Here is a 55,544-nt window from a genome sequence, read left to right as displayed (position 1 = left end):
AATATGGTTTGAATTTATATAAAGATTATGTGCTGAAAGGGACAACTTAATCATACTCAATCAAGCCTCTTCATATATGCATTGTATTGACCATTGCAGGCAACTAACTATCCACAACATTTTAGCTTTCAAGTTTCCCTCTCCTTCTCTGCAATTGACACTGTTTCGGTTTCAGAATATTTGACCTTCTCTACTCAAGTGACAGCAAGGGTATTCCCATGTTTCTGTATTGCTGCTTATTCCTCAATGTATCTCATGCAGAGTTCAGAGGCTTTCTCCTCACACACTAATACACAAATTAATAACATTTCAAGACTAAGTTTTTCATCAGAAAAACCAAACACAGTTATCATTCTATAGTCTTTCAGTTCTTTTTATTTTCTACACGGTTTTCTGAAATGCATAGTACTGCAGTAATGTTGGATCATTGTTTTGATTTTAGGATCATCAGTGAAATGATAATTAACAAACATAAATGCCACCAAAATGTGAAATTGCAAAGAGGAAGTTAAATGCAGTTAGACAGATAAATAAAGTGATCAACAAGCATAATTTAATTGCCATAATATTACAAGTTAGAAAGAAAAGATTTTCATTATAGACATTTCAGAACAGAATCTTAAGTAGCTTAATATATGTCCAAACTGCACATACCAGGACAAAGACCATTGGCTAAATTCATGGTAAGCCTATATTTTAGTTTATTTAAAAATAATAATTTCAAAAAAAAAAAGGATAGATACTCACCAATAAGTGAAGTTGATAGAGATGAAATTGTTGTCTGATGGCTTCATCGCAACTTGACCTTCTAATGACATTAGCTATATCGAGACCTTGGGAAAACTGTTTATCGATAGCGTGTTCAAAAGAAATTATACAAGGCATTAGATTAGTGTATAATAATATAAATAACTCTCCATCTATTCAACTTAAGAGTTACAAATCCAGCAAGCAGTTGAAAAGATTATACAGCAATAATTTGATCCTTTTATTTTGAAAGCTTATATACCTCATGCTGATTCCTTTTGCTTTGAATCTTCTAGCACGATAGGTAACTCTTTGATTAAAAAAAAAGGATTAGAAACAAGTACATTTTTCAATCTCGGAAATCATTTTAATAGCCGTATTTAATTTGATATGTACAATGAATTTGGTTAAGCATAAACATAAAAATTAGGCAAAGAAAAAAACACCATTTTTTTAACTGTTTTCTTTCCACAAATCAAGCTATCATTTTTTTGGTATGACTTGTATTTAATTGTGGTAGCATGTGTGAATGATGAAGATTAGAGAATTACCTGCTCGAAAATCTCTGTTCAGACAATTTTTTTGCAGTCCACTTGAATGGTGGGAATGTGGGAAATTTTGGGCGAGATTAGTTGATGCTTGTTCTTGCAGTGTTCTCCCAGCAAATCACAGTCATAAACTTTAAGTAGCAAGAGAGAGGGAGGCAGCTTTTCTCCTTCCATATTCTCCAGATTTGGACACATACGAATGTCTAATTGTTGAAGGGAGGTGAGGCGGAGAAGCTCGTTGCACTCCAATGTCGCCAGATTATAGAACCTGCATATGTTGAGAGTGGTAAGGGAGGGAAGGTGAGGCAGCGAACCCACCTCTGGGAATGACTTTATCATGCTTTGACACCCACAATCATCAATAATGGTGAGATGAGTGAGGGCATCCAAGTTGCCCGTCGGCAATAGATCCCTCCATTGTCTCCCGACAGTAAGCTCTTTCAAGTTAGGCGGCAAACCACACTCTGGAAACCAGGAAATCTTTGGGCAATCTTGTATCCTGAGAGACTGCAAATTGGGGAGGAGAGTATTCATGCCACGTGGCAATGCCACCAACTTTGAGCACCTGATAACATCGAGATCAGTCAAGTTGGGTGCAGCCAGTCCTTCTGCTGGAAATGACTCGAATTCGGGACATTCAGAGATGGAGAGATGTTGAAGAGAAGCATGTGGTGGCTCTGACATTGAAATTGATTCCAGATTACCAGACCTATGTATCCCGAGATTCTTGAGATTGGGAAAGGCATCCAACGACAATGCGGTCAGTGAACCACAGTTTTTCCCTATTTGTAGCTCTACCAAATCATACTTTTGTTGTTGGTGGATGCCGATTGCCCTAAATACAGAATCTATCACCCACTCACATGCCTTAATTGATAAAGTATCCTCATCAAGATGCATCGTTTCAGATCGTCCTCTATCTCTACTTACATGTAGTTTTCGAACTTTCGAAACATCTGACAACAAAGAAGAAATGATTCTCCAGAATACGTCACTAAGAATATTTCTCTGTAACATTGGACAATTTACTATTTCAAGCACCTTGAGCTGAGGAAAAGTTTCTGATTCAGGTAACTGCCACACTTGCCAACATGGCATATGCCGAAATACCAATCTCTCCAGTGAGGGAAATAGTGCAATAGGCGAAGACTGTTGATCGCCTTCATTCTTGTAAAACTCCATGCCAATGCTCTTGAGCTGATCGAAACCTTCAATGCGCAGGACCTTAAGAGATGGCAGCTGTCCAAGTGCAGGCAGCATGCAGCAATTCTTGCAAGACTGTAGAGATACATTTGTCATGTTTTGGTAGGAGGAATGCCCAACCCAATCTGGAAATATTGTACCCCTGTATCCCTTGATTGTCAATTCTTTCAACCCATGGTGAGGTTGCAAGCTGTCCAATATCTCTCTTTCAGTTTGCTTGTTTGAAACTATCTCATCACCTGAAGACCATTCCAACAATATGCCCTCAATGTGCTTCTTATCTATCATCCTTGCACTCTTTGCTTCTTTGGCGTCAACAACATTCTCCAACTTCTTAAGCTCAAATGATCCATGAAGATTTGAGATTCCTCCTAATTCCCGGATTCCATTATTTTTATGCTTGCCCACCACAAAGTAGCTTAAAACATCCAAGTGTATCAATTTGTTCATTTTTTTGGGCATTTCTTCCAAATAAGTTCCCCTAATATCAAGATGCCGCAAACTCACTAGATTATGCAAACCACCAGGCAACATAGTTAGTTCATAACAACCAAACAACTTCAATGTTTGCAAATTACGCAAGTTGCACAAAGACTCTGGCAATGTCTTAATAGAACAATACGAGAGATCCAAGTGGCGCAGATGGATCAATTTTCCTATTGAACTAGGCAGCACATCAACTTTATGAAAGGATAAAGCTCTCAAGTATTTACACTTTGATAATATCTTCATTTCTTCTGCTTGCTTTGACTGAAACTGGCATTTAAGATCCATTCCAGAACTGCAATGCACTCAGGACAATTGCTGCTTGATCTTCAAAGTATCTCCTGAAAAACAAATTATATATATACATCTCAAGACTAAGTGTTTATCATAATGTCATCACAATAACCACAGACACAATTATGTGAAAACCTCATGAACACAATGTTGGATTATTCATTTAATTTTAGAGTTAACAGTGAAAAGAAATGATATCCAAGAACAGGAAGTCAAAGCAGAACTAGAGAAATTATAAAGAAACTAAAGTGATTGACGGTTATAATACTACAAGTTATAAAAGGAAAAATTTTTCCATACACATAATACACTGACTTTATATAAAAAATAACCCTGTATATTTGTAGCTATCCTCTTCAATTCAGTCCAAAAAGATCAAATATTCTATGACAATGCTTTTTCTTGAATCATTTGAATCCCACTGCAGGTTAATATATGTACAAACTGCACATATATACCATTTTATAACTCTTTTCTTTCCACAAAGCAAAAATAAAAATTATAGAGAGGAAGAGAGAAACATACCAACAAAAAAAAAGAATCTTTTCAACAAAAAAGATAGTCACTGTCTTTCAATTTTTGTTTCATGTTACTTCTTATGTTCTTTTGTAAATGTGATTTTATTGAGAAATATGAATGTGAATAAGTATTAGAGAGAGCAATGAGTTTGTGAAAGAAAGAAAAGATATTTGTTGAACTACAAGTGCAAAGTGAGAGGTTCCGAGATAAATGAAAGAAAAGAATGCAATTTGGCATACGAGTTCAATTGTCTTTTTTCTCTTGAAGGAAATGGAAATTTATGCGTGTGTGAATTTAATTGTGGTAGCATGAGAAACATGAAGATTAGAGATTTACCTGCTCAGAAATCTCTATTCAGAAATTGACTTGAATGGTGGGGATGTGGGAAATTTTGGGCCAAATTTGTTGATGCTTATCCTTGCATAATCCTCCCAGCAAACCACAGTATTCCATTGTGAATAGCAAGAGAGAGGGAGGCAGCTTTTCTCCTTCCATATTCTTCAGCTTCGAGCAGAATGAAATGTGCAATTGTTGAAGGGAGGCGAGGCGGAGAAGCTCGTTGCACTCCAATGTCTCCAGATTATCGAACCAGCATATGTTGAGAGTGGTAAGGGAGGGAAGGTGAGGCAGCGAACCCACCTCTGGGTATGACTTTATGTTCTTACACAAAAAACCTTCAATGGTAAGATGAGTGAGGGCGTGCAAGTTGGCCATCCATGATAGATCCCTCATTTGTTGTTCGCTATTTCCCCAACCAAGTGATCTCAAGTTAGGCGGCAAACTACCCTCTGGCAACCTGCAAATGTTTGGGCAACCATATATCTCGAGAGACTATAAACTTGGGAGTAGACTCTTCATGTCACGTGGTAATGCCTCCAACTTTGAGCACCTGCTAACATTGCGATGAGTCAAGTTGGGTGCAGCCAGTCCTTCTCCTGCTAATGACACTAATTTGTCGCATCCACTGATGGAGAGACGTTGAAGAGCAGCGTGTGGTGCCTCTGACATTGACACTGATTCCAGATTCCTACACACTTTTATCTGGAGATTCTTGAGATTGGGAAAGACATCCAACGACAAGGAGGTCAGTGAATCGCAGCTGTGTTCTATTTGTAGCTCTACCAAATCATACTTGTGCTGTTGTTGCTCTGGGAATTCTAGTTTTCTACACCCTTCGATGTGTATTTCTTGGAGGCAACATAGATGGTTGATGCTCATCATTGCCTTCAATGCAGACTCCTTCACAAATTCACTTCCCCTAATTCTTAAAGTATCCTCATCAAGAAACATGGCATCGGTGTGCGAGGTTATATAGTGGTAGCCCATAAGTAGTTTGCGAACTTTGGAAACATCCGACAAAGAAGAAACTATCCTGGAGAATACCTGATTACGCATCTCTTCCTTTAACATTGGGCAATCTGTTATTTCAAGATTCCTAAGTTGAAGAAATGTTTCCGACTCAGATACGTGCCACACCTCCCAACATGGCATGCTATCAAATACCAAAGTCTCCAGTGTGGGAAACGGTGCAATATGCGAAGAATGATGATCTCCTTCATTCTTGTAAAACTCTTCGCCAATACTCCTCAGCTGATCCAAACCTTTAATGCTTAGGGACTTAAGAGATGGCAGCTGTCCAAGTGAAGGCAGCATGCAGCAATTCTTGCAAGACTTTAGAGATATACTTGTCATGTTTTGGTAGGAACAGTTCCCCAACCAATCTGGAAATATTGTACCCTTGTATCTCTCGATTTTCAACTCTTTCAAGCCATTCTGCGGTTGCAAGTTATCGAGCATGTCTCTTTCTTTTTGTGTGCTTGAAACTATATCATCACCTGAAGACCATTCCAACCATAATTCATCAATGTAACTCTTATCCATTATCTTTGCACTCATTGCTTCTTTCACATCAACCATATTCTCCAACTTCTTAATCTCAAGGCATCCATGAAGATTTGCCAGCCCTCCTAACTCCTGGATTCCATTGTCTTTGTGCTTGCCCACAACAAAATAACTTAAAACGTGCAACTGATTCAATTCGCTCATTTTTCTAGGCATTTCTTCTAAATGAGTTCCTCTAATATCAAGATGGCGCAAACTCACAAGATTATGAAAACCACTAGGCAGCGAAGTTAGCTCATAACAACGACGCAACTTCAATGTTTGCAAATTACACAAGCTGCACAAAGACTCAGGCAATGTCTTTATATGAGTATAAGAGAGATCCAAGTGGCGCAGATGGATCAATTCTCCTGTTGAATTAGGCAACACATCAAGTTTATCAAAGGATAAAACTCTCAAGTATTTACACTTTGATAATATCTCACATGTTGCCGCTTCAATGTTGCAGTTGGGAGATGAGAAAGCGCCAAACAATAATAATGTTCTCAAAGATTCTACTTTAGAAATAGAATTATAAAATTTTGAGCTACAATGACGTAAATCTACACATAAATGCCGAGTCTGAATCTTTATCTCCTCTTTACCAAGTTCTTTTGAGTTGCAATAGAAATCTCCAGCAAGGAATATTGCTAAATCATGCAACAGATCATGCATCACAAAATAATCACCAAAGTCTTCATTCTTTGTGAAAAATAATCTGGAAGTTAGTTCATCAAAACATTCACAACCAACTTCTTCTAAACTCTCTCCTCTTTTTGGTGGTGGTAAAAGATCTTCTGCCATCCACAAAAGGATTAGATCATCTTTCTCAAATTTATGATCTTTGGAATATAAAGCACAGTAAACAAAACAACCCTTTAAATGTGGAGGAAGATGGAAGTAACTTATCAGTAATGCTGGGATAATCTTACTCTTCTGCACAGAAAATCCCCAAATATCACTCATTAGTATCTTGTTCCATTCCTCAACATCGTGCTTTGTACATAACAAACGACCAAGTGTTTCTGCAGCTAATGGCAAGCCATCACACTTCTTGACAATCTTTCTGCCTATTTCTTCAAGTGCTGCTCTCCCATTTGATTGTGGAAAAGATGCATTTTCTGCAAACACTGACCAACAATAGTCCTCCGACAACTTCTTGAGAAAATAAGGGCGACAATTTTGAACTGCGGAAGCAACATTTTCCTCCCGAGTAGTCAGAAGAACAATACTTCCCTTATTCCCATTTTGTTGGAAAGGGGTCATAAAATTACTCCATTTGTCACCATCATCACTCCAAACATCATCAAGAACAATAAAGAACTTCTTATTGGACAATTCTTCTTTCAGAGCATTTTGAAGTGAATTGAAATCATCGAGACTACAAGAATCCCCATGTAGCTGCTTTATGACATTCCTTGTAGTCTCAACAACTTCAAACTTCTCCGAAACGCAAACCCATGCTTTCAGATCAAATCCCTTCATGAACTCCCCTTCATTGTTGTACAGCCATTGGGCTAAAGTTGTTTTACCAACCCCACCTATGCCAACAATAGCAAACACAGACAAGTGATGCTCACAGTTGTCATTCAGCATCTTGATTAAGGCCTTCTTGTCATCCTCCCTGCCATACACAGTCCCTTTTACAAGAGAAGTGGATGGAGTCCTCCATGATGAGCTACCAGTGGGAATCTTTTCAAGACCAAGGAAATCTTTTTGTTTTCCAAGATCCTCAATTCTTCTAACCACCACTTCCATCTTGTCTACCATCTTTGTATCTCGGTTGATGAAGAAGCTAAGGGACCAGGAAGAACTTGCATTCTTTTGAGTGGTGGCTTTGAGGAGAACAGCATCCAGCAAGTCCTGAGCACAGTAAACAGCATCCCGGAGACTATCGAGCCACTTCCTCACAGATGGATTACCGAACTGCTTCATCTCAGCATCAGCAACAAGAGCTTCAGCACCCAACAGAGCAGTCTTCAGCCTTTCAACCAAGTTAGGGCCAAGCTTCTTGCCAAACACCTTGTTGGCCACATCCTCTGTAAGGAACTTGTTAATGACAATGTTAATGAAACCAGAGAGGAAAGCTCCACCAACAACTGCACCGGCCATGATATGATCTCAACAACAAATTGAATAGATCAACTAAGGAAACAGAAAAGTGAATGGATTTTCGGAGAAGGTAAGAGAACAATGGTGTCAGGGTATAGTGAATTCGATAGAGTGGTTTTCTTAATCATGTGTACAAAGAAGGTGTCAAGCAAGTCTCTGAGGTAATTTAAATTCTTGTTTGAATGATGAAACAAATGATTAATATAACATTATTTTTCTTTATATTTTTAATTGTTATCGTTAATTGTTATTTTGGAAGGTAAAACGTAACTGCGTATAGCCTTTATTCGTATCGTAAGAAACTTTTGAAGGCGTGGGAAATTCCAACTAACTTTTGAAGGACCAATGGAATTGTAGTCTCTGTGGAAATTTTGTATCACAGTAAAAATCATCATGATTCATGAGCTGTTTAGGGATCATAATAAAATAATGATGCTGATGCTGCAATGTTAACTTTCCTAATCCTAATTAATTAAGGATTTAAGGTCTAGTTTTTCTTCTCTTTGCTTTTGGAAGTTGTTTCTAACAAACATTACTTTACAGTAAATACGTGATGAAATTTTTTTGACTTGATGTACATGTTCAACAACATTCATGTATTATAAAAGTTTTCCCAACAATGAAGCAAGTGGTATTGTCTTCACTGCACATGAATCATGGTATTGTCTTCTTCTTAGAGATATACAATATCACGAAATTCTACAGAGTTAAAACCAAGAAAACTTTCCAAAGAAAGTGCTGCATATACATGCTACATTGCTACGTAACTAACAGTTAAAATTCCTCTTTGGAAGGCGTCAATTCAATTGTTCCTTAGCAACAAGACCCAGTATCGCCTCCGAGATAACATAGAAAATTCATAGCAGTGGAGTGTTTAATTGGCTTTGCTCTAATTTCTCATTTTTTAATTCTTGCAAGGGGTGTTGTTTCCCTGTCACCAATGGACACTACTAGTCTTTGTGGAAACTATATAGAACTAGGAACATTTTGGCTCCACATTTTTGTATGTATATCATGGTAATATATTATGAGGTTATTAATAACAATAATGCATGGTAGTTGTCTTATTTTAATGATTTGTACATTGCTAATGTCTTAGTCTTAGTTTAATAGTTTGTTTGGAACTTCTAATTTGTGTTTTTTAAGTCTGAGACATGCAATAAAACTGCAAGTTGAGGAAGGTTTCAACTGTGCCATGAGTCATGACTTGGGTAATGATAGTTATCAATCTTTGGGAATATGCAAGGCATATCCAAGTCATAGAATTTAGTTTATTAAAGCATAGAAACAAGATCATGACATTAGAAATTTCATATTGCAAAGATCAATTGTATAATAATATGTGTTTGTGCTGGTTCTACTCTAATTGCCCCTCTGAATTTAGTTTAAGAAGACTTTCAAATTTTCCTCACTGAATGTTGCCAATTAATTTGGCAAACTCAAATAACCATTTTCAATGGTGCATGAAGCCTTTCAATTTGTGTGGAACAACGTGTAAAGAATATAAATATACTAATTTCACTATCTATCCAATCTTACATGTAAACCAACCTTCAACATTTTCTTTAGCCGTGCACATTTCAAACATTTATTTAATAAGATTGTGCATAATTTGTTTTCCAAATGATTAAATCTTTATTCGGTCTTCTAAAACTTTTCTTGGTCACTGAGGTTGCTTCTATGAAAATATGAGCATGTGGATACTCTATAGAGGTGCACTTAATGACTAACATTAGTTAGGAGCAGCTTATGATGATCTTATTATTAATTTATTATTATTATTATTATTTAGTGAATTTCTATGTAAGTTTGGGTTTAACATTTAATTGGGCTGGTAATAGTGAAGACAAACATAGGTTTGTCAAGAAAAAAGATATTTTGTTGGTTTATGGTATAACCAGAAATATTTAGGACAGAGATATAAGAAAAATACGTAGGTGAAAGGAATGGGAATCACACATTTTTACTTTACTGAAGCAGTACATTTATAGGATTTTAATCCATGACACTACCACATCACCACTAAACTAGGAAGTGGGATGAACAGAAACTGCCACATACCCACTAGATAAGGAAGTGGAATAACAAAAACTACTTTTCTCCTAAAGTGCAGGAACCACTAATTGACTAAAACAACAAACTGAAACAATAATAAAAAAAACTTAATGCAGTCCAAAAGCAAATAATTAACACTCCTCCTTGCTTTAGGATCTGCAAACTCCAATTTTCTGCCTCAATAGCTCAAACTTGCTGACAGGAAGTGGCTTTGTAAACAAATCTGTCAATTGATCTTCTGACCTGCAATAAACCAAAGTTATTTCTCCATTTTGCTGCATCTCTCTTAAGAAGTAGAGCTTGATGTTAAAATGTTTAGTCTTGCCATGACACACTGGATCCTTTGAAATCGCAATTGCTGCCTGGTTGTCGATAAACACTTCTGTCTTGTGATTCTGTTGGAGATGTAAATCACATAAGATCTTTTTCAGCCACAAAACTTGATTTACAGCTGCTGTTGCTGCTATGAATTCAGATTCTGCAGTGGATTGTGCTACTGTCTCCTGCTTCTTTGTGCACCATGAAAAAACTCCTGAGCCTAAACTGAAACAATATCCGGAAGTGCTCTTCATGTCATCAATGGATCCAGCCCAGTCACTATCAGAGAATCCACACAACTTGAAATTTTGACAGCTCTCAAACTTCACACCATAATCAACAGTACCTTTAATATATCTCAATACCCTTCTTGCTGCCTTTAAATGCATTTCACTAGCACAATGCATAAATCGCGAGAGAAGGCTTACAGCAAACAAAATGTCCGGCCTTGTTGCAGTGAGATACATTAAACATCCAATCAAGCTCCTGTAATAGCCTTCATCAACTTTATCAGCACCATCTTCTTTGCTCAGCTTCTCCTTTTGGTTCATTGGTGTGCTAACCGCTTTGCACTCCTCCATCTGGAATTTTTTTAAGATTTCCTTAGCATATTTTTTTTGACATATGAACACATCATCCTCATTTTGTTTGATCTCAATTCCAAGAAAATAAGACATAAGACCAAGATCAGTCATTTCAAAAACTTGCATCATTTCTTGCTTGAATTCTTCAACCAAACTTGTATCATCTCCAGTTACTAAAAGATCATCAACATAGAGGGAAACTATGAGAAAATTTTTTCCCTTATGTTTTACATAAAGAGTGGCCTCAGACAAGCTTTTTACAAAGCCTATGCTCAATAGGTGTTCATTTATCCTACTGTACCAAGCTCTTGGTGCTTGTTTTAATCCATAAAGGGCTTTTTTTAGTAGATAGACTTTATCTTCTTCTCCATGCATAACAAATCCTTCTGGCTGCTCCACATATATCTCTTCTTGTAAAACTCCATTTAAAAAAGCTGATTTGACATCTAAATGGAATACTTTCTAGCCTTGTTGAGCAGCAACTGCTAACACCAATCTAATTGTATCTAATCTGGACACTGGTGCAAACGTGTCAGAATAATCAACACCAAAAATTTGTGCATACCCTTTTACTACAAGTCTGGCCTTGTATTTATTGATAGAGCAATCCGCATTAAGCTTTGTTCTGAACACCCATTTAACTCCAATAACTTTTCTGTCTTGAGGCTTGTCAACCTTTTCCCATGTGTTGTTTTTTTGAATCATTGAAATCTCATCCTCCATTGCCTTTTTCCATTTTGGATCCTTGAGTGCTTCTTCACAGCAACTAGGTTCGCATACTGCTACATTGCATCTTTGATAAATGTCTGACAGCAGTCTTGTGCCTCTGATGGGATGATCATCTTCTAATTCATTTTGACACAACTCTGTTGTTTGGTTTCCGCCATAATCATCTTCAATATTGTTACAAGGTTCAATTGTTTTTCGTGGGTTCTTCCAATCCCATTGTTGATCTTCATTGAAATGCACATCCCTAGACACAGTCAACTTTCCAGATTGAGGATGATACACTTTGTAGGCTTTTGAAACAGAACTATAACCCACAAAAATACCCGGAATTGCTTTCTTGTCAAGCTTGTCGCGCTTAACCTGTGGAACATGTGCAAAACAAACACAACCAAACACTTTAAGAAAGGTTAGTGAAGGCTTATATCCATACCAAGCTTCAAAAGGAGTTTTGTCTTTCAAAGCCTTGGATGGAAGTCGATTTTGAAGAAAAACGGCTGTGTTGGCCGCTTCAGCCCAAAATTCTTTAGGCAATTCCTTCTCATGCAGCATGCATCTGGCCATCTCCATTACTGATCTATTTCTCCTTTCACTAACTCTATTTTGCTCTGGAGTGTATGGGGTTGTGAGTTGATGTACAATACCAGCTTCTTCACAAAATTGATCAAATTGTGTTGAGGTGTACTCCTTCCCATTATCTGATCTTAGAAATTGTATCTTGCACCCACTTTGAGTTTCCACCATATTCTTGAACTTTACAAAGACTCCAGCCACTTCATGCTTGAATTTCAAGAAAAAAATCCAGCACATTCTTGTAAAATCATCTATGAAAAGAATAAAGTATAGACTACCTTGTAACGATGGAGTTCTTTGAGGTCCTGCCACATCAGTGTGGATGAGTTGCAGCTTTTGAGAGGCTCTCCAAACTGTTTTGGGAAATGACACTCTGTTTTGTTTACCAAATTGACAGGCATTACAATTTGGCAAATGATCAGAGAGTATTGGTAGACCTTCAATCATATCTTTCCTCTTCATGTTCAGCATCCTTTGAATATGACAGTGACCAAGTCGCTTATGCCAGAGTTCAGTGGGACTGACTTGGGTGATGTAAGCTGTCTGCTCCTCCACAATTGGATCAAATGAGAAGCTTTTTCCTCTCATTTTAACCCTTAAAATCTCCCGACCGGTAGTGTCAAAGATAAGACAATGTAGATTTTCGAAAAAAACTTTAAATCCCTTTTCTAACAATTGACCCACACTAAGCAGATTTTGGTCAATGTCAGGCACATACAGAACATCTGAAATGGTTTTCATACTTGAGCTAGTTGAAATTACAATTGTTCCTTTTCCTTTTGCAGAAATATAGTCACCATTCCCAATTCTGACTTTTGAGAATTTAGCAGGCTTCAAATCCTTGAAAAGAGTTTTATCATATGTCATGTGGTTTGTACAACCACTATCAATCAGCCAGCATTCAGAACTACTCCTTGCTGAGAAGCATGTTGCCACAAAGATTTGATCTTCTTCATTTTGCTCTACAACATTGGCATTAGCTTCATGTTGTTGAAATTTGCCTTTGTAAATTACAGCTTCATGTCCAAGCTGATTGCACTTGTTGCACTTTGCGTCTGGTCTTCTCCAACATCTGAAGGGTGGGTGACCCATTTTGCCACAATGCTCACAAGGTGGGTAATTTTTCTTTTTACCTTTGTCTTTGCTTTGGCTGCTTTGACTACTTCCAACTTCATGATGCTTGGCTGGTAAAGCACCTTCAACCACGTGATCTTGTCTCATAAGCCTTCTCTGCTCTTGGGCCTGCAAGGCATGTAACACTCCTGCTAAGGTGATTTTGGACAGATCCTTCGTATTCTCCAAAGTAGTTATTGATGCTTCATATCTCTCTGGCACTGTAACTAGAATTTTTTTCCACAATTCTAGAATCAGTGAATTCAGTGCCGAGTAATCTAACTTTGTTTGCAATAGAAAGCAACCTGTCAGAGTATTCTTTGATTGTCTCAGAATCTTTCATTCTCTGCATCTCGAATTCCCTCATCAAGTTGAGCACTTGCATGCCTCGAATCCTCTCATCCCCTGCGTATTCTTCCTTTAAATAGTCCCAAATTGCTTTTGGTGTTTTGAGAGTCATGATTCTGGTGAAGATTATTGATGAAACACCAGTAAAGAGACATGATCTTGCCTTTGCCTTCCTTGTTTTTTTCTCCTTGTGCAATTTTATTTGAGCCATGGTAGGATTGTTTGGCAGCGGAGGAATTTCGTAATCTTCTTCCACGGCTTCCCAAAGGTCCAATGCCTCCAAATAAGACTCCATTTTAACTGCCCAAAGGTCATAGTTTTCTCCATCAAAGGTGGGCGGAGCAATTTGTGAGAGACTTGCTTCACCTTCCATTTTCACAGGCCCCGTAAGAAGAATGTTCTGATACCAGTTTGTTGGTTTATGGTATAACCAGAAATATTTAGGACAGAGATATAAGAAAAATACGTAGGTGAAAGGAATGGGAATCACACATTTTTACTTTACTGAAGCAGTACATTTATAGGATTTTAATCCATGACACTATCACATCACCACTAAACTAGGAAGTGGGATGAACAGAAACTGCCACATACCCACTAGATAAGGAAGTGGAATAACAAAAACTACTTTTCTCCTAAAGTGCAGGAACCACTAATTGACTAAAACAACAAACTGAAACAATAATAAAAAAAACTTAATGCAGTCCAAAAGCAAATAATTAACATATTTGACAAGTTCAATGCAATATTAGAACATCATTGGAGTTCTGTTTTTTCTGTTTGGATCTTTCTTGCTTTTTATGTCTTTTCTTATTACCTATCAAACATAAAATGAGCATTCTTGCTAGGAATTCATCCCCTAAGAAATGTTCCATCAATTTTTTATACAATGATTTATATGTCAAATTGAAAAATAAAAAAGGGCATCTCGAAGTATATTAACAAAAATTTGACTTCAGAATTTTATCTTCAGGCCCTCTAGGAAATCTGTTTTGAGTTGATATTCACAAGAAATGCTATGAGATAGAGCTATGTGAGATATCAATAACCATTGATCATCAAGTTTAGAGTTATCCCCATTAGAGTTTAGTTGAAAGCTAGTTGTTACAATCCAATAATATAATTAGCACTTTATGTTACCAAAACTTCAAAGAAGTATGCAAATTAAGCTTGCAAATAACATCTTATCATACCAGCTAAAGTATACTAAGCGCATGAGAGAGGTATTCACACAGCAGCACATAGTTTTTCAGTAAATTTCAAGAAAAAAGTATCCAAAAGGATGATGAGACTAGGACAGAGTTTTGAGTAAACTACTGAGGCTGACATTAGATTGTGTTGCAAGTTTAATAGACGAATCAAATAACAAATTTCGACAAGAGTTTCGAGAGAGACACCCAGGATTTACACTCGTTCGATCCAGACCTGGAATATACATCCAGTCCTCACCAAGAAACTTGACGAGAAATTTCCTTATTTCTTTTAACACTGATCAAATTCAAATACAAACATAACACCACAGATTACAACTTACAAGAACAAACTCAGAAATCATTCAAGCCTTTACTGTGACCAATGCAACTGTTGTCCTTGTGGAAATTTTGTTGCAGAGTTTAAACTTTTTCTTAGAAGCTATTTCTAATATATGTTAATTTTACATAAAATTATGATATGATGAACATTTTAATCTGTCAATGCTGTTGTGCAGTAAAACATTTGTAGCAAAATTCATAATGATCTCTTTTAACACTGCTGCAAACTGGTTCTTGTACTTGTGATTAAAAATAATAATAACACATGGTTTCCTAATGAATTGACTGATAAATAGTGTGTGATTCTTCACTTTTATTGAATCACCAACTATAGTGTTTGCCTATAGAGATACCTTCTGGTTAGATTCTAATATATTCATGCCTTCACGGTTCATGGGCAAGATACTTAACCAGTATTTTACGGTATAATATAAAATTTGTTTTTCACCCTAAGAATAAGTATTCAAATCAAAGCTACAAAAGTCTCAAAACTTACAAGCACTAATAAGCATACATACACAACTCTTGTACAAGGACATAGACACATCAACAAAATGAAATCAGTGATACTCGTTTACAGACTTTGTGGTAGTTCTACTTGAGAGCTAAGATCACAATCACACCTGCAAATTGAAGAACTATGAGCAAAGAATATCCACTTAAGTATGGTTTGTTTTATATAAAGATTATGTGCTGAAATCTTAGCCACCTGCAGAGGATGGTAAATATAGTAAATTTGATTCATCTAATTGTTTAATATATCTAAAGGAATTCTTAAGTGCTGGATTCACGAAAAAGGATATTGGTTGTCTTTCAATTTTTATTTCATGGTAATTAATTCTTATATTCCTCTGTAAATTCAATTTATTGAAAAATATGAGTGTGAATAATATCACCTTGTGCATGTGTGAATTTAATTGTGGTAGCTTGTGTGAATCATGAAGATTAGAGAATTACCTGCTCAGAAATCTCTGTTCAGACAATTTGTCCGTAGTAGTCCACGTGAATGGTGGGAATGTGGGAAATTTTGGGCCAGATTAGTTGATGCTTGTTCTTCCAGTGTTCTCCCAGCAAACGACAGTATTCAATTTTGAGTAGCAAGAGAGAGGGAGGCAGCTTTTCTCCTTCCATATTCTCCAGCTTTGGACACCAATTAATGTGTAGTTGTTGAAGGGAGGTGAGGCGGAGAAGCTCGTTGCACTCCAATGTCTCCAGATTATTAAACCCACATATCTCAAGAGTGGTAAGAGAGGGAAGGTGAGGCAGCGAACCCACCTCTGGATATGACTTTATGTTGTCGCAGTCATAACCTGAAACTGTAAGATGAGTGAGGTCGTCCAAGTTGCGCATCCATGATAGATCTCTCATTTGCTCGCAAATTCCCACACCAAGTGTGTTCAAGTTAGGCGGCAAACCACCCTCTGCCAACCTGCACATGTTTGGGCAGCCATGTATTTGGAGAGAGTGTAAACCTGGGAGTAGACTCTTCATGTCACGTGGTAATGCCTCCAACTTCAAGCATTGTATGAATTTAAGATGAGTCAAGTTGGGTGCAGCCAGTCCTTCTCCAGCAAATGACACTAATTTGTCGCAGCGGACGATGGTGACTTTTTCCAGAGCAGCGTGTGGTGCCTCTGACATTGACACTGATTCCAGATTCCTACACCCTTCTATCTCCAGATTCTTGAGATTGGGAAAGACATCCAACGACAAGGAGGTCAGTGAAGCACACCTGTCTAGTATTAGTAGCTCTACCAAATCATACTTGTGCTGCTGTAGCTGGGAGAATTCTAGTTTTCTACACCCTTCGATCTGTATTTCTTGGAGGCAAAGTGGATGGTTGATGCTGACCATTGCCTTCAATGTAGACTCCATCACAGATTCACTTCCCATCATTCTTAAAGTATCCCCATCAAGAAACATGGTGTGCTGGTCTCTAAAGTTGCTGCCTATACTTAGTTTGCGAACTTTGGAAACATCTGACAAAGAAGAAGCGATTCTGAAGAATACCTGATTAAGGATCTCTTCCTTCAACATTGGGCAATTTGTTATTTCAAGCTCCCTAAGCTGAGGAAATGTTTCCGACTCAGATACGTGCCACACCTCCCAACATGGCATGCTATCAAATACCAAAGTCTCCAGTGAGGGAAACGGTGCAATATGCGAAGAACGATGATCTCCTTCATTCTTGTAAAACTCCTCGCCAATACTCCTCAGCTGATCCAAACCTTCAATGCGCAGGGACTTAAGAGACGGCAGCTGTCCAAGTGAAGGCAGCATGCAGCAATTCTTGCAAGACTTTAGAGATACACTTGTCATGTTTTCGTAGGTACAGTTCCCCAACCAATCTGGAAATATTGTACCCTTGTATCCCTCGATTTTCAACTCTTTCAAGCCATTCTGCGGTTGCAAGTTATCGAGCATGTCTCTTTCTTTTTGTGTGCTTGAAACTATATCATCACCTGAAGACCATTCCAACCATAATTCATCAATGTACCTCTTATCCATTATCTTTGCACTCATTGCTTCTTTCACATCAACCATATTCTCCAACTTCTTAATCTCAAGGCATCCATGAAGATTTGCCAGCCCTCCTAACTCCTGGATTCCATTGTCTTCGTGCTTTCCCACAACAAAATAACTTAAAACGTGCAACTGATTCAATTTGCTCATTTTTCTAGGCATTTCTTCTAAATGAGTTCCTCTAATATCAAGATGGCGCAAACTCACAAGATTATGAAAACCACTAGGCAGCGAAGTTAGCTCATAACAACGACGCAACTTCAATGTTTGCAAATTACACAAGCTGCACAAAGACTCAGGCAATGTCTTTATATGAGTATAAGAGAGATCCAAGTGGCGCAGATGGATCAATTCTCCTGTTGAATTAGGCAACACATCAAGTTTATCAAAGGATAAAACTCTCAAGTATTTACACTTTGATAATATCTCACATGTTGCCGCTTCAATGTTGCAGTTGGGAGATGAGAAATCGCCAAACAATAATAATGTTCTCAAAGATTCTACTTTAGAAATAGAATTATAAAGTCTTGAGCTACAATGACTTAAATCCACACGCAAATGCCGAGTCTGAATCTTTATCTCCTCTTTACCAAGTTCTTCTGAGTTGCAATAGAAATCTCCAGCAAGGAATATTGCTAAATCATGCAACAGATCATGCATCACAAAATAATAATTGCCATCATATTGAATCTTTGTGAAAAATAATCTGGAAGTAAGTTCATCAAAACACTCACAACCAACTTCTTCTAAACTCTCTCCTCTCTTTGGTGGTGGTAAAAGATCTTCTGCTATCCACAAAAGGATTAATTTATCTTTCTCAAATTCATAATCCTTGGGATATAAAGCACAATAAACAAAACAACGCTTTAAATATGGAGGAAGATGGAAGTAACTTATCAGTAATGCTGGAATAATCTTACTCTTCTCCAAAGAAAATCCCCAAATATGACTCATTAGTATCTTGTTCCATTCCTCAACATCATGCTTTGTACGTAACAAGCGACCAAGTGTTTCTGCAGCTAACGGCAAGCCATCACACTTCTTGACAATCTTTCTACCTATTTCTTCAAGTGCTGCTCTCCCATTTGATTGTGGAAAAGATGCATTTTCTGCAAACACTGACCAACAATAGTCCTCCGACAACTCCCAGAGAAAATAAGGCTGACAATTTTGAACTGCGGAAGCAACATTTTCCTCCCGAGTAGTCAGAAGAACAATACTTCCCTTATTCCCATTTTGTTGGAAAGGGGTCATAAAATTACTCCATTTGTCACCATCATCACTCCAAACATCATCCAGAACAATAAAGAACTTCTTATTGGAAAATTCTTCTTTCAAAGCATTTTGAAGTGAATTGAAATCATCGAGACTACAAGTACCTCCATGGATCTGCTTTATGACATTCCTTGTAGTCTCAACAACTTCAAACTTCTCCGAAACACAGACCCATGCTTTCAGATCAAATCCCTTCATAAACTCCTCGTTGTTGTACAGCCATTGGGCTAAAGTTGTTTTACCAACCCCACCTATGCCAACAATAGCAATCACAGACAAGTGATGCTCATTGTTGTCATTCAGCATCTTGATTAAGGCCTTCTTGTCATCCTCCCTGCCATAAACAGTCCCTCTTACAAGAGAACTGGACGGAGTCCTCCATGATGAGCTACCAGTGGGAATCTTTTCAAGACCAAGGAAATCTTTTTGTTTTCCAAGATCCTCAATTCTTCTAACCACCCCTACCATCTTGTCTACCATGTCATCTTTATCTCGGTTGATGAAGAAGGTCGGGGACCACCAGGAAGAACTTTCCTCCTTTTTAGTGGCGGCTTTGGTGAGGACAGTGGCGAGTAAGTCCTCAGCACAGTAAACAGCATCCCGGAGACTATCAAGCCACTTCCTCACATTGAGATTACCAAACTGCTTCAACTCAGCATCAGCAACAAGAGCTTCAGCACCCAACAGAGCAGTCTTCAGCCTTTCAACCAAGTCAGGGCCAAGCTTCTTGCCAAACACCTTGTTGGCCACATCCTCTGTAAGGAACTTGTTAATGACAATGTTAATGAAGCCAGAGAGGAAAGCTCCACCAACAACTGCACCAGCCATGATATGATCTCAACAACAAATTGAATAGATCAACTAAGGAAACAGAAAAGTGAATGGATTTTCGGAGAAGGTAAGCGAACAATGGTGTCAGGGTATAGTGAACTCGATAGAGTGGTTTTCTTAATCAAGTGTACAAACAAGGTGTCAAGCAAGTCTCTGGAGTTGCCACCTAGCTTTGCTTTAACTCGTCATCTTTTTAAATTATTGTTTGAATGATGAAACAAATGATTAATATAACATTTCCTTAGACACCTTAGTAATAAAATAATGTAAGGTTCATGGACATTGGTTTCCCGCCATAAAAGACAAAGGCAATTGACTCAGGGTCTCCGTGGTAACATTAAAAAAAACTATGTTAGTGGAGTGTCTTGCCCGCTCTTATTTATAACACTCTTTTACTTTTTTTTTTTTTAATTGTTATCGTTAATTGTTATTTTGGAAGGTACAAAGTAACTGCCTAAAGCCTTTAATCGTATCGTAAGAAACTTTTGAAGGCGTGGAAAGTTCCAACTAACTTTTGAAGGACCAATGGAATTGTAGTCTCTGGAAATTTTGTATCACAGTAAAAATCATCATGATTCATGAGCTGTTTATGGATCATAATAAAATAATGATGCTGATGCTGCATTGTTAAATTTCCTTATCCTAATTAATTAAGGATTTAAGGTCTAGTTTTTCTTTTCTTTTTGCTTTTGGAAGTTGTTTCTAACAAACATTACTTTACAGTAAATACGTGATGAAATTTTTTGTCTTGATGTACATGTTCAACAACGTTCATGTATTATAAAAGTTTTCCCAACAATGAGGCAAGTAGAGGAATTTGGCACAGAAATTTTTTGTCTTGATGTACATGTTCATGTATTATCAGTGGAGTGCTTAGCTGGCTCTTCACCAACTCTTCATTTGTTAATTGTTGTTTGAAAGATGCAACATTACTAAACAGCAACAATGGAGTTGTTTCACTGCACATGAATCATGGTATTGTCTTCTTCTTAGAGATATACAATATCACGAAATTCTACAGAGTTAAAACCAAGAAAACTTTCCAAAGAAAGTGCTGCATATACATGCTACATTGCTATGTAACTAACAGTTAAAATTCTTCTATGGAAGGTGTCAATGTCAATCGTTCCTTAGCGAAGACCCAGTATCGCCTCCGAGATAACTTAGAAAATTCATAGCAGTGGAGTGCTTAATTGGCTTTGCTCTAATTTCTCATTTTTTAATTCTTGCAAGTGGTGTTGTTCCCGTGTCACCAATGGACACTACTAGTCTTTGTGGAAACTATATAGAACTAGGAACATTTTGGCTCCACATTTTTGTATGTATATCATGGTAATATATTATGAGGCTATTAATAACAATAATGCAAGACTTGTACGTTGCTAATGTCTTAGTCTTAGTTTAATAGTTTGTTTGGAACTTTTCATTTGTGTTTTTAAGTCAGAGATGTAACAAAACTGCAAGTTGAGGAAGGTTTCAACTGTGCCATGAGTCACGACTAAGGTAATAGTTATCAATCTTTGGGAATATGCGAGGCATATCCAAGTCAAATTAGGCGATTAGTCCGATGAAACCAACTTTAGTTTATTAAAGCATAGAAACAAGATCATGACATTAGATATTTCATATTGCAAAGATCAATTGTATAATAATATATGTGTTTGTACTTGTTCTACTCTAATTGCCCCTCTGAATTTAGTTTAAGAAGACTTTGAAATATTCCTCACTGAATCGTTACCAACTAATTTGGCAAACTCAAATAACCATTTTCCACAGTGCATGAAGCCTTTCAATTCAATATTAGAACATCATTGGAGTTCTGTTTTTGGATTTTCCTTGCTTTTTATGTCTTTTCTTATTACCTAACCAACATAAAATGAGCACTCATGCTAGGAATTCATCCCCTGAGAAACGCTCCATCAATTTTTTGAACAATGATATACATGTCAGATTGAAAAATAAAAAAGGCCATCTCGAAGTATATGAACAAAAAATTGACTTCAGAATTTTATCTTCAGGCCCTCTAGGAAATTTGTTTTGAGTTGATATTCACAAGAAATGTTATGAGATAGAGCTATGTGAAATATGAACACCCATTATACTAAGTATCCAAATTAAGCTTGCAAACAACATCTTATCATACCAGCTAAAGTATACTAAGCGCATGAGAGAGGTATTCGAACAGCAGCAGATAGTTTTTCAGCGAATTTTAAGAGAAAGTATTGAAAAAGATGGATAACACTAAGACACAGTTTTGAGTTAACTGCTGAGGCTGACATCAGATTGTATTGTGAGTTAAGTAGAGGAATCGAATGACAAATTCAAGAGTAGTTTATAGAGAGATACCCATGATTTCCACTGGTTTGATCCTAACCTGGAATCTACCTTCGGTTGTCACGAAGAAACTTGACGAGAGATTTCCTTTTTTTACAAATATAAGCTAAACACCACATATTACAATTTACAAGAACAAACTCAGAGATCATTCAAGCCTTTTGCCGTAACCAATGCAACTGTTGTCTTTGTGGAAATTTGGTGCACGGTTTAAACATTTTCTTAGAAGCTACTTCTAATATACGTTAATTTTACATAAAACTATGATGATGAACATTTTATTTTGTCGACGCTGCTGTCGTGCAGTAAAACATTTGTAGCAAAATTCATAATGATCTCTTTTAACACTGCTGCAAACTGGGTCTTGTACTTGTGATAAAGTGTGCACATGATGTAAAATAATAACAAAAATAATAATAACGCATGGTTTCTTAATGAATTGACTGATAAATAGTGTGTGATTCTTCACTTCTATTGAATCAACAACAACTATAAGGTTTGCCTATAGAGATTCCTTCTTGTTAGAATCTAATATATTCATGTCTTCATGGTTCATAGGCAAGATACTTAATCAGTACTTTACAGTATAAGAAAAAAAGTTTTTACAGTATGATATAAAATTTGTTTTTCACTCTAAGAATAAGAATTAATTAATTAAGCTCACTATTATTCAAATCAAAGCTACAAAGAAGTCTCAAAACTTACAAGCACTAATAAGCATACATACACAACTCTTTTACAAGGACATAGACCCGTCAACAAAATAAAATCAGTGATACTCATTTACAGACTTTCTGGCAGTTCTACTAGAGAGCTAAGATCACAACCACACCTCCATATTGAAGAACTATGAGTGAAGAATCTCCACTTAAACAAGAAAAGATTTGATTATACTATCATTCATATGGATCAGGTTAATACACTAACAGAAATTTAGAGGGACACTCCAAATGTGTTTGCATGGGCCTCACAAAGGAAAATGATCAGAACCTGCATGATAAATACACAATGATGTGTTCAACATTGTTGCCTTTTTTTCAGCTTCAAAAACAGAACTGAATGGGCAAATTCAGCTTGAGAAAAAAAATTGACATCAAAATAACAATACCTCCACGGAAAATCTTGCAAAAGTACTTACATGCTCACCAAGTCGCAGTTGCCACAGAAGCTTCCTAATGCACATTTTAAAGGTTGAATCCATAAAGAAAGCGATTCCTTGACCATAGCAGTTATCTATCTCTTCAGGCCCTTGGAAAATGTATTTGAGTTAGTGATCATAAGAAATGATACGAGATAGAGCAAATTAAAATATCAATACCTATAGAGAGTTTAGCTGCAACGGTTTCCAAGCAAAGGACACTCTTCAATTTGAAGTAGTAAACAGAGAGGAAGGAAGCTTTTTGCCAGCCATATTCTCCAACCTGAAGTAAATTGTAGAGAGGAATAGAGTAACTGTACTAACCTGAAGCTAAAACAGAAATCAATGCTTTTTTATTCCAAACATATTAGTCCAGTTTAACATGGGCACCTGTAACTCAGTAGAAGCTACATGCAGAAGATGGTAAGAACAGTAATTTGATTCATTCATTTGTTTAATATATCTAAAGAAATTCTCAAATGCTAGATATATGAAATAAGATAGATATTCACTGTCTTTCAATTTTGATTTCATGGTAACTAATTCTTATGTTCCTCTTTAAATGCGAATTTATCGATAAGTATCACTTATGCATGTGTGAATTTAATTGTGGTATCATGAGAGACGTGAAGATTAGAAAATTACCGGGTCAGAAATCTGTATTCAGAAAATTTGTTCGCCATCAACTTGAATGGTGGGGATGTGGGAAATTTTGGGCCAAATATTTTGATGCTTGTTCTTGCAGTGTTCTCCCAGAAAAGGACAGTAGTCAACTTTGAGAAGTAAGAGAGAGGAAGGCAGCTTTTCTCCTGCCATATTCTCCAGCTTAAGACACGATTGAATGCTTAATTGTTGGAGGGAGCTGAGGCTGAGAATCTCATTGCACTCCAACGTCTCCAGATTACCAAATCCACCTATCTGTAGAAATAGAATTATAAAGTTTTGAGCTACAACAACGTAAATTTACACACAAATGTCGAATCTGAATCCTTATCTCCTCCTCTTCACAAAATTCTTCTGAGTTGCAATAGAAATCTCCAGCAAGAAATATTGCTAAGTCATGCAGGAGATTGTGCATCACAAAATAATCATCACCATCTTGAATCTTTGTGAAAAATAATCTAGAAGTTAGTTCATTAAAACATTCCCAACCAACTTCTTCTAAAGTCTCTCCTCTCTTTGGTGGTGGTAAAAAATCTTCTGCCATCCACAACAAGATTAATTCATATTTCATGAATCGATAATCTTTGGGATGTAAAGAGCAATAAACAAAACAACGTTTTAAGTGTGGAGAAAGATGGAAGTAACTTATCAATAATGCAGGGATAATCTTACTATTCTTCACAGAAAATGCCCAAATATCACTTATTAATATCTTGTTCCATTCCTTAACATCATGCTTTGTACGTAACAGGCGTCCAAGCGTTTCTGCAGCTAATGGCAAGCCACCACACTTCTTGACAATCTCTCTACCAACTCCTTCAAGTGCTGCATTCCCATTAGATTGTGGAAAAGATGCATTGTCTGCAAATACTGACCAACAATAGTCTTCTGACAAACCATTGAGAAAATAAGGGCGACAGTTTTGAACTGCTAAAGCAACATTATTCCCACGAGTAGTAAGAAGAACAACACTTCCCTTCTTCCCGTATTGAAAAGGAGTCATAAAATTACTCCATCTGTCACCATCGTCACTCCAAACATCATCCAGAACAATAAAGAACTTCTTATTCAACAATTTTTCTTTCAAAGCATGTTGAAATGAATTGAAATCATCGAGACTGCAAGTATGTCCAAGGATCCCCTTTATGACTCTTGTAGTCTCAACAATATCAAAATTTTCTGAAACACAAACCCATGCTTTAGGATCAAATCCCTTCATGAACTCCTCCTGGTTGTTGTATACCCATTGGGCTAATGTTGTTTTACCAACCCCACCTATGCCAACAATGGCAATCACAGACAACTGATGCTCACTGTTGTCATTCAGCATCTTGATTAAGGCCTTCCTGTCATCCTCTGTGCCATACACATTCCCTCTTACAAGAGAAGTGGATGGAGTCCTCCATGATGAGCTACTAGTGGAAACCTTTTCAAGACCAAGGAAATCTTTTTGTTTTCCAAGATCCTCTATTCTTCCAACCACCCCTTCCATCTTGTCTACCATGTCCCTATCTCGGTTGATAAAGATGCTAATGAAAAAGGTAGAACTTATCTTCTTTTGAGTGGCGGCTTTGGTGAGGACAGTGTCCAGCAAGTCCTCAGCACAGTAAACAGCATCCCGGAGACTATCAAGCCTCTTCCTCACAGATGGATTACCGAACTGCTTCATCTCAGCATCAGCAACAAGACCTTCAGCACCCAACAGAGCAGTCTTCAGCCTTTCAACCAAGTCAGGGCCAAGCTTCTTTCCCAAGACCTTGTTGACAGTATCAGTTTTAAGGAACCTGTCAAAGAGAACGTTAATGAAGCCAGAGAGGAAAGCTCCACCAACAAGTGCAGCAGCCATGATATGATCTCAACAAGTGATCAGAAATTTCAGATGGGAAGGAGAGTGAAAAATGCAATGCTTTCAAGCTTTGAAACCGAACTGTGTATTGGTCTATCAAAGCTTATAGTGAAGAAGTGGCTGTCAATAATTTTAGCAACAAGACAAAGATAACTGAGTAAACAGGATCTGAGGGGCCTAACAAAAAGTAGGTGCCGTTAGTGGGACTTCCTTGCTGACTCTTTACTAATTTTATGTGTATGATTGTTACTGTGCAATTTGGAAGTGTCATGCAACATAATTTTCAGTTTTGCCTTTAATTTGTAGGACAACTTAATAAATAAGATATGGTATATGTGAGTTGAAAAAGAGTTGCTGCTTCAAATAATTCATCTTTATTCACTGTATTCCCTTTTTGATTGAGTGGTGCTCCAAAATTGTTAGCTGGCTCACACTAACTTTGTGCTTGATTCTACTTTGATGGATGCAACACAATTGCATCTTGTGAAGAGTTTCAATTATGTTACAGGAACAGGTTCAATAGTAATATTATACTAATATCTCTCAAATGCATCAAATAGAAGTAGTTATGGTATATAACATATTAGTTACTAAATATTTTTGTTTTTTGGTACATAGGGGGTTAGAACGCAGGGTAATGGGGAGGGGGAAATTTTTGAGTAGATAAAATACAAAGAAAAAAAATATAAAAAAAAGACTCCTAAAATAATTATTTTTAATAAAAGGAAATAATGCATGCAATGAAATGAATTTGTGATGTAACAGAGTTGATTGTAGGTGCTTAAAATGTTGGTAATGGATGCTTAATGCTAGTTTCTTTGTCACTCATAATAGTGCTTTTAATTCCATGAAAGAAGTAAAAAATTGCAAGTTGAGGAAGGTTCAAACTTTCTCATAAGATATTTTTTCTTGGATTATAATTGGGAGATTCTACTATGGTTTAAGTACAGCATCAGTAACGCTCTTATGATGATTTACTAGTAAAAGAAACGCTACTTGTAACATAGCATAAGAACTTTCATATTGGAATTGCTTCTGTATGAAAGATAAATGTTCCAAAATAACTGTGGTTCTCCTAACTTGAGGAAGGTTTCAGCATATGTGAGGCATTCATGATGATTTGGACCTTTTTCTTTTTTTGAATTGTTGGATTTAACTATTATCTTCTTCTCAAAAACATTAAACCGATTGAACTTTCCAGAAAGGCACCATTATAAAAATACAAGACATGTGACAATATGATAGTGCAAAACTAATGAAGAAAATAATCAATTTTCTTTTCAGCTTCTTTTTTCCCCCAAACAACTGAATTGATCATGCAATGTTATATATTTTGGAGTTCAGATTCATTACTTTTTTCACTTTTTAATTACTTACTGTTGCTATCTACTGAAGGATGTCTGGTCTTGTGTATGCCTATAGTATATCAAGTGCTATTCTATTTTCTAAAGTATTCTTTTCACAGCTTTCTCTTTTTTCTAAGCGACAAGTTGTTGTGTGCATGCCAAGAGAGAGAGAGAGAGAAAGCAGACAAAATGAAAGGTACATGGTATATTGAACCAAGCTAGACTCCAAACCTTTATGTCCCCTACTTGTGTGCACATTTGGAATTTGGAAACATTAAGCTACTAGTTATATAGAATGCACCTCAATATAATTTATAGGCAAGATGTTTAACATTGTAAAATGATCATTCATGGTGGGAATAAACTAAACCTGTCAAAGGCATAATATGGAAGCACCAATACCAGCAAATAATTGAAGAGAAGACAGAACAACAGAACACCAAATTTTAATGTGGGAAAAAACCTCTCAATGTGAGAGATAAAAAAAAAACCCACGGGAAGGTAAAAATTTTCACTATTTTCCAAATCAAAGCTTCAAACAAGTCTCAAAACTTACAACCACTACTAAGCATACATGCAGAACTCCAGGTACAGTAGATACAATAGACGGCCGTTGCTTACAAACCCTTTGGCTAGAGCGCTCGGATTGCAATCACACCTCAAAGTTGAAGGACTATGAATGAAGAACTCTAGGTAAACCAGAAAAGAATTAACCATCCGATCATTCATTTGTTCATGTTAACACACTAATTGGGATGTAGAGGGACTCTCCAAAAAAAACTGTTTGCTTGGGCCTCACACAAAGGAAAATGATCATAACCTGCTAGATAAATACACAATGATGTACCACTCCTTTTTAGCTTCAAAAGCAGAACCGAAAGGGATAAATTTAGCTTGAGAAAAGATTGACACAAAATAATAATACCGCAATGCAAAATTTTACAAAAGTACTTACATGCTCACCATGTTGCAATTGCCACAGAAGCTGCCTAATGCACATTTTAATGGTTGAAAGTTGAATCCATAAAGAAAGCAAATCCTCGACCATAGCAGTTATCTATTTCTTGATGCCCCTGGAAAATCTATTTTAGTTGGTATTCATAGGAAATGATATGAGATAGAGCAGCTTCAAAGATCAATGCCTCTAGATCCATCAAGTTTATGTTACCTTCATAAAGAGTTGAGCTGCAACTCTTCTTCTTTGCCGGGCAAAGGACAGTGTTGAATTTGAAATAGTAACAGAAAACGGAAGCTTTTCTCCTGCCATATTCTCCAACCTGAAGTAAATTGCAGAGAGGAATAGAGTAACTATACCTACCAGAAGCTAAAACAGAAATCAGTTCTTATGATTGAATGAAGGTAATGTAAGTATGGTTTGTTTTATATAAAGATTATGTGCTGAAATCTTAGCCATCTGGGCACTTGTACCTGGTAGAAGCTACATGCAGAGGACTATAAAAACAGTAAATTTGATTCATCCAATTGTTTAATATATCTGAAGAAATTCTTAAGTGCTGGATACACGAAAAAAGATATTAATTGTCTTTCAATTTTTATTTCATGGTAATTAATTCTTATGTTCCTCTGTAGATGCAATTTTATTGAAAAATATGAGTGTTAAGAAGTATCACATGTGCATGTGTGAATTTAATTGTGGTAGCATGTGTGAATCATGAAGATTAGAGAATTACCTGCTCAGAAATCTCTATTCAGGAAATTTTCTTGCGATTGACTTTAATGGTGGGTATGTGGGAAATTTTGGGCCAGATTAGTTGATGCTTGTTCTTGCAGTGTTCTTCCAGCAAAGGACACTGTTTAATTTGAAGTAGCAAGAGAGAGGGAGGCAGCTTTTCTCCTTCCATATTCTGCAGCTTCAGGCACAATGAAATGTGCAATTGTTGAAGGGAGGTGAGGCGGAGAAGCTCGTTGCAGTCCAATGTCTCCAGATTCTTGAACCAGCATACCTTGAGAGTGGTAAGGGAGGGAAGGTGAGGCAGCGAACCCACCTCTGGGTATGACTTTATGTTGTCGCAGTCATAACCATTAATGGTGAGATGAGTGAGGGCGTGCAAGTTGGCCATCCATGATAGATCCCTCAGTTGTTCCTCGCAACCTCCCACACCAAGTTCTTTCAAGTTAGGCGGCAAACCACCCTTTGGCAACCTGCAAATATTTGGGAACCCATATATCTGGAGAGAGTGTAAACTTGGGAGTAGACTCTTCATGTCACGTGGTAATGCCTCCAACTTCCTGCAGTCTGCGACGTGAAGATGAGTCAAGTTGGGTGCAGCAAGTCCTTCTCCTGCAAATGACATTAATTCGGGACAATCATATATGGAGAGATGTTGAAGAGCAGTGTGTGGTGCCTCTGACATTGACACTGATTCCAGATTCCTACACCCTCTTATCTCCAAATTCTTGAGATTGGGAAAGACATCCAACCACAAGGAGGTCAGTGAATCACAGCTGTCTTGTATTTTTAGCTCTACCAAATCATACTTGTGCTGCTGTAGCTGGGGGAATTCTAGTATTCTACAGTTCAAGATGTGTATTTCATGGAGGCAACGTAGATGGTTGATGCTGATCATTGCCTTCAATGCAGACTCCTCCACAGATTCGCTTCCCCTAATTGATAAACTATCCCCATCAAGATACATGGCGTCGTTGTGCCGTTCTATAACATCATTGCCTATACGTAGTTTGCGAACTTTGGAAACATCCGACAAAGAAGAAATTATTCTGAAGAATACCTCATTACGCATCCCTTCCTTCAACATTCGACAATTTGTTATTTCAAGCTTCCTAAGTTGAGGAAAATTTTCTGACTCAGATACGTGCCACACCTCCCAACATGCCATGTTATCAAACTCCAAACTCTCAAGTGAGGGAAATGGTGCAATACGCGAAGAATGATGAGCTCCTTCATTCTTGTAAAACTCCTCGCCAATACTCCTCAGCTGATCCAAACCTTCAATGCTTAGGGACTTAAGAGATGGCAGCTGTCCAAGTGAAGGCAGCATGCAGCAATTCTTGCAAGACTTTAGAGATACACGTGTCATGTTTTCGTAGGAACAGTTCCCCAACCAATCTGGAAATATTGTACCCTTGTATCCCTTGATTTCCAACTCTTTCAACCCATTCTGCGGTTGCAAGTTATCGAGGATGTCTCTTTCTTTTTGTGTACTTAAAACCAAATCATCACCTGAAGACCATTGCAAACATAATTCATCAATGTGCTTCATATCCATTATCTTTGCCCTCTTTGCTTCATTCACATCAACAATATTCTCCAACTTCTTAATCTCAACGGATCCATGAAGATTTACCAGCCCTCCTAACTCCTCGATTCCATTGTCTTCGTGTTTGCCAACGACAAAGGAACTTAAAACGTGCAACTGATTCAATTTGCTCATTTTTCTGGGCATTTCTTCTAAAGAGGTATTTCTAATATCAAGATGCCGCAAACTCACAAGATTATGCAAACCACTAGGAAGTGTAGTTAGCTTAGAACAAGCATACAACATCAATGTTTGCAAGTTACACAAGTTGCACAAAGACTCTGGCAATGTCTTAATATCAGTCCAAGAGAGATCTAAGTAGCGCAGATGGATCAATTCTCCTATTAAATTAGGCACCTCATCAAGTTTTCTAAAGGATAAAACTCTCAAGTATTTACACTTTGATAATATCTCACATGTTGCTGCTTCAATGTTAAAGTTGGGAGATGAGAAATCGCCAAACAATAATAATGTTCTCAAAGATTCTACTTTAGAAATAGAATTATAAAGTTTTGAGCTACAATGACTTAAATTTACAAACAAATGCCGGGTGTGAATCTTTATCTCCTCTTTACCAAATTCTTCTGAGTTGCAATAGAAATCTCCAGCAAGGAATATTGCTAAGTCATGCAACAGATCATGCATCACAAAATACTCATCAAAGAGTTCACTCTTGGTGAAAAATAATCTAGAAGTTAGTTCATCAAAACACTCACAACCAACTTCTTCTAAACTCTCTCCTCTCTTTGGTGGTGGTAAAAGATCTTCTGTCATCCACAAAAGGATTAATTCATCTGTTCCAAATTCATAATCCTTGGGATATAAAGCACAATAGACAAAACAACGCTTTAAATATGGGGGAAGATGGAGGTAACTTATCAGTAATGCTGGAATAATCTTACTCTTCTCCACAGAAAATCCCCAAATATCACTCATTAGTATCTTGTTCCATTCCTCAACATCATGTTTTGTACGTAACAAGCGACCAAGTGTTTCTGCAGCTAATGGCAAGCCATCACACTTCTTGACAATCTTTCGGCCTATTTCTTCAAGTGCTGCTCTCCCATTTGATTGTGGAAAAGATGCATTTTCTGCAAACACTGACCAACAATAGTCCTCCGACAACTTCTTGAGAAAATAAGGCCGACAATTTTGAACTGCGGAAGCAACATTTTCCTCCCGAGTAGTCAGAAGAACAATACTTCCCTTATTCCCATTTTGTTGGAAAGGGGTCATAAAATTACTCCATTTGTCACCATCATCACTCCAAACATCATCAAGAACAATAAAGAACTTCTTATTGGACAATTCTTCTTTCAAAGCATTGTGAAGTGAATTGAAATCATCGAGACTACAAGTACCTCCATGGATCTGCTTTATGACATTCCTTGTAGTCTCAACAACTTCAAACTTCTCCGAAACACAAACCCATGCTTTCAGATCAAATCCCTCCATCAACTCTGCATTGTTGTACAGCCATTGGGCTAAAGTTGTTTTACCAACCCCACCTATGCCAACAATAGCAATCACAGACAAGTGATACTCATTGTTGTCATTCAGCATTTGGACTAAGGCCTTCTGGTCATCCTCCCTTCCATACACATTCCCTCTCACAAGAGAAGTGGACGGAGTCCTCCATGATGAGCTACCAGTGGGAATCTTTTCAAGACCAAGGAAATCTTTTTGTCTTCCAAGATCCTCAATTCTTCTAACCACCCCTTCCATCTTGTCTACCATGTCGTCTCTATCTCGGTTGATGAAGAAGCTAAGGGACCAGGAAGAACTTTCCTCCTTTCGAGTGGCGACTTTGGTGAGGACAGTGTCGAGCAAGTCCTCGGCACAGTAAACAGCATCTCGGAGATTATCGAGCCACTTCCTCACAGATGGATTACCGAACTGCTTCATCTCAGCATCAGCAACAAGTCCTTCAGCACCCAACAGAGCAGTCTTCAGCCTTTGAACCAAGTCAGGGCCAAGTTTCTTGCCCAAGACCAAGTTGACAGCATCCATTGTAAGGAACCGGTCAAAGACAACGTTAATGAAGCCAGAAAGAAAAGCTCCACCAACAAGTGCACCAGCCATGATTTGATCTCAACAACAACAGAAAAGTGAATGGATTTGCAGAGAAAGGTAAGAGAACAATGGTTGCAGGGTGTAGTGAACTCAATTGAGGGGTTTTCTTAATCAAGTTTTCAAAGAAGGTGTCCTACATGATATCACGTGGTATCAGTCTCCAAGGTAACTATAAAAAATTCGGTATCAGTGGAGTGCTTAGCTGGCTCTGCATTAACACATTGTGGTTTCACTGTGACCAATGGACACTATTCTTTGTGGGAATTATATAAAACTAAGGAGTATGAATCTGCATATCAATCATGGTATTATGGTAATAATATAAGGTTAAAATCTGTTGGCAATAGACATTGGCTTTCACGCTTTCACGTGATGATAGCCAGCTTATCTATGAGGTTGCTTTAAAAAATAACTCTGTACACTGTTAAATATGTGATGCTTTGGGACTAATAAATTTTGTATTTTTATTTCTGATAGTTTATATAGAATTGAAAGTTGAGGAAGCTTTCAAATGTTGCACAACCAAATTTAATCATGTATAGAAGTATACGTAATTACAGAATTAGGCGCTCATGATGATTCTTTTATTGGATTGCTGGATGTAAACATTATCTTCTTGTCAGAGAAATACAGATAAAACCAAGAGAATTTTCCAAAGAGAAATACAGATAAAACCAAGAGAAATACAAGCTATAACTAACAGTTAAAATTCTTCTTTGGAAGGTACAGCACAATTGGATTTTATCTTTAATCCTAATTCTTTACTATGCAGCGTGATTGCAAGACTAGCTTGATGTGTGACCAATGGAATTGTTAACTTTGTGAAAATTATGTTGCACAGTTAAAACTTTTTCTTAGAAGCTTAATAATGCACGGCAATAGCATGTGTGATTCTTCACTTTTGTTGAATCAACAAAAATTATTCTGTTTTGATCATAAAGATTCCTTCTTGAATCAACAAAAAATTCAGTTCAATATCACAAGATTTTACCATCCGATGTTCACTTGCTGACGACAAGTTGCTTATGGAAAAACCTGCTCAACTTTTTTTCTATTTGCTCAACTGCTTGTGTCCACTCAAGTTAATCCCAATCTGATTAGGTTAATACACTTGATAGCCTGCACTCATGTGATGTACTTATAGTTGTGTATATGCCAACTACCAAGAGATTAGTTTTTGTATACACCTACGGAAACCTTTTAAGCTAATCAATACTTGATGCATTATTTTCAATATTCTTGAGTTGAGTACAGTCCAATTGAAATGAAAGAAAGTTACATGATATTTTCAACCAGGTCAGAAAGGAAGCTTTTCCCCTTCTTGTATTGATATTTGGAATTTGGAAACATTAAGTTACTAGTTATATAGAATGCACCTCAATATAATTTTCATAGGCAAGATACTTAACATTGTAAAATGATCATTCACTCTAAGAATGGTGGGAATAAACTAAACCTGCCAAAGGCATAATATGGAAGCACCCAAAAACATAATATAGGCATAGTATATATGACAATAGTTAATAGCAGCAAAATATTGAAGAGAAGACAGAACAATTGAACACCAAAGTTTTACAAAAATACTTACATATTCACCAAGTTATAATTGCCATAGAAGCTTCCTAATGCACATTTTAATGGTTGAATCCATCCTTGACTATAGTAGTTATCTATCTCTTGATGCCCCTGGAAAATCTGTTTGAATTAGTATCCATAAGAAATGATATGAGATAAAGCAGTTTCAAATATCAATACCTATATATCCATCAAGTTTATGTTACCTTCATAGAGAGTGTAGCTGCAACTCTTCTTCTTGTAGCCTCCTCCGAGTATATGACAGTTGAATTTGAAGTAATAACAGAGAGAAAGGTAGCTTTTCTCCTGCCATATTCTCCAACCTGAAGTAAGTTATAAAGAGAAATAGAGTAACTATACCAAGCTGAAGCTACAACAGAAATCACTTCTTTTGATTGAATGAAGTTAATGTAAGTATGGTTTGTATTGTGTAAAGATTATGTGGCGAAATCATAGCCATCTGGGCACTTGTACCTCGGAGAAGCTACTGCAGAAGATGGTAAAATCAGTAAATTTGATTCATCCATTGTTTAATATATCTAAAGAAATTCTTAAATGCACGAAAGAAGATATTGACTGTCTTTCAATTTTTATTTCATGGTAATTAATTCTTATATTCCTCTGCTCTGTAAATGCAATTTTATTGAAAAATACGAGTGTTAATAAGTATCACGTGTGCATGTGTGAATTTAATTGAAGTAGCATGTGTGAATCATGAAGATTAGAGAATTACCTGCTCAGACGAATTTAATGGTGGGAATGTGGGAAATTTTGGGCCAGATTAGTTGATGCTTGTTCTTGCAGTGTTCTTCCAGCAAATGACACTGTTTAATTTGAAGTAGCAAGAGAGAGGGAGGCAGCTTTTCTCCTTCCATATTCTCCAGCTTCTGGCAGAATGAAATGTGCAATTGTTGAAGGGAGGTGAGGCAGAGAAGCTCGTTGCACTCCAATGTCTCCAGATTATCGAAGCACCATATCTCAAGAGTGGTAAGGGAGGGAATATGGGGCAGCAAACCCACCTCTGGGTATGACTTTATGTTCTTACACCCGTAACCATAAATTCTTAGATGAGTGAGGGCCTCCAAATTGGCCATCCATGATAGATCCCTCATTTGTTGCTCGCAAATTCCCACCTCAAGTGATTTCAAGTTAGGCGGCAAACCAGCCTCTGCCAACCTGCAAATGTTTGGGCAACAAAATATCTCGAGAGAGTGTAAACTTGGGAGTAGACTATTCATGTCACGTGGTAATGCCTCCAACTTGTAGCAATGTGTGATGCTGAGATGAGTCAAGTTGGGTGCAGCCAGTCCTTCTCCTGTAAATGACACTAATTTGGAGCACCCACTGATTATGAGACGTTGAAGAGCAGCATGTGGTGCCTCTGACATTGAGATTGATTCCAGATTCCCACACTGTGATATCTGGAGAGACTGTAAACTTGGGAGTAGACTATTCATGTCACGTGGTAATGCCTTCAAATTGTAGCATTGTATGAGGCTGAGATGAGTCAAGTTGGGTGCAACCAGTCCTTCTCCTGCAAATGACACTAATTTGTGGCATTTATAGATGGAGAGGCTTTGAAGAGCAGCGTGTAGTGGCTTTGACATTGAGACTGATTCCAGATTCTCACACCATGATATCTCGAGATTCTTGAGATAGGGAAAGGCATCCAACGACAAGGAGGTCAGTGAATGACAGCTGTCTTCTATTTGTAGCTCTACCAGATCATACTTCTGCTTCTTTTGCTGAGGGAATTCTAGTTTTTTACAGCTACGGATTTTCAGCTTTTGCAAAGATTTGGGAAAACAATTGGCCGGAAAGGATACATCAAAGTTATACCCTGAGATGTGTATTTCTTGGAGGCAACTTAGATGGTTCATGCTGATCATTGCCTTCAATGCAGATTCCTTCTCATATTCACATCCCCTAATTGATAAAGTATCCCCATCAAGAAACATGGACACGGGGAGCCATTCTATATTGGAGTTGTATATACATAGTTTGCGAACTTTGGAAACATCCGACAAAGAAGAAACGATTATGAAGAATACCTGAATAAGCATCTCTTCCTTCAACATTGGACAATTTGTTATTTCAAGCTTCCTAAGTTGAGGAAATGTTTCCGACTCAGATACGTGCCACACCTCCCAACATGCCATATAATGAAATTCCAATGTCTCTAGTGAGGGAAACGGTGTAATATGCAAAGAATGATGATCTCCTTCATTCTTGTAAAACTCGTTGCCAATACTCCTCAGCTGATGGAAGCGTTGAATGCGCAGGGACTTAAGAGATGGCAGCTGTCCAAGTGAAGGCAGCATGCAGCAATTGTCACAACACTCTAGAGATACACTTGTCATGTTTTGGTAGGAACAATGCCCAATCCAATTTGGAAATATTGTACCCTTGTATCCCTTGATTTTCAGCTCTTTCAACCCACTGTGCATTTGCAAGTTATCGAGCATGTCTCTTTCTTTTTGTGTGCTTGAAACCAAATCATTACTTGGAGACCAATCCAAGCATAATTCCTCAATGTGCTTCTTATCCATCATCTTTGCGCTCTTTGCTTCATTCACATCAACAATATTCTCCAACTTCTTAATCTCAAAGGATCCATGAAGATTTACAAGCCCTCCTAACTCCTGAATTCCATTCTCTTCGTGCTTGCCCACCACAAAGTAACTTAAAACGTGCAATTGATTCAATTTGCTCATTTTTCTGGGCATTTCTTCCAAAGAAGTTTTCCTAATATCAAGATGCCGCAAACTCACAAGATTATGCAAACCACTAGGCAGCGTAGTTAGCTTAGAACAATGATTCAACATCAATGTTTGCAAATTACACAACTTGCACAAAGACTCGGGCAATGTCTTAATATTAGTGCAAGAGAGATCCAAGTAGCGCAGATGGATCAATTCTCCTATTGAATTAGGCACCACAACAAGTTTACAAAAGGATAAAGCTCTCAAGTATTTACACTTTGATAATATGTCACAAGTTGCCGCTTCAATGTTGCAGTCGGGAGATATGAAATCGCCAAACAATAACAATGTTCTCAAAGATTCTACTTTAGAAATCAAATTAAGAAGTTTTGAGCTACAACGACGTAAGTTTACACACAAATGCCGAGTTTGAATCCTTATCTCCTCCTCTTCACCAAGTTCTTCTGAGTTGCAATAGAAATCTCCAGCAAGGAATATTGCTAAGTCATGCAAGAGATCATGCATAACAAAATAATCATCACTGTGTTTAATCTTCGTGAAAAATAATTTGGAAGTTAGTTCATCAAAACACTCACAACCAACTTCTTCGAAACTCTCTCCTCTCTTTGGTGGTGGTAAAAGATCTTCTGCCATCCACAAAAGGATTAATTCATCTTTCTCAAATTTATAATCCTTGGGATATAAAGCACAGTAAACAAAACAACGCTTTAAATGTGGAGGAAGATGGAAGTAACTTATCAGTAATGCTGGAATAATCTTACTCTTCTGCACAGAAAATCCCCAAATATCACTCATTAGTATCTTGTTCCATTCCTCGATATCATGTTTTGTACTTAACAAGCGTCCAAGTGTTTCTGCAGCTAATGGCAAGCCATCACACTTCTTGACAATCTTTCTGCCTATTTCTTCAAGTGCTGCACTCCCATTTGATTGTGGAAAAGATGCATTGTCTGCAAACACTGACCAACAATAGTCTTCTGACAACCCTTTGAGAAAATAAGGGCGACAATTCTTAACTGCTAAAGCAACATTTTTCCCACGAGTAGTCAGAAGAACAATACTTCCTTTCTTCCCATATTGGAAAGGGGTCATAAAACTACTCCATTTGTCACCATCATCACTCCAAACATCATCCAGAACAATAAAGAATTTCTTGTTCAACAATTTTTCTTTCAAAGTATGGTGAAGTGAATTGAAGTGCTCAAGACCTTGAGTATCTGGAGAGATCTCCTTTATAACATTCTTTGTAGTCTCAGCAATATCAAAATTTTCTGAGACACAAACCCATGCTTTAAGATCAAATCCCTTCATGAACTCCTCCTCTTTGTTGTATACCGATTGGGCTAATGTTGTTTTACCAACCCCACCTATGCCAACAATAGCAAACACAGACAGCTGATGCTCATTGTTGTCATTCAGCATCTTGATTAAGGCCTTCTTGTCATCCTCCCTGCCATAAACAGTCCCTCTTACAAGAGAACTGGACGGAGTCCTCCATGATGAGCTACCAGTGGGAATCTTTTCAAGACCAAGGAAATCTTTTTGTTTTCCAAGATTCTCAATTCTTGTAACCACCCCTTCCATCTTGTCTACCATGTCATCTCTATCTCGGTTGATGAAGAAGCTAGGCGACCACCAGGAAGAACTTAGCTCCTTTTGAGAGGCGGCTTTCGTGAAGACAGCATCCAGCAAGTCCTCAGCACAGTAAACAGCATCCCGGAGACTATCAAGCCACTTCCTCACAGATGGATTACCGAACTGCTTCATCTCAGCATCAGCAACAAGAGCTTCAGCACCCAACAGAGCAGTCTTCAGCCTTTCAACCAAGTCAGGGCCAAGTTTCTTGCCCAGGACCAAGTTGACAGCATCAGTTGTAAGGAACCTGTCAAGGATAACGTTAATGAAGCCAGAGAGGAAAGCTCCACCAACAAGTGCAGCAGCCATGATATGATCTCAACAAGTGATAAAAAATTTTAGATATGAAGGAGAAGAGTGAAAAATGCAATGTTTGCAGGCTTTGTAACCGAACTGTGTGTTGGTGTATCAAAGCTTATAGTGAAGAAGTAGTTCTCAATAATCTGTTAGCAACAAGACAAAGACAATAATTGACTAAACAGGGATCTGAGGGGCCTAACAAAAATTTGGTGTTGTTGGTGGAGTGGTGGGACTTCCTCGCTGGCTCTTTACTAATTTTATGTGTTTGATTGGTATTTTGGAATTTGGAAGTGTTGTGCAACGTAGTTTTCATTTTTGCCTTTAATCCTAACTGTTGTTACTTTTTATTTTGAAAAACACAAGCCATGTCACTTTATCATTATCATAATGAGCCATTAGTGGTGGGTCATGGTAAAGCAATGATGCTGATAATTAGCAATGTCCACTTTCTCAATAATTAAGGTCTACTTTGTTCTCTAGCACCTCTGTTTGGGTAAAATTGCTTTGGTCTTTGTATTATACTTTTTTGTTTCTAATGAGTCATGACACTCCACTCTTTTGAATTATTAATCAGTGTAATGCAACAATTTTAATCCATACCATGTAAGTTTTTCTTGATTTGTAGTACAAATTAATAGATAAGATATGGTGTATGTGATGTGATGAAGAGCTGCTCCTTCAAATAATTCATCTTCAAATCCCTCCAGCTGGCTCACACTAACTATGTCCTTGATTCTACTTTATTTGATGGATGCAACATAATTGCATCTTGTGAAAAGTTTGAATTATGTTATTGGACCAGGTTCAATAGTACCACTAGTGTCTCTCAAGTGCATCAAATAGTAGTAGTTAATAATTATGGTATATAACATATTAGTTACTACTCAATATTATATATATAAACAAAGACACTAAATTTTCAAATTTTTTAGTAGATAAAATACAAAGAAAAAACATAAAAAGACAAAAGACGCCTAAAATAATTATTTTTAATAAAAGGAAATAATGCATGCAATTGAATTTGTTGAGTTAGATTGATTTTGGGTATATAAATATGATGACAAACATTTATTGGGTTAAAAGTCTAATTGTGTTTTAATATATGTCTTAGTGGTTCACGCCCAATACTTCATCTCTCAGCCCAACTCATGTTGCTTCAGCAAACTTCCAATACACCAAATTAAGGCTTCAGTCCAATACTTATAAAGCCAAATCAAAAACCTAATGAAAATAGAGGTTTTTTTTTGCACCGCAAGGCTTGGTTTAGTGCCAACTATGTTTGCCTTGCTAGGAGGGGCACCGGGTTCAAATCCCAACTGAGGCTGGTTGTTGTTTAAGAACCCATAGTACCCATGGTAGTGTGTGTGAGTGTGTTGTGTGGGTGTGTGAAACATGGGTGTAATGCCTAGGATTGGGGTCTGTCCAATCCGTTTGACCAAAAAAAAAAAAATAGAGGTTTAAAGGTTTGAAAGTAGGTTTTAAAACATAAAATTTATTTTTGCTGAAAACAAGGGGTCACGCGTACGCGTGGGTGTGAAATTTTCCATGCTATGCTCGCGTACGCGAGATGCCCAACCCGAATAGGTTGGTCGCGTTGCGTGTAGGTGGTCGCGTACGCCACCCCTCAAAAACCACTGCTCGCATACGCAAGATGCCCAACCCAAATAGGTTGGTCGCATCGTGTGCCGTGGTCGCGTACGCAAGCTATACAGATTAACAAAAATGTTGAATCCTGCCGAATTTTCAGTTTTCACCCCAAACTTCCGACGCGCATAACTTTTTCGTTTTAAAACATTTTTTTCATCCGTTTTTCGAACGGCGTAAACTTCACGGACCCAATTTTCATATGAAACAAGTTTGAAACCATTTAGGGATCCGGAAGCCGGTTATGGCTCGCCGAAGTTCGGCCAAAAATCAGTTTTACACAAAAACCTCAAACCTCTAGTTTCATTAAAAACCAAACTCAATCCCAACCTTCTATACATATATTCAACACAACAACATACCATACCACACCAACACAGCTCTAAAATCTCCACATCATACCACAATCAATCATACTTCAACATTACACAGTTTTACACCTAAATCTCTTACTTTAATCAACACAAAGAAAGAAGGTTCTGCATTTCCTAAAGAGAAAGGAAGTGGGACATTTGGCATCATTATGGAGAATGAGAGATAACAAAAGACACAAGGACAACAACACTACACTAAAGACAGCAGAGGATCAAGATTCAGAAGTTAGTAGAGCAAAAACAACATGCAAGAACAACAAAGATAGTAGAGCAGCTCCTCGGACAGCAGGGGTAGTGGAGCAAAATGAAAAAGCATTGCATGCCAAGGAAGACAGCTGCAATGGGCAGAATGAGCAACGAAAATGAAGAGGCAGTGATGGAATTTGGAGAGCAAGCTTCATACTATAAAGCTGAACTCTCAACAACAATTGAACTTAAGGAAAATAGAGTGGCACTTGAGCATCATCCCATACACTTGAGCTGAAACATTGTCCTTCGATTTTGTGCTTCATTTGAAATTTCAGTGTTATGACTATCTCATGTTATCTTTCTGTAAATTGAGAAAAAGGCATATCATGGTGAGTTGAAAATTGAAAAAGTCATGAGAGAAGAGGCAAGAGAGATACATTGAAAAAGCCAAAGAAAGTTTCTGTGTATCTGTTTTTGTTGAACTAGGATTAGTTCCCCTTTGCCAAGTGGGGATAGCACTTGGTGGTCGTTAGGCTTGGGTAGAAGCTTAGTGGTAGATACTAGATGAATTAGGGTGTAATTCGTTGGTATTGGTATATGTAATCAATTTGATTATAGTGGAAATTCCACCTTGGTTGTGGTTGAGACTGGATGTAGGTTTCATGGCACAAGAAAACCGAGCCAGGATACATGCTTGCCTGTTTCTCTTCTTCCCCTCTCTGTTCTGTTCTGGCTTTAGAGACAAAACGCAAAAAATCTCCTGCATAATCTGCTTCCGCAAAAAACAGAATTAAAGAACTTCTTCTCTGAAATCAACTTGATTCAACCCCCCCCCCTTTCTCATGTTCTATCATTACCGTCAGAATGAATTTGTGTTGAAGGCAGTTATTTATAGTTGCTTAAAATGTTGGCAATTGATGCCTAATGCTAATTTGGTTGGCACTAGTAATAGTGCTTTTAGTTCCATGAAAGAAGTAAGAAAATTGCAAGTTGAGAAGGTTTCTACATTCTCATAAGATATTTTTCTCATTCCTTTTCTCAATTGTTAGACCAGATGCAAAGTTTAAGAACTCACATGATATTCAAAGTAGAGGTAGTAAGCTTGACGATCCAGTAGAATCCACAAGCATGGTAGCCACCTTCACATCTTCATAAACCATCGATCACTGATAGTCTTTTACAAGTCAGGAGTATAAACTAAGCATAGCAACTAATGAGTTATTATGATGAGTTTCACTTTCTTTACAATTTCTTATAAATTTTATAAAGTCTACAGGTCCATTGGTAAAATTTCAGGGTAGTTTAATTGAGTAGTTAAGTACTAATACTATGGATGAGAATAGAAAATTTGAGGAAGTAGTTGATCGAGCCATCTTCAAAGGCTCTTAAACATAATCAGTTTGTTTCTTTCAAATATGTTGATCCTGATGCCACAAAGAGGCCAAAAAATGTGTACCTGTAAATTTCAATGTAAGTTGGGGCCTGACATTGACTTGGATTGGTAACAGTAACAACAAAGATAGCTTTGTCAAAACAAAGAAATTTACAAGATATTTACTTGGGACACCTTTTTCTTTGTCTCTTGCTGCATTATTCAACATTTAGCTAGTTAGTTAGTTATGACTTAACGTTTAACCCTCTTTAGGCTTATATAGCTTTTTCACTATGACATTGTTTGCATTGCATCTGTAAAATTCTATGCAAATTTGTGCCTGATTTTTCTTTTAGATCGTTTGTTTACAACTCGACCCAAAATAAGGGAGTACACAGCATCACCGGACTTAAACCCACCCCATTTGGCATTGCCATCAAGGATGAACCAAAATTTACAAACAAATACAATTGTTCCAACAACACCAAACAAGCAACAATACTAACTAAAAGCTACTCTATTACAAAGTCATAATTCTCATTAATCATTCTTTCCATATTCATCACCTTTGTCAAGTCTCACTTGCTAGATACTCCATTCTACCCACTTGTCCGCATCGGAGCTTGTATAAGTTCTCAATTTCTCTTCCATTTGAACTCCTTGTCCAGTTTATGCTCTAAGCACAAGTTCTTGAACGTTTCCTTATTGGCTATCACTTTATTTCTCAAAAATCTTTGCTCCCAACTAGTCTCTTGATTAATTGGAAATAGTAATAACAAAATAAAGGTTGTTCCTGCTTTCAAGAATAAGTCCCCCTTTTTTGGTATCTATAAATATTTCTCATTTGAGAATTGTCAAGTAATATAGATTTTTTTTTCAATTACTTTATCAACTTATAAGAATAATTTCTTTAATATACTAATACAGTACCATCACAATAAAAAACAGTTTCTATAGTTGTTTTAATATATGTTACGGCCTGGCCCAAATCTCATGCGGGTCAGGCCGACCCGATCTCTCGCCGGCCCAATGGCGCGTCCTCCACCCGACCCGGACACGCGTCCCGTACGGTTCACACACAGCCATGAGACAACATCTCTGAGGGTGTGGGCCAGCTCACTGCAAGGGCCCACTACTGACATATATATAAGGGGAGACTGGCTCTCCCCCCAAGGTACGTGACACACCTTTCCCTCACCGCCTGCACATATTCTGACAAGAGCGTCGGAGTGTCTTTGCAGGTGGCACCCCCCTCCTCCATTCGAAGTGCTCGGGACCTCGCTCACTCGGGACCAGGGAACCACGACCAGACGAGCCCCTCCATTATTCGAAACGTTGTCCGCAGGGTTTCAACCCGAACCGTCCGGTACCCGACTTACCGAACATTGGCGCCGTCTGTGGGGAAAGACGTTCATGGATTTCGTACTGGTCCAGACTGGGACCGGTTCCGAGGTAGCGCCTCCCATACTCGGGGGAGGCGCCGTCGCGACGGAATCCCGGCAGCAGCAACGGTCGCCCACGAGGGATGCGACGCAGACTCACGAGAGACGCCCCTTCGGGGGGACGGGTGACAACCACGCCAGGATAATGCAAGAACTACGCCACAGAATGCAAGACTTAGAGCGCAGGCTAGCAGAGAGAGAGCGCGACCGACGCTCCCCAGAGCGGAGCCCCACCCGTTCCCGTTCGAGGAGCCGTTCGAGACGCACGCCGAGCCCCCAATGCGAGTCGGAGAGCACTGAGGAACGGATACGCCCCAGAAGAAGAAGTCGCGACCCCATCATCTACGCTCGGCACGAAAGGCGGCGCGCGTCGAACAGAGGCAACGAGGAACCCCATCGTGAGAACAATGAGTTGAGAAGAACTGCCCGAGCACCTGTCATAATAGGAGCGACCCCTTTCCACCGCTCTGTACTCGAGGTCCGATTACCAAAACATTTTGACAAACCGACAGACATGAAGTACGACGGAACACAAGACCCCCTAGAACACTTGACGGCCTTCGAGGCCAGAATGAACCTAGAAGGGGTGGGAGACGAGGTCAGATGTCGCGCTTTCTCGGTCACCTTAGCGGGCCCGGCAATACGGTGGTTTAACAACCTCCCGCAAGGCTCGGTGACCCAATTTACCGACATCAGCCGCGCCTTCCTGGCTCAGTTCACAACTAGGATTGTCAAAGCCAAACACCCAATCAATTTGCTGGGGGTGACACAAAGACCCGGAGAGCCGACCAGGAAGTACCTGGACCGTTTCAATGACGAGTGCTTGGAAATCGACGGTTTGACGGACTCAGTAGCAAGTTTGTGCTTAACAAACGGGCTGTCGAATGAGGATTTCAGGAAGCACCTCACCACGAAGCCCGTCTGGACGATGCAAGAGATCCAATCCGTGGCCAAAGAATACATTAACGACGAGGAAGTCAGCCGAGTTGTGGCTGCCAATAAACGGCAGCCCGCCTACAACCAATCCCGGCACTTCGACGCCAGAGAAAGACCGAAGGAACACGCCAAGGACGGCGGTCCGAGCAAACAATCCAAACCGTTCCCCCGAGTTGGGAGGTTCACCAACTACACCCCCCTTACGGCCTCGATCACTGAGGTTTACCAACAGATAGCAGAAAAGGGGATACTGTCGAAGCCCCGACCACTGAAGGACAGGACAGGAGGAAACAAGAACCTCTACTGCGAGTACCACAAGGGTTACGGGCACAAGACCCAAGACTGCTTTGACCTAAAGGACGCCCTCGAGCAAGCTATCAGGGAAGGCAAACTCGCCGATTTCTCCCACCTTATAAGGGAACCAAGGAGACGCAACCGGGACAACGACAACGAGGACAGATCCCGACCAACAAGACGACGACAGGAGCCAGAGGGTGACGACCACGGTCTCACGGTGGTAAACGTGGTGACGGCCAGGAATACCGCCCCGAGGTCGAAATCGGCGCAGAAGAAAGACGCCAAGGTCTTAGCGATCTCCGCGCCACCTAGTAGAGGCCTTAAAGGTCTCCCACCTATCTCTTTCGGCCCGGAGGACCAATGGTTCGACGAAGCGCCGGAAAGTCCGCCCATGGTCATTACGGCTAGGGTCGGAACCGGCCTCGTCAAGCGAATCCTGGTAGATACGGGGGCAGACTCAAACATCATGTTCCGAAACGTTTTCGACGCCCTGGGATTGAGAGATTCCGACCTGACGACCCACCAGCACGGTGTGGTAGGGTTAGGAGACCACTTCATAAAGCCAGATGGGATCATCACACTCCCGACCTCTGTGGGACAAGGGCAGAGACGAAGGACAATCATGGCTGACTTTGTAATATTACGAGATTCAACGGCCTATAACATCATCCTGGGGAGAAAGACCATTAACGATCTGGGGGCAGCCATCAGTACGAAACTACTGGTGATGAAGTTCATCACCGATGACGGATCCGTGGGATCCCTCCGGGGCGACTTGGAAACGGCAGTCGCTTGCGACCATGCCAGCCTTTCTCTCAGAAAAAAATCAAAGGAAGCGTCAGGAGTCTTCCTGGCCGACCTGGACGCCAGGGTAGACGACAAACCCAGACCAGAGCCAGAAGGAGACTTGGAGAAGATCAGAGTCGGCGAGGAGCACGATAAGTTCACATTCATAAACAAGAACCTCCCGCACGAGATAAAGGAGCCTTTGATGGAAATGATCAGGGCTAACGCCGACCTCTTTGCCTGGACGCCTGCCGACATGCCAGGAATAGACCCCCAGCTCATGTCACACCACCTGGCCGTAAAGGCAGGAGCCAAACCAGTGGCCCAGAGAAGAAGGAAAATGTCGCAGGAAAGGGCAGACGAGGTAGCCAAGCAAACGGCCGGCCTCTTAGAAGCAGGATTCATCCGGGAACTAGATTACTCGACTTGGTTGTCGAATGTGGTTCTGGTTAAAAAACACAACGGGAGGTGGAGAATGTGCGTAGACTACTCTGACCTCAACAAGGCTTGTCCCAAGGACTGCTACCCCCTACCTAATATTGATACGCTCGTTGACGCAGCGGCAGGGTACAGATATCTGAGTTTCATGGACGCCTATTCAGGGTATAATCAGATACCGATGCACCGACCTGACGAGGAAAAAACGGCGTTCATAACGCCAGGAGGCATCTACTGTTACAAGGTCATGCCATTTGGCCTAAAAAACGCAGGAGCCACATACCAAAGGTTGATGAATAAGATATTCAGCGAACTCCTGGGCAAAACAGTGGAAGTTTACGTAGATGACATACTCGCAAAAACCGCCCGATCTGACGATCTCCTGAGTGACCTTAACGATGTCTTCTCGTCCCTACGACAGCACGGCATGAGGCTTAATCCACTCAAATGCGCGTTCGCCATGGAGGCCGGAAAGTTCCTAGGCTTCATGATCACTCAAAGAGGAGTGGAAGCCAATCCCGAAAAATGCCAGGCTATCCTTCAGATGAAGAGTCCGGGCTGCATCAAAGACGTCCAAAGACTCGCTGGGAGATTGACAGCATTGTCCCGCTTCCTCGGCGCATCGGCAGCAAAGGCCATACCTTTCTTCAACTTAATGAGAAAGGGAATGACGTTCGAATGGACACCAGCGTGCGAAGAAGCATTCAACCATTTCAAGCAAATCTTGGCGGCACCACCAGTCCTCGGGAAACCCAGAGCCGGAGAACCACTCTACCTCTATCTATCAGTAACCGAGGAAGCGCTTGCCGCGGTCCTCGTCACAGAAGAAGCGAAGACACAACAGCCCGTCTACTTCGTGAGCAGGGCACTCCAGGGACCAGAGCTGAGGTACAGCAAACTGGAAAGACTGGCGCTAGCGCTCCTAGTATCCTCCCGAAGGTTAAGACAATACTTCCAGAGTCACCGAATAGTCGTGAGGACAGATCAGGCGATTCGGCAAATACTGCAAAAACCTGACTTGGCTGGAAGGATGATGACCTGGGCCATCGAGCTCTCACAATATGACCTACAGTATGAACCTCGACATGCAATCAAGGCACAGGCAATGGCCGACTTCTTGGTGGAAGTAACGGGCAATCCTCCCGAGGAAACGGGCACACGGTGGAGGCTTCATGTGGACGGAGCCTCCAACCAAACGTCCGGAGGAGCAGGGGTCATCTTGGAAAGCCCAGCAGGGGTCATCTATGAGCAATCGACCAAGTTCGAGTTCCCAGTGTCAAACAACCAAGCTGAATATGAGGCTCTCCTAGGCGGTCTAGTTCTGGCTCAGGAAGTCGGCGCGACGAGGGTCGAAGTATGCAGCGACTCCCAAGTCGTCACCTCGCAGGTAAACGGAAGCTACCAAGCCCGGGACCCCCTCCTCCAAAAGTACCTGGAAAAGGTTAAGCAAATGATGAGCCAGTTCCAGGAGGTCATTATCCAGCACGTTCCAAGAGAAAAGAACACACGAGCAGACCTTTTGTCGAAGCTAGCGAGCACAAAGCCAGGATCGGGTAACCGGTCGCTCATCCAGGGCATGGTGAAGGAACCAACGGTCGCCCTCCACCTGACGGGGACGAGCCCCTCATGGCTAGATCCCATTACCACCTTCCTGGAACTCGGCAAGTTACCCGAAGATGAGAAGGCGGCCAAAGCTTTAAGAAGGGAGGCGGCCAGATACGCAATCATACAAGGACAACTATTCAAAAAGGGACTCAGCCAGCCCCTATTGAAGTGTTTGCACCCCGACCAAACGGACTACGTGCTTAGAGAAGTCCACGAAGGGTGCTGCGGACATCACATCGGGGGCAAAGCCCTAGCAAGGAAGCTCGTCCGAGCAGGATACTACTGGCCAACAATGATGAAGGACTCGAAGGAATTTGTCACAAAATGCACAAAGTGTCAACAAAACGCCAACTTTCACAAAGCACCAGCCTCCGAGCTAAGCTCGCTAACGACCACACGTCCTTTTTCACAATGGGGAGTCGACCTCCTAGGACCCCTCCCGGTCGGCCCAGGACAAGTCAAATACCTCATTGTAGCTATTGACTACTACACCAAATGGGTAGAGGCTGAACCACTAGCCACCATATCGTCCTCCAACTGCCGGAAGTTCATGTGGAGGCAGGTGATAACCCGTTTCGGCATCCCAGAGGTCGTTATCTCGGACAATGGAACCCAGTTCACCGACAAGAAGTTCATGGAATTCCTCTCTGGCCTGGGGATAAAGCAAAAGTTCTCCTCAGTAGAACACCCCCAGACAAACGGGCAGGTAGAGGCCGCTAACAAAGTCATCCTTCTTGGGCTAAAGAAGCGCCTAGACAGTAAGAAGGGAAACTGGGCCGACGAACTCCCCTCAGTATTATGGTCTTACCGGACAACCGAGCAAAGCGCCACGGGGGAAACCCCCTTTCGCCTAACCTATGGGGTCGACGCGGTAATACCGGTTGAAATCGGCGAACCAAGTCCCCGACTACTCCTCGCGGGCATGAGCGAAGCGGTTGAGAAAGACCTGATCGAAGAAACAAGGGAGATGGCTCACCTAACAGAAACGGCGCTGAAACAAAGAATAGCCCTGCGTTACGACGCACGAGTCCTCAAACGAGACTTCGAAGAAGGGGACCTCGTCCTACGACGCAACGACATCGGCGTCCCGACCCCAGGAGAAGGCAAGCTGGCGGTAAATTGGGAAGGCCCCTACAGGATAAAGGAGGTACTCGGCAAGGGCGCTTACAAACTCGAAAAACTAGACGGCAAGGAAATACCCAGAACATGGAACGCGAGCAACCTAAAGAGGTTCTACTCCTGACCCACCGGCTCAACGACCAAATAGCCTAGCCAGAGAGTTAGTATTCGCCCCGTCCACATGTTATGTCAACTTGTTTACTTACCTTGTCAAAAACTTGCTGTCGAGTAATTTTTACTTGTTCAAATGTTTTGTTTAAACTCTCTTACTTGATATCTGACCCTCGTGACCAAAATCTAAAACGGCACCCCGGGACTGATCACCCCGGGAGCCAGACGGCTCATAGGCCTCAACCAATTCAACGACTACGCGACCGAATCGGTCCGAACTGCTACCAAATACGAAAACGGCAATCCGGGCACAAGACATAAGCCCGCCCAGAACAAACGGTAACATGAAAACAACAACACGACAAAATAATGAAATAAGCAAGAAATCATAGCAATCAAACGATGATAACTTACAAAGCGTCAAAACGTTCAACGAACACGTAAAGTTGTTCAAGGCAAACAAAACGACAAAGCGTCAACAAGTTGTTCGACAAATACATTACAAAATATCCTAAGTTACAAGACTTCACTTCCTCGGCATATCGACAATCTTCCCGTCCTGGATAGTCTTGAAAACACCAATGGACGAGATCTCGAAATCAGGAGCAACAATCTTCAGCTGGGCCTTCAGGGCATCTTCGGTCATCAAGATGGCATTCTTCCCTTGCTCCTTGGCCACCTTAAGCTTCTTCTTAAGATCAACGGCCTCTGCCTTAGCGGCCTTCGCCTCCGAGATGGCCTGCTCCCGCTCCTCCTCCAAAGCGACAACTCGACCCTGAGCGGCGTTCAGTTGACTTTCTAATGTCATCTCACGCTCAAGAAGCCGAGCCACGGTCTCATCAGACGCCTTCAGCCTCTCCGCAATAGACGACGACTTCTCCTCGGCAGCATTAAGCTTTCCCCCCATCTCGGACAGCTGACCCTGGAGGAGCTCAACCTGAGCCTTAAAGTCATTATTCGCCTTAACAGAAGACTCAAGCTTCCTCCGAAGCGCCTCCATCCCAGATAGCTCAAACTCAGCCTTCCGAGCTATCACGGCCCCACGAAGCAAGGTGCGATACATCCACCTCGCCTGCCCGGACAGCTCGGTTGTATGAAAATGCTCTTCCGTCCCGGGTATCAACTGGGAGTCAATGAACTTGGAGGCATCAAAATTCCTTTCCATTACGGTTAGGACCCCCTCCGGGCTGGAAGACATCTTTCGCTTTTTAGGAGTGTGGATAAGCTCCACGTCGCTATCTGGATGGGGGGAGAGGGTCGTCTTCCCGTCGGCAGGTCCCTCCTCCCGGGCAGGGGAAACTTGACCCCCTAGGCCCTGCTTTCCCGACGTCTCCTCATCCTGGGCAGAGGAAGCCTGGCCCTCCCTTTCCCCTGACGGACCCTCCGACCTGCCGGCCCCTTTTTCTTCGGCATTCTCATCATCACTAGCCTCAAAAAAGGTCTTCATCAGGTTCTCGAGACCGGTCACTGTGGCAGACATTTCCACTGCGAATAAAGGACAAGAACGTTAGTCGTCAAACCGGAAAGAAGAATAACAACGACAAAGAAACAGACAAACAAAAAGGGTAACTCACGAATATAGCTCCGGCCGGCCTCCCGTTCACCCATAAGAAGATGGGGATTCACAGGATTCTTTTCAAAGATAGCGAGAAGAACGTTCGCTATATTCTTATCTACAGCCAACAACCTCTTGTACGATACTTTCACGAAAGGATTCGACCCCGCGCCAAAGCTCCAGTAAGTCTGGATAAGGCGCTCCCCCTCTAACGACAACCAGAAGGGATGGCGACCCTTGACGGGACGAACCTTAAAGTACTTATCCTTAAAACCATGGTAGGAATCCTCAAAAAGGCTAAAAATCTTCCTACCCTGGGCAGCACGGAAAGAAAGAAACCCTTTTCTCGCCTTCCCCTGTTTGGAGGGGTTGGTAAGGTTGAAATAAAAAAGAAAGACGTCCACCGACACCGGCAGCTCTAAATACTCGCAAACCATCTCGAAGCAGCGGATAGAAGCCCAGCTGTTCGGATGAAGTTGAGACGGACAGACGGATATCCGATTCAGCAGCGCCATTTGAAAATCGGAAAACGGGATCCGAACACCGACTTGCGTGAACATGGATTTGTAAAACCAGATCCAATCGGGGACGCGAGGAGAATGAAAATTGAGCTCATAAATACGCTCGCGAGGAAGCGGGACAATGGACTCATAGTTGGCCTCCTCGTCAGTACCCCCACACAGGTAACCGGCTTGCCGGAACTCCGTCAACTCCTCCAAGCCCATCTGGTTGGGCGAACTCCTTATATCGTCAGTCACCCAAGCATACGGGTCATAAGCCGCAGCGGATCCGGAAGCCCGGGAGACAACGCGAGGCATACCTACAGCGGGGTACCACTCCGTTAGTCTAAGAGGTCGGGAACCCGAAAAAACTCAGAAACTACACCTTTTCAACTCAATCATGACCAGATACGACCAAAAACCTACGCCTACCTCACAAACCACCCAAAAAAGACTATCCTGGAATGGTACCCCTACCCTAACCCACCTATCCCAACACTGAAACAACCTCTCAACAAAATAAAATCAGCCATGCAATAGATACAAACAACAAATCACGCAATAACAGAGCATAACGCAGATATCAGAAGAAAGAAGCCAGAAGATTACCTGGAAAGATGAAGGAAATCTGGGCTGAAAGTTGAAGCAGGAAGGAGTTCACGCAGGAAGCTTTGGATGTTAGGGAGAGAAGAAGTTAGAAATGATAAAAGTGGGAGGTGGATAGGAAGAAAACTGTTTAAAAACCACCCCCAAAGAAGCGCGAAAAGAAGCGGGGACAAAATAGTCTTTGCACACAGGATTTTTCGAGTCATTATGAGCATTAAATGCCCAGCGCGGAAACCGAAACGGCAAACAAACGCCACAGCAGATCAAGGGACACGCGCACAAGAGACGCGTCCCTCCCACGATCTGCCGACCCAGCAACAACGCATGAGTATAGACATCACGCGCCACCCATGGCCCCACGGCCATCGCTGACGCGTCGGGGGCACTGTTACGGCCTGGCCCAAATCTCATGCGGGTCAGGCCGACCCGATCTCTCGTCGGCCCAATGGCGCGTCCTCCACCCGACCCGGACACGCGTCCCGTACGGTTCACACACAGCCATGAGACAACATCTCTGAGGGTGTGGGCCAGCTCACTGCAAGGGCCCACTACTGACATATATATAAGGGGAGACTGGCTCTCCCCCCAAGGTACGTGACACACCTTTCCCTCACCGCCTGCACATATTCTGACAAGAGCGTCGGAGTGTCTTTGCAGGTGGCACCCCCCTCCTCCATTCGAAGTGCTCGGGACCTCGCTCACTCGGGACCAGGGAACCACGACCAGACGAGCCCCTCCATTATTCGAAACGTTGTCCGCAGGGTTTCAACCCGAACCGTCCGGTACCCGACTTACCGAACAATATACTAATAGAGTATGTTCCCAGTAAAAAACACTTCTATAGTTGACATCTATTCTTAATATATAAAAGTAGATACATAAGCATGCACCACATTACTTCTAAGTTATTCCTCTTATTCTACTAATGCCATGTCAGCAATATTACTTACGTGGCAAAATTTTAGAAACAACCAATCAAATCTTGCCAAATTTCAACCACTCAAATCTTACCAAATCAACTTCTATTTTCAAATTAAAAAAAAAAACTAAAAAACAGAATAAAAAATAACAAAAACACAAATTAACATTTATCCCAAAAAAACCTCTGAAAACCAAAGAGTTCATTACTTTTCTCATGCTTCTCGCCTGAAAACTCCTTACTCTTCTCATGCTTCTCGAAACCCTCTTCTTCTTGGCACCTCTTCGTACCAAGATCCTATTTCCTCCATGCTCTTCCGGTATGAGCCATTGTGTTTTCCTCGAATCAAATTATACTCTTCTCATACTTCTCGAAACTCTCTTCTTCTTGGCACCTTTCCGCATTACGTCGCCGTGTCAAGGGTCGCAACTAGAAACGGTCTGCGTATTCTCACCACTGACGAAGACCAACCAACAGACAACACAATCTTAAATATTGTGTACAAGGAAATTTTGTAGTAGCCTTTCCACAATTTTTTACAACATTGAGGTAATTTTATATAAGAAATTAAAAGTAGATATACTTAACCTATCTTTTATCTTTTTTATTCATAAACTTATTCTTTACCAGTCGTTTATGCTTGCAGTACTTGATTCCATATCAATGGCATTTCAACAAACTCATGAGAATATATCTTCTATAAAGTAAGTCATCTCTTACACATTGTGAGTCGATGAGTAATTTCATACCAAACTCCTTTGAAAAAACTTGCGATAATATATTTCTTCATAAGTAATCAATTTCTTACGTCTGGAGTAATGTTTATATTTCTTTCTTCTAAAATCCCTCATACATATTTTTTGTGAAAATGGTTGTATCTACAGGTATAACACGCTTCGGAATAAGGTTGACCTCTACAATGCTTTAATTGGTCGGAAAATTAAATCTCAATACTTCTTTTTAGACATTGCACATATAATCATGGGTTGAATTTAAGGATATTTTTTCCTCTTAGTTTGGTATACTTCTAAATTTATTTATATATTATGCTACAGTTTTTTATTTTTTTTTCTTTTACAGAATTCTTAATCATATCATTTATAAATCATAATTTAAACCACTTAAAATTGGTCTATGAAATTTATGTAATATTCTTAATCACATATAACAATTTAAATAGGTTAAAGTTACATTTTAAAGCTTATAATAATTTATTAGTTAGTAAATAAATTTATATCATTATTATTGCATATTACTTCACTAACGGCTATAGAAATATATATTTAAATGTGACAATATCATATTAGGTGGAATGCTTGGTCATCTTTAGCATTAAGACATCGGCATTCAATTTGATCTACCAAGGACCGATCACATTTAATAATATGATATTATCTAATTCAACTTGCTAATTTATGTATTTTATTAGGAATAATTGGTATTATTCATGATTACAGATAAAAATACTATTATTAATTAATAAGTTGCTTTAAAAGTGGGATAAGAAAAAATGGGCAGAAAGAAGATGCACTGGCTTCTATTCTAACTGCAAAATTTTATGAAGTCATTTAATTAAGTAATTAGAATATTAATTTTGAATTACTGCTAATAAACTTTTCGCCATTTTCAGTACGTTAGTATATATTAATTGTTCAAAGAGAAACGCTAAGGACTAATATTTTTTTATTAATATTAGTCTAAAAATTTTCAATTAAGTTCATATAATATACAAATATTTTTTAATTAAGTCTTTTTAAATTAAAATTTTTGAAATTAAATTTGTAACCTATAAAGACATTAAAATCATATTCCTATATTTATTATATCTTACCGTTATAAATAATACAATAAATTTATAATATTAATAATTAATTTATTAATTTATGTAAATTAACTCATTAAAAATTTATATCATTATTATTGCATATTACTTCACTACTGCCATTATTTCAGCGAATATAGGTCTCAACTTTGGATCTCTACAATACAAAAAGAGTATCATATAGTCACACCAAGCATCGGGTGTATTTCATTCATGTAGGTGAAGTATTCTAAAACTTCCTAAAACTTAAACATTTGCAAATAGTCTAAAAGTTTTCTATTAAGTCCATATAAATCTAGAAGTTTTCGATTAAATTCATATAATATACAAATATTCTTCAACCAAGTCTTTTTAAATTATAAATTTCGAAATTAAGTTTGTAACCTATAAAGATATTAAATCTATATTCTTATATTTATTATATCTTACCGTTATAAACAATATAATAACTTTATAACACCAATAATTAATTTATTAATTTCTATAAACTCAATCGTTAAATGTAATAAATATTCATATAATAAATGTCATAATAATATTAATAATCATAATAAATTTTACGTTACAAATATTCAAATTCTATACTATTTGAACTACTTATATAAGTCTCTAATCACTATTCTTTAAAATAACATCAAATTTACCATAAGAAATTTCTTTCCAAACTATACATCTCAAACTTACTCAATGGAGCATCATTTATTGGACAATATAACCAAACATACAGACAATTGGTTTATCAAAGTTCGCGTGGTTCGTCTATGGAAAACATTAACACCCAAAAATGAAGAGGAGCCTCTTTGCTTAGAAATGATTATATTAGATGAAAAGGTACAAAATAAACAAATTTATTCTGTTTTTAAATTGAATTTAAAAAAAATGCTTTAAATATTTTTGTTTTTTATACTTTTAATATTATTTTATAATACTTTATATATAATTGTATTTTAATATCGTTAAAGTTAAACTTCTCTCAATTTGATAATCATTGTTCCTTTTCTAATAATTTAAAAAAATAAACGCAATAATTTTTTTAACTAATTGTTAACAATGATTTACTAACACTGCAGGGAACACCTCTTCATGTAATTGTGAAGAAAAATATGATAAACAAATTCAAACATTTGTTAGAAGAAGGAAAATTCTATACTATCAAAAATTTGAAAATAGAAGATGCAAATGATTTGTATAGACTAATTAAAAGTACAATGAAAGCAAATTTTTTAATAACAACTATTGTGAAAGAAATC

At 39.3% G+C, this 55,544-nt stretch overlaps 9 protein-coding genes across 11 annotated transcripts; 1 reads left to right on the top strand and 8 right to left on the bottom strand.

Annotated features, from left to right (window-relative positions):
* Positions 1-1,316: 1,316 nt before the first annotated feature.
* LOC148572817 (putative disease resistance RPP13-like protein 1) lies at positions 1,317-3,272 on the bottom strand. Its single transcript, XM_088505536.1, has one exon. It carries the CDS (start codon positions 3,270-3,272, stop codon positions 1,317-1,319), a length of 1,956 nt encoding a protein of 651 aa, XP_088361662.1.
* Positions 1,884-7,922, bottom strand: LOC110268556 (putative disease resistance RPP13-like protein 1). The gene is made up of 2 exons (XM_021114963.2): positions 4,134-7,922; positions 1,884-3,325 (listed from the first exon to the last, which is right to left on the bottom strand). The coding sequence occupies exon 1, from the start codon at positions 7,788-7,790 to the stop codon at positions 4,629-4,631; it is 3,162 nt and encodes a 1,053-aa protein (XP_020970622.1). The 5' UTR covers positions 7,791-7,922; the 3' UTR covers positions 1,884-3,325; positions 4,134-4,628.
* Positions 7,923-13,364: 5,442 nt separating this feature from the next.
* Positions 13,365-13,880, bottom strand: LOC148572816 (uncharacterized). The gene has a single exon (XM_088505535.1). The coding sequence runs from the start codon at positions 13,878-13,880 to the stop codon at positions 13,365-13,367; it is 516 nt and encodes a 171-aa protein (XP_088361661.1).
* A 1,440-nt stretch (positions 13,881-15,320) lies between these two features.
* On the bottom strand, positions 15,321-19,779 carry LOC148572815 (putative disease resistance RPP13-like protein 1). Its single transcript, XM_088503605.1, has 2 exons — positions 15,997-19,779; positions 15,321-15,662 (listed from the first exon to the last, which is right to left on the bottom strand). The coding sequence occupies exon 1, from the start codon at positions 19,663-19,665 to the stop codon at positions 16,015-16,017; it is 3,651 nt and encodes a 1,216-aa protein (XP_088359731.1). The 5' UTR covers positions 19,666-19,779; the 3' UTR covers positions 15,321-15,662; positions 15,997-16,014.
* A 2,831-nt stretch (positions 19,780-22,610) lies between these two features.
* LOC107622173 (putative disease resistance RPP13-like protein 1) lies at positions 22,611-25,870 on the bottom strand. 2 transcript variants are annotated; one of them, XM_088504546.1, is made up of 5 exons: positions 24,476-25,870; positions 23,786-24,058; positions 23,321-23,423; positions 23,141-23,250; positions 22,611-22,992 (listed from the first exon to the last, which is right to left on the bottom strand). In XM_088504546.1, the coding sequence occupies exons 1-2, from the start codon at positions 25,647-25,649 to the stop codon at positions 24,042-24,044; spliced, it is 1,191 nt and encodes a 396-aa protein (XP_088360672.1). In that variant the 5' UTR covers positions 25,650-25,870; the 3' UTR covers positions 22,611-22,992; positions 23,141-23,250; positions 23,321-23,423; positions 23,786-24,041. The 2 variants fall into 2 exon arrangements, with proteins under 2 accessions (XP_088360672.1, XP_088360671.1); XM_088504545.1 differs by having other exon boundaries at positions 23,786-25,870.
* A 2,170-nt stretch (positions 25,871-28,040) lies between these two features.
* LOC148572814 (putative disease resistance RPP13-like protein 1) lies at positions 28,041-33,584 on the bottom strand. Its single transcript, XM_088504544.1, has 3 exons — positions 28,687-33,584; positions 28,164-28,272; positions 28,041-28,068 (listed from the first exon to the last, which is right to left on the bottom strand). The coding sequence occupies exon 1, from the start codon at positions 32,353-32,355 to the stop codon at positions 28,705-28,707; it is 3,651 nt and encodes a 1,216-aa protein (XP_088360670.1). The 5' UTR covers positions 32,356-33,584; the 3' UTR covers positions 28,041-28,068; positions 28,164-28,272; positions 28,687-28,704.
* Positions 33,585-33,818: 234 nt separating this feature from the next.
* LOC107626576 (putative disease resistance RPP13-like protein 1) lies at positions 33,819-38,807 on the bottom strand. Of its 2 annotated transcripts, none has more exons than XM_021114869.2 (3): positions 34,655-38,807; positions 34,128-34,244; positions 33,819-34,041 (listed from the first exon to the last, which is right to left on the bottom strand). In XM_021114869.2, the coding sequence occupies exon 1, from the start codon at positions 38,586-38,588 to the stop codon at positions 34,659-34,661; it is 3,930 nt and encodes a 1,309-aa protein (XP_020970528.1). In that variant the 5' UTR covers positions 38,589-38,807; the 3' UTR covers positions 33,819-34,041; positions 34,128-34,244; positions 34,655-34,658. The 2 variants fall into 2 exon arrangements, with proteins under 2 accessions (XP_020970528.1, XP_020970537.1); XM_021114878.2 differs by having other exon boundaries at positions 33,819-34,032.
* A 4,938-nt stretch (positions 38,808-43,745) lies between these two features.
* Positions 43,746-46,200, top strand: LOC107632564 (uncharacterized). The gene is made up of 4 exons (XM_088505534.1): positions 43,746-44,165; positions 44,316-44,756; positions 44,895-45,704; positions 46,180-46,200. Exons 1-4 carry the CDS (start codon positions 43,746-43,748, stop codon positions 46,198-46,200), a joined length of 1,692 nt encoding a protein of 563 aa, XP_088361660.1.
* Positions 46,201-49,418: 3,218 nt separating this feature from the next.
* LOC148572813 (uncharacterized) lies at positions 49,419-51,265 on the bottom strand. The gene is made up of 2 exons (XM_088504548.1): positions 50,467-51,265; positions 49,419-50,377 (listed from the first exon to the last, which is right to left on the bottom strand). The coding sequence occupies exons 1-2, from the start codon at positions 51,263-51,265 to the stop codon at positions 49,419-49,421; spliced, it is 1,758 nt and encodes a 585-aa protein (XP_088360674.1).
* Between the last annotated feature and the right edge of the window lie 4,279 nt (positions 51,266-55,544).

The sequence above is a fragment of the Arachis ipaensis genome, chromosome B2 (genome assembly GCF_059453495.1).
Source record: "Arachis ipaensis isolate K30076 ecotype BB chromosome B2, ASM5945349v1, whole genome shotgun sequence".
NCBI lineage: Eukaryota > Viridiplantae > Streptophyta > Magnoliopsida > Fabales > Fabaceae > Arachis > Arachis ipaensis.
Note: the sequence above shows the minus strand (reverse complement) of the source record. Positions and strands in the feature narration are given on the sequence as shown.

Coding starts and splice junctions, on each gene's coding strand:
- LOC148572813 (XM_088504548.1), bottom strand. CDS start 51,265: ATGCCTCGCGTTGTCTCCCGGGCTTCCGGATCCGCTGCGGCTTATGAC. Junction 50,378..50,466: donor GGCCGGCCGGAGCTATATTC/GTGAGTTACCCT, acceptor CTTTATTCGCAG/TGGAAATGTCTGCCACAGTG.
- LOC148572816 (XM_088505535.1), bottom strand. CDS start 13,880: ATGGAAGGTGAAGCAAGTCTCTCACAAATTGCTCCGCCCACCTTTGAT.
- LOC107632564 (XM_088505534.1), top strand. CDS start 43,746: ATGCAAGAACTACGCCACAGAATGCAAGACTTAGAGCGCAGGCTAGCA. Junction 44,166..44,315: donor AACACTTGACGGCCTTCGAG/GCCAGAATGAAC, acceptor TTCCTGGCTCAG/TTCACAACTAGGATTGTCAA. Junction 44,757..44,894: donor TTACGGCCTCGATCACTGAG/GTTTACCAACAG, acceptor TTTGACCTAAAG/GACGCCCTCGAGCAAGCTAT.
- LOC148572814 (XM_088504544.1), bottom strand. CDS start 32,355: ATGGCTGGTGCACTTGTTGGTGGAGCTTTTCTTTCTGGCTTCATTAAC.
- LOC110268556 (XM_021114963.2), bottom strand. CDS start 7,790: ATGGCCGGTGCAGTTGTTGGTGGAGCTTTCCTCTCTGGTTTCATTAAC.
- LOC107626576 (XM_021114869.2), bottom strand. CDS start 38,588: ATGGCTGCTGCACTTGTTGGTGGAGCTTTCCTCTCTGGCTTCATTAAC.
- LOC148572817 (XM_088505536.1), bottom strand. CDS start 3,272: ATGGATCTTAAATGCCAGTTTCAGTCAAAGCAAGCAGAAGAAATGAAG.
- LOC107622173 (XM_088504545.1), bottom strand. CDS start 25,649: ATGGCTGCTGCACTTGTTGGTGGAGCTTTCCTCTCTGGCTTCATTAAC.
- LOC148572815 (XM_088503605.1), bottom strand. CDS start 19,665: ATGGCTGGTGCAGTTGTTGGTGGAGCTTTCCTCTCTGGCTTCATTAAC.